General features: G+C 43.7%; 2 long non-coding RNA genes across 2 annotated transcripts; both read right to left on the bottom strand.

Moving 5' to 3' along the window:
- Positions 1–31,081: 31,081 nt before the first annotated feature.
- On the bottom strand, positions 31,082–34,352 carry LOC126505723 (uncharacterized). The gene is made up of 3 exons (XR_007592972.1): positions 34,256–34,352; positions 32,772–32,950; positions 31,082–31,203 (listed from the first exon to the last, which is right to left on the bottom strand). It is a non-coding gene; the product is annotated as an uncharacterized lncRNA (long non-coding RNA).
- A 5,121-nt stretch (positions 34,353–39,473) lies between these two features.
- On the bottom strand, positions 39,474–47,351 carry LOC126505705 (uncharacterized). Its single transcript, XR_007592965.1, has 4 exons — positions 47,186–47,351; positions 46,544–46,650; positions 44,901–45,091; positions 39,474–39,617 (listed from the first exon to the last, which is right to left on the bottom strand). It is a non-coding gene; the product is annotated as an uncharacterized lncRNA (long non-coding RNA).
- Positions 47,352–72,089: the final 24,738 nt, after the last annotated feature.

Raw genomic sequence — 72,089 nt, 5'->3', positions numbered from 1 at the left:
CATCTATTACTTCTCTTATTGCTATGACCAAATCTCAGGTGAGAGGCAGTGTAAGGGAGAAAGGGTCTATTAGACTCACAGTTTGAGGAGATACTTCAGACTCCAGTATGGCAGAGTGGGAGACGGCAATATTGCATCTGGGGTCAAGAAGTAGAGAGTGGACAGGAAATAGGGTTGGCTATAAAACCTCAAGGTCCAGACCCATGGATGTCCAAACCCACTTCTGTTAGAAAGGCCTCATCTCATAAAGATTCCACAATCTTCTAAAATAGTGAAACCTGCCACACCAGTGCAGCTAGAGCCAAGTCTAAGGGAAGGACGTCAGGATTAATTGAACACACACTCTGGATGTTGCAGAATCAGAAGCCCTTTATTGTACATCACCAAAGGGGTTTTATACCTAACCCAGACAGGTGGGCCAACAGGATGGAGACCTCATTGCCGGATCCTCGGTTTAGGGCCAAGGCAATGTGTACTCAGGAAGCAGGGTTGGTAAGCAACTCTGAGAGCAGGGAACTTGCAAGTTTCTCAGAAACCCAGAACAACAAGGGCAAGAAAGGTCTCCAACAGGGGAGGTGAGTAGGAAGGCCAGGACTCCATTAGGTCCCAACAGAAATCAGCTGGGGACTAAGTGTTAAAATATATGAGTCTATGAAGGACATTTCACACTCAAACCACAACAGCCAGCTAACACCCAGTGGGTTGATTTCTGCTGCTAAGAATTCTCACAGAATCTGCCTCAAGGTGTAGCCTCTGATGCTTGTTTACCTGGGGCTCATCTGCCTCTTCTGTCTTTCTCCTTTGCTCACCGCGTCTCTCAGAATCTTCTACTTTCCTGGAAGCAGTATACTGGTGCTAGCCAGGCCTGCTGGCACCCAGTGTCTCGACACCATTGGTGATGCCAGTCAGTCCTGAGGCTGAGGACAGGTTCTGCTGTTCACAGCTTGGCTGTAAGATCAAGTCACCCTAAAAGGCACAAGCTTGCCCAGACCTGGGGTGGCCCAGAAAAGGCAACAAGATTCCTGCTTCAGTTTCCATGACTGCTGCTCCATTCATCACTCCACAGGCATCCAGCCCAGCTCAGAGTTTCCTGTTTAAATAGATGTCACCCAGCATCCTGTGTTCTTCGAGCCCTTCCTAGGCTCCCGGCACCTGCTGCCAATGGTAGATCCTGACAGTAGTCATTTGAGTGGCAGTACTGGGACCACACCTCCATGCTCTGCCCATAGCTTATTACGTGGTATGACTATGGCCTGTCCGTCAGCTTGACCTTTTCCCTTTCTCTTCTCATGCTCCTTCCACGACCAGACGTCGTAGCTCAGTAGCTGGACAAAGTCTTGGCCATCGCATCAGAAAGGAACTAAAAGGAAGCAGTGTCCCTAGGGTAAAAAGTGCTGTTTCTGGAGGAATAAGGGGGTTCAGGTCTAGTACAAACACAAACATGACAGAAAAGAGAATCTGTCGGGCTGGACAGATGTTCAGATCTTCTAGAGGACCAGAGTTCATTTCCCAGCCATATCAGATGACTCACAACTATCTGTAACTCCAGCATCCAGGGGGATCCAACACCTCTGGCCTGTGCAGGCACCCAATGCGCGTGTACATAGCTGCACAGAGACATACACATATACACATAGTCAGAACTAAAAGATATGTTAGCTCTATTATTCTGTGTATGAGTGTCTAGTCTGGATGTATGCATTGCACTATGTGCATACTTGGTGCTAAGGGAGGTCAGAAAGTATTAGATCCCTTTGAACTAGAGTTACAGATGGCTGTGAGCCACCCACCCATGTAGGTGTCGGGAACTGAATTCAGGTCCTCTGGGGGGCGGGGAGCAAGTTTTCTTAACCCTTGAGCGACCTCTTCAGCCCCTACAATAAATACTTTAAAAAAAAAATAAAGATTCTGTGTGGATTCAACAGCCAAACTCTGGGTAGTTGAGGAGTCTGACGACCAAGTTCAAATAACCTCCAGTAATGTTGGGTACACTTCACCTCTCTAAGTGTCACCTGGACTTCCTTGTCTGAGAATCTGCCAGACTCAGGGAACCTCCCCACAAGCAGCTCCGCAGTGATACGGGGATCATTTTAAAAGGTGGGGATTCTGTTTGGTCAGCAGGGAGAGAAACAGCCTTTCTAAGGCTCAAGGGCACTGAGCCTCTGAACACTACTTTCTTTTTAAATCAGTAGGCTCAGAGAAAAGCTATTTCCAGGCAGGAAGAGACACATGGGCCAGTACCTATGAAAGGTGAGGCCCAGACTGCTCAAATTGAAGTTAGAGGCTCCTCTCCACTGGGCGGGATTCTGGAATGATCAGCCTGGCTCTGTGAATGCCTGTTTGCCATGGCAACAGGGACTGCGGAGATTCAGAGCCTTTTCTAATAGGAGCTGTTCTGATGGGCATCTGCTGCCCAGGGACATCTCAGAGCTCTTACTGCGAGAGCAAGCTGCTTCAAGGACACCTCCCGGGATTCTGGGCTGGGAAAACGCCTCACAATCCTGCATCTCTCCTTAGAGTCCACTTTTCCTCCAGCCAGCTTTCTCATGTCCAGTCTTATATCAGCAGAGAGTGGATGTGGAAAAACAAGCACACTGGGCACACAATCTGTCCAGAACCACCTCGCAGATTTCCCGGCCCCAGCTTCTGCCAGCAGAAGGCAGCAAGCTGGAGAATGCTTTGTCTTCCCCGTCCTTGCTGAGCCAATATCGCTGCTTCTCTGGGGAGGCTCACCCATTCACCCTTATGCCCAATGCACCAGCAGCTCCAGCAGTGACAAAAATTGACAGACTTTGCAGGAAGCAGTGGAGACTGTGCCAGGCCTCCCCCTGGTGGCGGTGGAGACCAGGATCTATCCCTGTTTCTAGAACTACCAGCACCCCTCTTCTTGCTTGCTGATATGAACACCACTGACACCCACGACCACAGACACCAGGGGCTTTCCAAAAGTCACCCTCTTGAAGTTGCTATGACTCTCCACAGGGACTAAGAATAAAGAGAGTCCCAGCTGTCAGTCTCCTGACATCTCACGTTGAGTCAAAGTCCTGCCTTCTCACCCCAGGTAGAAACATCCTCACTTTAGTTGACTTGGGCTATATAATAAAATGCAATAAATGGGGTGGTCACCAGGAGGTGGCTATAAACAATGTAAGTGCTTTTCCTGTAGTCTGGAAGCTACAGAGTTCAATCAAGCTCCTATGGGCTCTGTCTGATGAGGGACTGCCTGCCTAGTGCTGACATTGTGGAAGTCTGTGTGAGGGGGAGTCTCTCTTGGATTCCTTTATTCAAGTGTGTTAATCTCATTATTGGGCTCTGTACCTGTGACCAATGATCTCCTTTCCTTGGGATAAGGATTTCAATACAGGAATTTAGGGGCAAGAGAGACAGTCATGTTCAGACCTCACTCCATGCTCACAATTCAGGGTGCCTCATTTCCCTTACCTCCCATATTCCTGCTACCATTGTTCACATTCAGCCTGGATCTGCCAAAACAGGGGGAATTAAGAACAGAAAGGAAAAGGAGGCTGCCCATCTGCAACCTAAGATTCAGAAACTTCAACGTAACTGATAAAACCCAAATGTTATAGAGACAGAGTTCAGCTTCCTAGAGACTTATCAAACAAGGTTCAACAGATTAGAGCTCCTGCCACCAAGCCTGAGTATCTCCAGGACCACAAGGTAGAAGGAGAGAACCAACTCCTATAAGTTGGTCTCTGATCTCTACATGTGTGCTGTGTGCATACACACAAACGAATAAATTTAAAAACAACAGAAAATTATACTCAAGGCCAGATGTTTGTGACCTTGAGTTGAATTCCATCATCACTCCTCTCTCATCTCTAAATCTAAACAACACTTCATTAAACACCTTACAGAGCTATTGGAATGGCACTGCTGGTAAACTACTTTACTTGCAAAAACTTGGTTTGATCCCCAAAATCCATGCTAAAAAAGAAAAAAACAGGCATGGTGCATGCTTATAATTCCAGCCCTGGGGAGGGAGAGCAGAGACAGACAGATCCTTGGCCAGCTAGCACAGCCTACATGACAAGTGTTAAGACAGTGACAGACCCTGTCTCAAAAAACTAATTGTACTAAGACTATAGCGGTTCTTTGAATTTTCAAATCCTGTGGAGACACACTAATGTCCCAACTTACTTTCTGGTACCTAAGGGCTGACAGTACCCACTTTTGCCTTCTTCCTCACAATACAGAGTTAGTCTACAGATCCACCCCTTTAAAAGTTGGTGTGGTGCAGATACTGAGACCTGGAAACCTCCTGCAGTGACTAAGCCACTCTTCACGCCAGCAGGCTCATGTACCTAAAATCACTTGTCTGGTTTTATCAGGGTCTCTCAGTTACCTCTGACCTCCTTCCCAGTCCTAAGCTTCCCCAAAGCATACATTTCTCCCTCCCCAAGCTCTGATTTGTGCCACCCTGATTACTACAGGGTCCATGGCTGTTTCTTTATGGTCATGTGACCCCTGCTTGACCATTCCCAGGTGACTAAGAAGGATGATGGACAGAGGGCGTTGATCTCCATTGTCAGTTGAACTGGATTTGCAATCTTCTAGGAGAGAAAACCCTGAATGTGTCTACAAGAGTTTCTAGAGAGGTTTAACTGGAGAAGACCCACTCTGATTGAGAGCTGGGAGCACAGAGTGAATTTTAAAAGGTAAAGGAGAGAGTGAACTGAGCACCAGAATTCATCTCTCTGTATCTTAGCTGTGGACCGGTAATCAGCTCCCTCCTGCCTCCACCACCACAACCTTGAGCTGCTCTCACCCACACCTTCCCTGATGGACTCTATTCTCAAAGTGTTAGGAAAATCAACTCTTCCTGCCTTTGGTTCTCATTACTAAGCCCATCTATGCAGTCACAAATACACATATTAACTTCCCCAGGAGGACCTAAAACACACCATCTAGAAGGTGGGAGAGTCTCCACAGAAGGGCAAGCACCACGTGTTTTATATTAGAGCTCCATACTGGATTCTACCCTTGTCCTGCCAAATTCTCTCATCTGATCTTGCTTTGTGCTTCACAAGTAGAGTTGGGCTGAGTAAATCCAGGACCCTGACCTTGCAAGCAGTCTGCTTGAAACCATTAGGGGATCAAGAGGACATCGATCACAGCCCTCACAAGTTAGGCCAAATGTTTGACCTGACCAGCACTGGCTGGGGTACAGGGCTCCAGAGAGTTTGCAGAGGTCCTGGAATTGGGATCTCTTTAGCCCTGTGTCTGGGTATCTGTTGGTGAGAAGAACACAGAACGCCATCCTTCTGGAACTCTCAGCTAACACCTCACCTTTGCTAGTTCTCTGTAATGTATACCTAGCATTATATGTATAGCAACTGGCTATCAGGTCTCTGGGAACAGTGGTAAAAAAAATTGAACGGGGGATATTTTCAAGGCATCAAGAATAAAAGCTTGGCCTAGAGATGTAGTTCAATGGGTAGAGTGCTTCTCTAGCATGCTCAGAGTCCTGGGTTTGATTTCCAACCCCAAATAAAACTGGGTGCAGTGGCCCATGCCTGTAATCCATCATTCAAGAGTAGAAGCAAGTGCTGTGGAACAATGGTCTTGTACACTGTAAAGATTTGTCACTTGTATCGGCTTAATAAAATGCTGATTGGCCAGTAGCCAGGCAGGAAGTATAGGCAGGGTGACAAGACTAGGAGAATTCTGGGAAGAGGAAAAGCTCAGTCTACAGTCACTACCCAGATACTGAGAAAGCAAGATGAAAACGCTGTACTAAGATAAGGTACCAAGTCACATGGCTAAACATAGATAAGAATTATGGATTAATTTAAGTTGTAAGAGCTAGCTAATAATAAGCCTGAGCTAATAGGCCAAACAGTTATAATAAATAGAAGCCTCTGTGTGTTTCCTTGGGACTGAACAGCTATAGAACCAGGTGGGACAGAAACTTCCATCTACAAGCAGAAGTATCATAAATTCAAGGTCATCCTCAGCTACATGGTAAATTTGAAGACAGCCTAGTTTACATTCTTCTTAGTCACCAGGTTCAGAACTGGGATGGTTGATGGAGTATGTGTCACATGAACACAAAGAAACAACCATGGACCCCATTTCAGTCAACAGAAAGTCAGGGGCAGCACAAACCAGAGCTTGTGGCTACAGAAATGTAAACTTTGGGGTGAAGTCAGAGATAACACTTCCTGAATATTAAGGGGACAGGAAGACCCTGGTCAAACTAAACAAGTGACATTAGCCACTTGAGCCCACTGTGGTTGCCAACAGCTGCTTTAAAATAGCAAAAATAAATAAACAGTAAAAAAAATAGTAATTTAAAAGCTAGTTGGTCCACACCTGGAGGCTTGCCATGTCATGGTCAGGGCATCTTGTGGCTTCTCTTTTCCCCACTGCCCTGTGCCCATGCCTTTCTGGAAGTATTCTCACCCTCCATCAGGTACCATCTGGCAGTGTTGTAGCGAGACTGGAGAGCAGCCAGGAGTTGGCACAAGCTGAGAGTGAAGATTATGGGCCTCTGTGCTGGACCTGGCTCAAGGGACCTTGGCTCTCTCCTGATTTGATGGCTGGAGAGGGCTCCAGCTGCATGAAGAGTGGCCTCCCAGGGTTGACAGATGGGCAGCCCCAGGAGAAGCCACATGGCCGGGCTTGTTGTTAAATGCAGCTCATTAGATTTTATCCACAAGATGCTGCTGACTTGGCAGGGACACACCTGTCCCCAGCAGGAGCAATCCACAGTGGACTGTAGTGGGAGATTAGAGTGAAAATATAGCTCTCCCAAACCTCAGAGGCCCCATTTCTTTTGGGGTGACACCAGAGAAAGCCTAAAGAGCATGTTGGCTGTGTCCAAGGATCTTCATTTTTCAGCCTCCCCAGGGAAGTCAAGGTGGAAGCAAGGCCAGGTCTCTCTACTGGTAGAGACTGGACTCTGGAAACAACTACACCAGGGACCAAATAGCAATCACTTTAGTCACCGTAGACCAAGACCTAACGCGAATACAGTGTCAGGATTTGAAACATTGAGAATGTAACCATCCAAAACTGTGAAAGCAATGCATGGGCCATACAGACAGCAGGCCACAGTTTGCCAAGTCCTGGATTTTTGCTGGGTCAGGATGCCATCAGAAGAAGTCACCTGTGGATCTCCTCTGAAGTGGTGCTCTCTCCTGAGGGCACTAGAAGGTTTCTGGGGAGAGGTGACCTTGAAATACCCGTGGACAACACCTCTGTCACAGCACCTGCATTATGTCTCATCACTGCGACCAAATACCTGACCAGACAGGCAGGAGGATTATTCTGGTTCACAGTTTCACGGTAGAGAAAGCACATCAGTTGGACCAGTGCTTTCTAGTCTCAAATTGCAGAAAACTGCATTTAAATGATATTAGATAGGGAACCCCGCCGAGTGCTCAGGCTTGCTATGGGCACAATCCCTGTTTCCAGATATTATGGTCAGCACTAGGCCTATCTGTCAGGAACCACTTCTAGGACCTAAGCCAACCACATATGCAGCCACTAATCCCAGTCTGGTACTTTTACATACTAAATGTTATTACTCACCCTTCCCATTCTTAGAAAATAGCAGAAAGAGGCTTGCGTGTGACACCAGGTAAGCCGCCCATAAATCTTGCCAGGGACTCTTGGAGCAGCCTCCCAGACTCACAGAGCTGGAACCAAGGGACCTGGGGACCAACCATAAACCGCTTCATCCCACCTGACCGAGTCTTCACAGCCTAAAAGAGAGCACACAACCTCTGTCTCTCTCCTTCTAAGAGATCACATCCGCAGACAAGAAGCCACATCCTAAGGCTGGTACCCCAAAGCTATTGATGGAATGAATTCCCACAACACTTCCCCTTTTTGTCTAAACAAGAAGATTCTAAACCTAATATAAAAACTATAAACAATAAGAACAATTATCAAGTACTGTCCAGGAGAAAGAAAGTGTAGTAACATACACAAAATGGAACTACAACCAACAAGAACAACATCAAGCAAGAATCACATACTAAATGTTCAGGCTATAGGTAATTGCCAAGTAACACGATTATTCCAATACCTGTCCTATCCTGACTACTCTAAATCTTGTGCTGATGTCTAGCTAAGATATGAGAGGGTAGAATCTGTGACTATCTAGTCTTCAACCTCATCAAAGACCTGAGAAGGAAAATATTACCTGAGTAAACAGGAATTACAAGTAAGAGACTGCCAAAAAGAACTTCCCACCCCTATTCCTTTCCTGGAACATTCCACAGTGGCTCAGAGTTCCCTAAGGGAACAGCTTCAGGGACTGACAGGCAGGAGAGAAACCAGTCCAGCGGGACCAGGTGAGACAGAGAAAAACAATCGGCTACAACCCAGCGTTGCTCATTTATACCTTGGCTCCGGTTAGTCCTCAGTGGCCACTTATTGGATTCACATGTGAAACGGCAGTGCAGAAACAGCCAGACATGGATACAGGAGTAAAGGATGCAGAGAGGGCAGTACCATGGGCGAGGCAGAGAGAGGTCCCAATCTAAACAGAATCAAGGTGGGGGAGCTCATGGGATGGCTGGAGACTGAGCCACCACCATATCTCACTTCTCAGGGGAACACTCATAGGTCTCTGACATATAGGTGAGAGAGACATGGGGAAGTATGTGTGGTAATGTTAACAGTCAGTGAGACTGAACCTAGACTCACCTGAGAGATGGGCTGCTAAGCCTGCCTGTGAGAAGTTATCTTGACTAGAGTCATTGTGGTGGGAATTACCTAGGATTGTGAATGTGGAGAAAAAGAACTGAGCAGAAGCATGAATTAATCACTGTCTTAGTCACTGTTCTATCACTGTGAAAAGACAACATATCTGAAGCAACTCTCACAAAAGAAAGCATTTAATCGGGGCCTGCTACAGTTTCAGAGGTTTATCATGGCAGGCATGTACAATGCTGGAGAAGTAGCTGAGAACTACATCCTGATATGAATGCAGAGAGAGAGAGAGAGAACACACAAAGCCCCTCCGCGCCCCCCCCCCCGTGACACACTTCCTCCAAAAAGGCCACACCTACTCCAACATCCTTCTCAAATAGTGCCACTCCCTGGTGACTAAGCTGTAACTGGATGTTTCTCTCCCACCTGCCAGGAGTTCCCAAATAACCACTCAGAGGCTTAATATTAATTATAAATTGACTGGCCTATTAGCTCAGGCTTATTATTACCTAGCTCTTAGAACTTAAATTAACCCATTTCTATTAGTCATGAGGCTTGTGGCTTGTTACCTCACATCTTACTTCTGTGGCAGCTGCTGGCATCTCCCAGACTCCACTTTCTTTTTCTTTTTTTTATCTTTGGATTCCTATCTAGCTATATTCTGTCCTGCCATAGGCCAAAACAGCTTCTTTATTAACCAATGGTAATAAAAAATACCAACTTGGAAGGAAGAATAAGGACCCAAGTCCAGACCATTCTGGAGACATGTGTATATCAGCCAAGACTCCTATGACATGCCTGAGGAACCTCTGAAAACTACAGACTGCATACATCTGATTCTGTGAATGGATTTGCTCATTCTTAATCACGTCTGCTGTCTGAGTGAAGAATAAAGCTCAGAAGCATTTCAAAAGTCTCTTCTGAAGAGACACATACAAGAGTTTTCACAGCAGTCTCACAAGAGCCAAACTAGACACAGCTCAAATGGCTGTGAATAAGAGGGTACATCTGTGGAATGTTTCCACGGCAAAATATCACTCCACACTAAGAACAAACCCTTGGCATGAAGAACAATGTGGATATGCCTCACTACCTTAAAAATGAGGCTAGAAGATGTACTCTGTTGGGGTACTGGCTAGGAACAGGGTCAGGGGGATGGTGGGAACATTCTAGATCTTGGTATCAGCAAATGAGTATACATGGGTGAATACATATGCAAAGATTTGTACATAGCATAAAGAAACTGTCTTAGGCCTGTGCAGGGCAGAATAGAGAGAGGTAGACAGGGAAAACTAAACTGAATGATGGGAGAAAGAAGGCAGGGTGAGGAGAAGCCATGTAGCCCCTGCGGAGACAGACGCCAGAACATTACCCAGTAAGCCACAGCCTCGTGGTAATACACAGATTAATGGAGATGGGTTACTTTAAGATATGAGTTAGTCAAAAATGAACTTAAGCTATTGGCCAAACAGTATTGCAAATAATATGGTTTCTGTCTGATTATTTTGGGGCTGAGCAGCCAGGAACAAACAAGTGGCCTCCTACAACGTAAGACCAGCTTTTGGTTACCTATGCATTTACCACTGGCCCACAATGGCTGGGATCTGGGCATGGAAAGTAGCTTTTGCTCTTTGTTCCTTATCTTCACTGGGATGTCATCCATTGGGATGGCTTTGACTGTAAGTAGCATCCCAAAACAGGTTTATTAAAGTGGAAATTCTCAGAAATGGAGAGATGGTTCAGTAGTTAAGAGTGCTTTCTGCTCTTGCAGAGAACTTGGTTTCTGTTCCCAGCACACAAGCAGCTGGCAACTACCTGTAACTCTCGCTCCTGGGAATCTGACACCCTCTTCTGTCCCCTCCACATATATAGTACACATAAACTCATACAAGTGCACACACACACACACATACACACACACACATACACACTCACACACACTTCTTATGTGTATGGGTGGTTTGCTCTCCTGTTTGTGCACCACATGCCTTGTTCACACTGAGGTCAGAAGAGGGAGATCTGGAACTGGAATTAATAGATCATTGTAAGCTCACATATGGGTTCTGGGAATATCACCCAGATCCTCTGGAAGAGCAGCCAGTGCTCTTAACCATCTCTCCAGCCCCTACACATAAATTTTAAAACCTGGAAGCTGTTATCTATTATAATTTGAATATTTAATGTCCCCACAGTGTTAAGCATTGAGAACTTCTTCTGAAATGATAGTGAGAATATGGTGGAGATTTTAGGAGGTGCAGTACAGCTGAAGGAGGTGGATCGTTGGGACAATGACTCTGGAGGTTCTATTGGGTATGGTAGAGGGTGAAGAAGACCCTCTACTATCCAATTCTGCTGCCATGATGTTCTGACCTAGTACACAGGGCCAAGCAAAGGCTGAACTCTCTAAAAATCAATCAAAATAAATCTTCCCTCATTTATATTGTTTCTGTAGGTATTTGTGCATACCCCTGATAAAACTAACACATGTCTCACATAACAAGAAGTACGATGGTAGGAAACTCAGGTAGTGGTCGCAGGTCCATGATATAGGATTACTCTGGGCAACTATTTCGCTGCTCTTGCCCTCCTGATTTTAAGATAGCTGTTGTAGCCATCATTCCCCCCACAAAACACTTGCATCCTTGACACGGAGAGAGATGCTTTCTCATCTAAATCACGTTCCTTATAGGACCATTGTCCAGAACTGGGTCTTGTGTCAAATCCAAAAGCAATCGTTGGCAAAGGAGAGGCACTTGAGCCAGAGTTTACCCCACTACCACCACCACCACCACAAATGCATCATTCCCCATGCCTGACCACAGCTGGACTCCTGTTGGAACAATGATGGGAGGTAGGGATGTTGTGATGGAAACCAACTCAAATACCAGGCCTTGTTGGAAGTTCTGCCTTTTAGTCTCTGCATATTTCTAACTAGAGAGACTGTACTGTCAAGACAAGTGAGTCATCATGCCCTCCTGACAGAAGTCTGGTGAATTAACACTTCCATCCAAATTCCCAGGGAGACACAGATGCATGGACAGGATAAGGCATTGAAAATGTTGGGCTGTCCTTGGAAAAGTTGGTTGTCATCATAGCAGGAGATGAGAGAATGTATTTATAGAGATGAGCTGGACTGAAGTCCCTTGCTTAAGTATTTTGTAATTAATGGCATTTATTCATTCACTCTATGATGGACATTTTGCTAAGACACAAAAGAAACAGTTCATAAAACATTGAGAGGAAAAACAAATAGCATTTTCCACATCTTTCATACATGGTTCCAACAGAGATGGGATGGGAGTGCTCTCCTGGCTCTGTTGAACACTGAAATGGTTCAGAAGTCATAATGACAACAGACCAGAAATAGGAAAATGCCCGCATTTTCATTCTAGCTCTGGGTCTCAGGTACTTCATTTGTAAAATCATCTTTGGGTGTTATTAAGATCTTTGCAGTTCTGCCTTCTCTAACTATAACTTGGTACTACAAATGAGAGCAGAGCCAGGAGCTCTGAAACCAGTGGTCCTACAGGTTATGGTCATTCTCTTTAGACTGATAAAAATAATGTTTTGTTGACGGTTCAACAGTGAAGAGTACAGGCTGCTTTTGCAGAGGACACAGGTTGATTCCTAGCACCTGCATCACAGCTCACAACCATCTCTAATTCTCATCCCAATGGATCCAGCGCCCTCTTCTGGCCTCTACAGATACTGCACATACATAGTACACAGATATCCATATAGGCAGAATGCTCATACACATAAAAGTTTTGTATGGGCACCCCCAATTGATCGATAAATGCCCAATGATAAAGCCAATATTAGAACCAGCTAGATAGGTTCCAAGGCAATATTCCTAGGACCTCATAATCTACACTTCCCTCCTTCCTTTGCACGACAGGTGATAAGCTATCAAAAGCAGCCAAGACGCATGTTTTTGATGGGGAAATATGAGTGAGAACAGTGGGTAGCTAGAACCATCTGGGTAATTTTCAGGGCAGGGTCATGCCTAAAATGGCTGCCAGCCTGGAAGAGATTTGGACAAGAAATGGACAACATTATCACCATCTGCTTCCCATGGAAGAGTCTTGGATGCCACTCCAACCAGACAGCTCTGAGTTTCTACCCTGCCTTCCCCAAGGTTTGGGGCGGCCTTGGGCAAGTCACTTCTGCCTCTGAGCATGTTGTTCCATCTGTCACAACTCTACAGTGCACCTGTGAAGATGAGAGCAATCGCTAAACAGAAAGCTGCTTCTCAGATGGTCTGAATTCACGACCACTCAACCCCAGGGACCAACTAAATCTCCTTAGCATCATCAAAGCCAAACCCACAGTTACAAATCCCCTGGCAGATACCACCAGTCCTTTCTGGAAAGAGTTGGGTATAAATTATAGATCACAGCTTCTTGGATCAGCTGTGATTCTGGATCTTGCCCACATACACACTGGGATCTGGGCTGGCTTCTCCTTGGAGTGCTGTTCATGGCCTCGGGGGTCTCTACTCCCCTTCACTCCCTACTCCGGCTCCAGATTTCCTTTCCAAGGAGCAAATGCTCCTTGCTCTGGAAGAACTCACAAACAGTGTCTTCCTATTGGACCCTACGGCTCGGAAACCCCACACCTGAGCCCTAGCCTCAGCTCCACCGAGTACGGCCACTGTATCTGCCTCTATCCTTGGGCAAAGATTCCCTACCAGGAAATCCAGGAAGAGAAGCAGAATCCTTGATAGCATTCTGTCTTTACGACTAGGAGACTGCCAAGAGGCTAGTTCTCTGAAGGATCTTACCTGCCTGTTGGATTCAAGGAGGCTCCTTAACTTCCATCCTGTGGATGCCACCCACCCTTCCCACACACACTAAAGTCATTCTTCCAAAGCCATATGAGGCAATGGGGTCCCTTTCTGTTTCCCAAGCCTGCCTCCAGAAACTCACCTCGGAAGAGTAGAAGAGCTTTGGCCCATGCTGTCACCTTTAGCTTTGTCTTGTGACAACATGTGCTTCCCCTCTAGGCTCTTTTTCTCATCAGGAAATGAACCCATAGTGAACTAAGAACAAAGTTGCTGTCAACATCCACATCACCCATGCTGTGGTAAGAGCTAAAGGAGATGGTGCAGCAAAATGCTTAGCACAGGCCTGACAAGTTCGTGTCAATCACACGTCAGCTAGGTGATGCAGACCTGGGCTTCCCAGGATACAAAGCCTAAGATCCTGACAATGAAGGCTTCCTTTGTTTTGGTACCTTGGACACCTTGATCTCTTCAGTCCAACTCACAGAATGGGTGCAGAGACCTTGAGAGACACAAGAGCTATAAGAAGTCCCGAATCACCTGACATTGGCCTTAGCCTCCAGGAGAATGAAGAACAGAGCTCAGCCTGAAAGAATCACAGCTCCTGGCATCAGCAATATTTCTATGACTTCTCTAAGACTGTGTTCTCATCTCGTCTCGTGAGTTTGACCCCTTCTCATTACCTTCATCACAGAACTGTATGGAACCAAATAAGATACCAGAGGGAAAGGCTTTGTAGCCCACGGTGGGATAGACCACTCAAAAGATGATGTTTGCAAGAATGGTCGCTACCCATGAGTCCACTCACCATAGCCCAGCCTTCTTCCTAGCAAGTTCAAAGACATTCTAACTATTCAAAGTCTCTATTAAAAATAGCCAGATACTACTCAATTATTTTGCTTCATATCTTTTTTTTTTGAAGTAAATAAAGTAAAATTATTCAGCACAGGAGCTGATGATGAAGTGCTTGATGGTAGGACCCATTCATCTTTCCTCCAATTTAGGTTTTTTTAACCACTACAAATCACGACTTTCATTGAATTAAATTGTAGGGAAAATTAGAAAACAGCTTAGATTTTAATCAATGTTTGCCTTGACCGTGAAAAAAGAGGCTCCTCTTTTGCCTGTCTCTAATCAGGAGTGTTAATTATCTTGGTTACAAGCTAGCAAATTAATTATGAGCTAATGAAGTTAAAGGAGGTCATTTGTTAAGGGAAACTGATCACATATTGTTAACTCTGAGGGATTAAATGGAAAATCACTGTTAGAAAAATGGTTTTTAAAATTGGACCGAATATTTGATTTGTGAAGTTGCCCAGAGGACAGGATGCATAACAAAGTACCTTTCCACCATTCTGCAGATGGCAGAGGGTGTTGCTCTGGACACCATTTACACCTGTGGAGTTGTTAGGGTTGATAGTAACTCTAGAAGTTTCCTTTCTTGATATGTATTTGAGTTGTTGGAAGGGAGTTGGGGAAGTTTAGTTGAGTGCATGAAAAGACTGAGGAGATAGCTCAGCCAATAAAGTGTTTGTCTTGAAAGCATAAAGTCCTGAGTTCAATTCCCCAGAACCCACATGAAAAAGCTGGGTACAGTGGCAGGTACTCATCATCTCAGCACGGAGGAGACGGAGACAAACATTCCTGGGGCTCACTGGCTGACCAGTCTATCAAATCAGCAACCCCCAAGCATTTAGTCAGTTCCCACTGAGTCTTTGTTCCTCTCTGAAGCCACATGACCATAGTCTTTGCTATCTACATCTCCACTGCATCCCACCTTTAAATCATTCTCTAGCCTGCCACTCCAAACTCTTCCACAGTCAGGTTCTGAATGCCATGACCATATGATCAGATACATCAGACAACAACCCCGCTTTCTGGCATTAGCTACTTTTCTCATTGCTGTCACAAACATACATAAGAAAAACAACCTAAGGATGGAAGGATTTAGATTGGCTCACAGTTCCCAGGGTATAAGTTCATGGCAGTGAAGACATAGTCGCTGAAGTGACTCCATCTTGTGGTTGTGGAAACCTGAAGCATGGCTACATCACATGGATAAGAAAGCAGAAAGAATAGAACTGGAAATAGGGCTAAACTACAGCCCTCAAAGGCCTATCACCTTAATCAACCAGGGCCCACCATCCTCCAAAATAGCATCACAGTCGGGGCCCGGTTATTCAAACACATAGGTCTGGGGGGTACACTTCATAGCCAAACCATAATATGCATCTTTGTATCCAGCTTGGATGTATCCAGCTGCCATTGTGGTGTTCTGCTACCAAGACCTGTAAAACTGCCCATATGACTCTGTTAGGCCAGAAACGACTGTCAGGAGCACCCTGCTGTGAAGTATTATTTTAACTGGGCAAAGACATGCTACATTTGTTTATGCTGCGGAATATTTATTTAACTGTGTAAATGTGTGTTACTTTTGTTTATGCTGCATTTAATTATGTAATGACTTGTTGTATTTGTCTCACCCTGACTGCCTAAGGCACCTGATTGGTCTAATAAAGAGCTAAACAGCCAATAGCAAGGCAGAGAAAGGATAGGCAGGGCTGGCAGGCAGAGAGAATAAACAGGAGAAAAAATCTAGGCTCTAGAGAAGAAATGAGAGATGGAGGATAAAAAAATGAGGGGCAGGCCTGGGTCTAGAAGCCAAGCAGCCTGCAGGCCAGCAGACATGAGAAACAGTGAAAGTAAGATACATAGGAGGAAAGAAAAGTAAAAAGCCCTGAGGCAAAAGGTAGATAAAGAGAAACAGGTTAATTTAAGTTAAAAGAGCTAGCCAGAAAAGAGCTAAGCTAAGGTCAAGCATTCCAAACTAAGTCTCTGTGTCATGATATGGGAGCTGGGTGGTGGACCTAAAGAAAAAGCCTGATACAGCATCCTTTATGCACCGTGGTAAACACAGACTAGGAAAGCTTCTATCCATTTTTCTTAGAGCTATAGGAGGGGCCTCAGTGATGACCTCATTCCTCCAGGTCACATCAAGGAGAAACTGGGAGGCAAGAGGGGCAGAGATGTTCAGTTTTTAACCTAACAGGGTCAGGGGCCCACCAAGACTCCTCTGACCCCTCCTAACCTATCCTGATCCCAGGATGGGTTAATGAAAACTCTTAGTCATGGTTGCCTTGTTAATTAAGGGTCAGAACTCTTTTCATGACATCTCTTCATAGCACACAAGCATTACCTCAGCCGTATTCTAGAAAGTCCGTCCACTAAAATATGCACATATAAATCAGATTTGCTAGTAGCCAAATCTGTTAAGCAAAAGGAAACAGATAAAACTTATTTTAATATTTTACTTAATTATATGTTTTCAAAATTATAATTACTCTGTGTTAATTGTTCATGTCAGAGAGCATGGGTGCACAGGAGGGCAGGTAGGTTCCCACAGAGCCAACAGAGGGCGTCAGATTCTCTGGATCTGGAGTCGCAGGTGGTTGTGAGCCACCAGATGTGGGTGCTTGGAACTAAATCGGGTTCTCTGGAAGAGCAGGATGGCTTTTTACCCACTGCACTATCTCCCCAGACACATCCTCTGCCTGTCTTAAAAATTGGGGGTATCTACTTTGGCTTTCTTCTCACCGAGTCTATCAAATACATTAGTTCTTCGTTAAAGATGAAATCCCATGCCTGTGCCTTTTTCTGTGTGTGTGTTGCTTTGTGTTAATCTGAACTGTTTTTTAAACAGTCTACTATGCCAGCCTTGCTATTTATAGCATCTGAATTTTTTGACTTGCTGAAGAAGGCGTGTACTCCCCCAAGAAGACAAAAATACCTGCCTGTATTTTGTACAAAGATTATTCTATTCTAGCTCTTATTTGTTTAGCACTGTGTTCCATCTGGAATGCATCTCTGCCCAGCGTAATTTTTATACTTACAAGAGTGTAACGCGAACCCTGATGCCTAGCTGAAAAGAACGGAGCTCTCCAAGGGGACTGGAAATGATGAAGGAGAATTTTCCAGAAAGGACCAGAATTTATTCGTTGGGTGGGAAATGCAGAAGTACAGGGGAAAAGTGCTTCACTGGATAAGCAGGGCAGCCAGAAGTGACAAGCAAGACAAAGACCAAGAGCCCAGGCCAAGACTCACCCTCCTGCAGGAACTTAATCAGAGAAATATTTTTCTCATCACTTGGAACCTTAGTTTATTACCAGTAAAATGGGGATCTTAATACCACATGGCATCGTAGTTGGGTCTTAACAGCCTCTTATGTCTCCATATCCTGCTCTCTGAAGGGTTTGCCCTGCTGGGGCTGCTGTGGTGATTGCTTAAGTCAATATTCAGGGGCTGGCAACCATGGCTGAGGAGAGCACCTCTCCTGGTTTTAAGGTGCTGAGCTGACAGCTCTAACCTGGAATCATCCTGATTCCTGAAGTCAAATGCCACCTGAAGCTACAGTGAAGGCTTCACTAAGTCAGGCATCTACTCATCCAGCATAGGAAGGTAGCACTGGTGGAACAAAGCTGCTTTAGGAAGACAGGATTCTTACTGGAGTCAGGGCCTAGGCTCTGGAATCCCTAGCAGGCTAGTCTGTTTATCTGCCTTAAACAGGTCAATTTTAAAAGCAAACTAAAAACACAAACAGACAAACAAAAACAAATATTGAAAAGCAAAAAGTGGGAATGTATTCAATGCGACCATATTGTGAAAGGGAGCAAAGTGGTCCAGTGGCTCCTCAACCAAGGTCATCTTTGGAGTTCTGACATGAGGTTTAAGTTCAAATAGAAGACAAGAGATATGTATGACTAAGCAGCCTCAGTCAGAGAGTGGCCCACCCATCACCATTGTCTGGGCTCTAGTCTCTTCTGAACAGCAGTCTGATAAGTTGTCAGAATTGTGTGAATCTTCCAGGAGATAGGTTCTAGCTGGTAACAGGTATTTCCTTCTCTCTACATGAGATTCTGGAAGAAATTCCATTTCCTTGGGGACCATCGTTTTAATAGTCTAAGAGCCAAGGGGGACAAGTATCTCTTTTGAATTATCTTCATTTCTCCCAGGATAGCTACAGTCAGCAAGGGTTTCTCTAAGAAAGTGACATTTGAGCTAATGCCTGTTGATGAAGGGCACATGACTGGGGAAGCTTGTCTCCAAATGAGGGAACAATTATGATATTCCTTAAGACCAGGAGTCTTACTGCAGATAGAAGCCCATGGCAGGTGAACCAAACTGGCCAGGAATTAGAGTAGCTGATACCTTGGAAGAAAGTTACTCATAAGAAAGAAATACAGTAAAAAAGAGTGTACAGAAAGTCTACCTAGCACAGTAGGAAGATGAAATTGGAGCCAGAAACTTCCTTCCTCTGGGAACTGTCCCCTTTGAGGAGTCTGTGATAGTTCTCCACTCTTCAGGTTATATTGCTGCATTGCCACAAACAACAAGACAGTCACCACTTACCCTGGTAGAAATATCCCAACTGTAGACAAAATACAAGATAACAAGTCTCTTTTATGAAGCAGGCCCAGCAGGCTCCCCCAGACACCCCTTGCTCTGTCCCTTTTCTTTGACATGAGCAGCTGCACAGATGTAAGTTTACCCATCAGATCAAATATAATTTGCTAAATAACAGTGGAGTTATTGCTAAGTGGCTTTGGTTATCATCATGACATGCAGGATTCATGTTCCCTGGGTAACTGCAGGGCATAGCTAAACAACAAAGAGACTGTAAACAAAGTCCAGGTCAAACAGACCTGTGTCATACTTCCACTAGGAGAAATTGTAGCTTGAATTATTTTGATCTTTGTTCACAATTCTCCCTTTTATTGTGGCAAAGATTACCAAATACAGGGCCTGAAACTGGACTTTATTTTCTATGAAAACTAAAACAAGATTATTCTGAGTCAGTACTGAAGCTGGTTTTTGGGGAAAATCATGATGTTGAATTAAGACCCAGTTCCTGTCCTTGGGAGCACAGAGATTGTTGTGGAAGGTGGTGAGACAGATATATAAATTAGATGAAATACTAGTTGACAGAAGGGGACTCAATATCAAATTTACTCAATGGAAGAACTTATTTAAAGAGAGATGGCAAGGTGGCTCTGGAGCATGGAATCTCTGAACTGGGCTTTGGTGTAGATTTCTGGATTTGTTTTGCTTGTTTAAATATGTCAGAAGAAGGTATGTGGAGATTGCTCAGGGGATAAAGTGCTTGTTAAGCAAACATGAAGACCCAAGTTTGATTCCCAACACCATGTAAAAGAAATCATGGTGGTATATGCCAGCAATTTCATAGCAGAGGAGAAGAGACGGGAGGATCTCTGGAGCTTGCTGGTCAACTGGTCTATCCTAATTGGTGAGCTTCAAGCCATTGAGACACCCTGCCTCAAAAAATAAAGTGGGAAGCAACTGAGGAAGACACTTGACATCAACCTCTGGACTGCATGCACACAGGCACACACAAGTGCAAACCTCTACAAAGAAAGAAACCAAATCTATGAGTCTGTGATATAGAAGAGGGAAATGGGGTAAAAATTAAAGGTATAGAAAACTTATAGCAGAAAATTCCTCAGATCTATGGAAAGAAATGGATACCTACATTTAGGAGTCATTTAGAACTTCAAATAGACATGATACTGGAAAAGAACCTCTCTATTGCATATTATAGTAAAAAATCAATTGTACAGAGCAAACAGTACTGAACTGTAAGAGAGAAATGTCAGGTTATATACAAGGGTAAACTACCAGCATAACAGAAGGCCCCTCAACAGAAATTTTAAGCGTACAGTGGTATGTTTCAAATAATAATAATAATGACTGTCAACCAGGATGACTACAGACAGCAAAGAGAAATAAAGAACTTGAATGGCAAGCATAAACTAAAGCAATCCATGACCAGCATTACTGAAGATATTAAAGGAGTACTAGGAAGCAAAATATATAGAAACATAAGAGATCAGAAAAATAAATCTTATTGGAAGAATAAGCAAGTTAGAATTAGAAAAGAATCAAATATTTTAACTTAATAAACAAATGAACCCAACCTACTCTACAGGGCGAATTCCAGGATAGCCAGGACTACACAGAGAAACACTGTCTAGAAAACCCAAAAACAAACAAACAAACAAACAAACAAAAACTATGTCTATAAAACAAAGAAGAGAGAATTTAGCACATAATTTTCAATAACCCTAAATGTAAAATCTGAATTCACCAATTAAAAGACCTAGACTGGAGGTATGGGGTGGGGATAGGCAAGCTAAATGGATTTTAAAAATAAGATCTAACTATTTGTTGTTTGCAAGAAACTCACCTTACTGGAAAAGACAGAGACAGACTGAAGGTGAAAGGGAGAAAAGTGATAATCCAAGCAAATAGAATCTGAAGTTAAATAGCAGCTATGCTTATATCCAATAATGCAGACGTCGAGAAAAAATTAGAAATAAAGACAGTCATTGCAAATATTAAAGGAGGGAATAAATGGTCTTGAAGAAAACATAGAAATCAAAGAAATCCCTATAGTCAACTGAAAAGGAAAGCAACTACGGAGTGAAATTCCAAGAGGAATCTTTATAGCTATGAGTGCCCACATCTAAAAATCAGAGACATCTCAACCTGTGAGAACAAAATGACATCTAACATAGAGAACAAAATGAGCCCAAAATTAGCAAACAGAAAGAAATAACAAAAGATCAGCACAGGATTGATGAAATGGAAATTCAAAGAATAAATAAGACAGAGTTTATTCTTTAAGAATATGCCTTATTCAGTCATCATCAGAGACATTTCTTCCTGCAGCAGATGGGAACAGACAGAGAGACCAACAAGCAGACATTACACATAGAGAAAAAGAGACGTTGGAACACACAGCTCTAAATGGGATGCCTTCATCCAATCTGAACCATTTGAGCTCAGGGAACCCCATGGAAGAAGAGGAGGCAGAAACAGAGTTAAGAGCCAGAGGGGATGGAGGATACCATGAGAACAAGGCTCTTCAAATCAACTCAGTGAAGCTCCTATGAACTCACAGAGACTGAGGTGCAAACATGGTCTAAACAGGTCTATACCAGGTCCTCTACATATGTATTGTAGCTTTCATTTTAGTATTTTATGGAACTCCCGAGTGTGTGAATGAGTGGGTCTCTGATTCCTGTGCCTTCTCTTGGAGCTCATTTCCTTCTGTTGGTTTGCCTTGTCCAACTTTAATGTCTTTGTTTTATCTTATTGCGTTCTATTTTGTTATGTTTTATTTTTATCTCTTAGAAGCCTGCTCTTTTTTAATGAGAGACCAAAAAGGAGTAGATCTAGATGGAAGGAAAGATGGAAAGGAACTGGGAAGAGTAGAGGGAGGAAAAAAAATGTAATCAGGATATAGAAAAGAAATCTATTTTCTATAAAAGGGGAAAGTAAAAACCAAAATAAATAAAATTTAAAGAGAATTGGGGAAAATAGCTAAATAAAATGAGTCTGGTTAATAATGTCTATTTTGTCTGTAGGGAATTGTCCCTAACAGAGATCAGATAGGTCATGGCTTATTTTACTTAGCTCAAATTCCATCCAGAGGCCAAATTTCATCAAACTATGCTTCTAAATGACTCTACTCTACAGGTCAACAAACTTTTATGTGAAAGATATGAAATAAGTTTCCAGAAAAGTAAAACAAACAAACAAACAAAAAACACCTGGTCTAAGGATGCAGCTCAATGGGTAAAAATGTTTATCATGCAAGTGTAAGAATTTTAGTTCAAATCCTGAGAACCCACATAAACTTGTACACTGTAGTATGTGTCTGTAATCTCAGTACTCATACAAAGAAATGGGAGGCAAAGACGGAAGAATTTCCAGAAGCTTGCAGGCCAATAGATCTGATATAAGTACCCCTTACTCAATCAAAGGACACCTGAAACCGCCCTCTGACCTCCACATGGCACATACACACTCACATAAATACATGCAAACACGTGCATAGGCACACATGCATACAAAGATTACAAAATGGCCACATCTGTATTAAACAGTCTGAAAGCCTGGTCCATCATTGTGGAGACCTGGAATGCTGCAGGTTAAGAGCCAAATTATCTTGAGCTGTCGCTGGTCCTCTAGATAATTTCTTATCACTTGCCTCTGTGTGACTGCTATGCAAATTTTCCCTAAGGTGATATGAACCCTACTCACCCCAGACAGGGCAGCAACAACAGACCAAAGAATGATTCTACCCAAGTCCATCTTGACAAACCATGAGTTTATTGTGTTTACTTGTAGAGAATCGGTAAAGGTTACTTACAGACAACCTCAAAGCAACTACACCATTGAAAAGTCTTACCCCACATGGATGGCAGCCTCCTCCTAGCTGCAGAGCAGAATCCGCACCCCCCTTTGTAAACCTTGCACATTCTATATACTCTGTCACCTCCCAAGACCACGGGCGTGGACAGAATCACATATAACTGGAAAGGAGGTGGACAGAAGAGAGGCTCCCGGGTGATGGCCAATGACCCTTACCATCCCTTCCTCCTAGGAGGGAACACCAGCAGGCACAATCTTGAGAGTCTTTTGCAGGTAGTCACAGCTAATCTGATGAGGATGGTCATGGCTCCTTACGCCCAGAGGACAGTGTACTATAAAGGTCACTTAGCATCCAATGACTCCTGAGCAAACCTTTTAGGAATGTACAGATACCTTGATTTTACCCACTCAAAGGCTAAGAGTGTCATCAGACAGCATCAAAAGCCTATAGTAGAGATTTCTTGCTTTGCAATGTTCCTACCAATATAAAAGTGCCTTGATTTATGATTCTTTGTTTTGTAACTGTAAAAGTTTTGCGAAACTGTGAGCTTGGAATTGGGGAAACCTAAATCTGTCTTCCTCAGCCATGGCCACATGTATTTATTTGACTCTAGAATAAACTGTCATTTCCTCTGAGGTCAGAGGTGTGTTTTTGTGTCATCAAAACTCAGAGAGCAAGTAGTTTACCTTTGTGATTCACAGCCTCTGAGGCTGCTCAGAGCAGCCTCAACACTGAACAAGCAAGCTCGCTGAAAATCGACATTCAGAAAGTTTAGGTGTCACACAATATTCTTTATTTCGTTCAATTTTGTTTGTTTATTTAGAGACAAGTTATCACCACGTGGCCCAGATTAGACTCAAACTCACAATTCTCTTAGCCTCCCAAGTGCTAAGATTATGAGCACACACCACAATATCCAGCTTACAAACATTTCATAACCATACAGTTATTCTCAGCTCAGCCTAAATTTGGCCCACAGGCCACGACAAACTGAACCCTATATTAATCCATCCACAAAAAGCCAAGAACCAAGGGTCTGGACCCCACAAATCACTCTGCCCTTCCTTGTCTTTGCACTGACCTCTGATTCCCAGATTGGCACTAGTTCCTACGACCCAAGATAGAGTCACCACTACCCACTCCCTCACCTGCCTTAACAAGCCTCTCTGGGAGATCAAAAGGCCCCTTCCCAGAGATCATTGACAAACCTATGGGAATTGAAAAACAAGAATTGATTTGTCTTTTCTTTCTTTTTTCTTTTTTTAATTTCTTTTCTTTTAAATTTCATTTTACATTCCAACCTCAGTTCTCCCTCCCACCCCTCTTCCAGTCCCTCTCTCTCCACCCCCAGCCACCCTCTCACCTGCTCCTCCCAATGGGTAAAGGCTCCCATGGAGGGACATTAAGTTGGGGCAGGATCAAGCCCCTCACTCCTGCATTAAGGCTGAGCATGGCATCCCACCAAAGAGAATAGGCTCCAACAAGCTAGCTCATGCACCAGGGATAGATCCTGGTCCTACTGCCAGGGGCCCCTCAGATAGTCCAAGCTTCGCCACTGTCTCTCCCACATATGAGGGCCTAGTTTGGTACCATAGAGGCTCCACAGCTGTCAGTCTAGAGTTCATGTGTTTCCACAAGCTTGGTTCAGCTGTCTCTGAAGATTTCTCCATCATGACCTTGACCTCCCTTGCTCTTATATTCCTCCCTTCCTCTCTTTGATTGGATTCCTGGAGCTTGGCCTGGTGCTTGGTTGTTCCATCAGTTACTGGATGAAGGCTCTATGATAATAGTTGGAGTATTCACCAAGCTGATTACAGGGGAAAGCCAGCAAAGAAATTCTACCCTTGGGCTGAACAGGGGCTCAGGGGGCAGAGTATTCATCTATACTCATAAAGCCCTAGTTCCATCTCCGGTACTGCACACCCTGGAGGTGTGAGCATAGGAGTACACACCTGTAGTCCCAGCACCTGGGACAGAGGCAGGACGATCAAAATTTCAAAGTTCTCCTCAACTCCACAATGAGCACAAGGCCATCCTAGGCTATGTGAGACTCCATTTCAAAGGAGGAAGAAGAGGAGATAAAAGAGGACAAGGAGAGAAAAGAAAAATCCTATCCTTACCACCAGCTTGCAGTCCCTGGCCTAAATTGCGAGGCACGCACAGCCACAGGTAAAACTGCTAAATCATTTTCAAGTTACACAGATGGGCTGCTTCTCACAAACTTCTCACTCTGTTTCACTCCTGATGCTCTCATGACACTCAAGTCTTTTCCAGTGGATTAGTTTTTAGCTGCCAGCCAGTTCTATAATCTCTATCCCCTGGGGTCAAGTTCAAAGAGAATTCCAATGTGATTAGGTAAAGTTATGCAAGTCATAGATTTATGTACTACTGTGCTATTCTTTGTGATGTCGGCACTGGGGGCAGGGACTCTTACGAGCTTCAGTGGTTCCGCTGATTTCCTAAGATATTAACTTATCTGTCTCCACTGTGGATGAAAGCACATTGGGACATTTGAAATTCAAAGTTATGGTGCTCTCAGTTGAAGAGGAGGAGACCCAAAAGGAAGATAATTAGCAAGAGAGGACCTGTGATGAATGCCGGCTGTTTGTGAATGCATGTGGCTCATAGAGAGGGGTAGGTATTCCAGTCCATCACCACTGTGAAATTGAACTGTAAATGGTACCTGGATCAGTGGGCTGGAACTGCCCCATGCAGGGAGTTAATGGAAACAGGGAGAGGTTTTTTCTTTTAACAAAGTACTTGAACAATTATATTAGCACACCCACAGAGCAGGGACCAGCGCTGGGTTACCCAGGCATTTAGAAGCAAAATAAATTCCCTGACAGCCTTTGTGAGCCAGATTCTCTGGTGCTGATTGGCCACTAACAGAAAGCTATAAGTGGGATCCAAAGTCCTCTGCAGCCACTCAGAAGCCTGCTCAAGGTGCTCAGGTCACATCCGTTTCCCTGGGGAAGACTCACCTATCAGGAGTAATTATCACCACCCCACCTTTTACAAGCAAGAGTCCCATTTTACAGGGTTTCCTGGGCAAAGCTAGGGCTAGATTGAGTCAGCTGACTGGATTGCTTCATTTCCCACTGCAATAGGACGGACCCTTAGCATTCTGAAATGATTTTATGACTCATCCCCCAAATCAAACTCAAGCAAGCTTTGAGTTCAGTCAAAATTCTCAGAGTGAGGGCAGGCAGAAAGAGGCTCAGTGGGTTAAAGCACTGTTGCCTACCCTGAAACCCACATGGGAAGAGGACCACAGCAACTATTATAGAGGAAAACATTTAACTGCGGCTGGCTTATAGTTTCAGAGGTTTAGTCCATTATCATCATGGCAGCACGCAGGCAGACACCATGCTGGAGAAGGAGCTGAGGGTTCTACATCTTGATGCGCAGGTAGCAGAAGGAGACTGTGTGCTGCACTGGCCAAACTTGAGCTTTTAAGACCTCAAAGTCCACCTCCACAGTGACACACTTCCTCCAATAAGGCCACACTTATCCTAACAAGACCAGACCTCCTCATAGTGCCACTCCCTATGGGCCAAGCATTCAAACACATGAGTCTATGGGGGCATTTCCTATTCAAATCACCACAGAGCCCATACTGCTTTTCTAGAAGACCTAAGATCAATTCCCAGCATCTTTGTCAGGAGGTTCACAACTACCTGTAACATCAGTCCCTTGGGATCTGACACTTACCTCTGTCCTTTGAGTGCAACCTCACATATATGGATACACCCCCCCCCAACACAGAGAAAGAGACAGAGAGAGACAGAGACAGAGAGAGAGATTAAAACCAATAAATAAACTCACCAAGAAGGGGGAAGTAGATGGGTCAGACCTTGAAGAAGAAAATGGAGAGAAAATGGGAGGAAGAAAAAATACAGTAAAGACTGAAGTCCCACTCTGATCTATGAAAACTGAGCCAAACAGGTATGTCTGATAACCTCATGGTGTTTTTTGGTTTTGTTTTGTTTTTATTTTTGTTTTACTAAATCTGTTTGCATTGAAGGCCATGCTGTCTCTGGAGAGGACCAAGGCCAAGAAATAAGGAGTCCAGGGGAAGAAACTATTAGCCAGGAAGCAGAAAGTTGATAGGGAGAGAGTTTAATGCAAATCTGTTATTTACATTAGTTGCTTCCTGAGCTGCTCACTGTGCACTCATGGTGGGGTTTTATAGGGAGCAGACACTAGCAAGAGAAAAGTAGTTTAGTGTCTACGTGTTAGCAGGTAGATTAACAAGACCAGGTCTCACGCTGCTGCTCTCTAGTGTGGCCTTATGTACACAGACGTTATTTACCAATGTGAATTGTAAGATTAAAAAGAAAAAAAGAAAAAAGAAATTATTCCTGACTTTCTAATGCTATTAATCTTAGCTCCTTCCATAAGGAAAAAACATATGAAGGAATCTATATAGGAAGAAGTCTAGTAAAGACTCTGTAGTCGACTAAAGTAATATTCTTTTTAACTCAAGAAATACAGCAACATATTACATTTACAGCTTTTAAGAAATCCCGGTTCAAATTTTTAAAACAACTGTTTCAAGGAATGTGAGAGACAGCTCAGGGGTTAAGAGCATTTGCTGCTCTTGCAAAGGACAAGAGTTCTTTCCCAGCACCCACATGGTGACTGACAACTTCCAGTTTCAGGGGATCCAACACCCTCTTCCGGCCTCTACGAGCACTGCATACACATGGTACATATCGACAAAACATGCAAACATTTATTTTTATTTTTAAAATAAAATGATTCTAAATGTGTCATATTTGTGGAAGTACTAGAAATCCAAAAATCAGTTTAATTATATTTGTGAATGTCAATACTATTAATGGATGTGTTTCTTACAAACACAGCCCTTATATGTATTCTTCTCAGATGAATGCCAAAATATTTAAAAATAAAATAGGGTATTAAAGATTTACCTCACAATAATATGTGCCAAAGACTTATTTCCTTTCTTAGAATATTTTTTAGTGTGTGTGTGTGTGCACACGTGTGCGCGCATGTATATACCAAGTATTTATGGGAGCCCAAGGAGAGCAGAAGAGCTGTTGGAAGCTGGTGTGAATGAGGATCAGTTGTGAGCTGCCCATAGGGTTCCAAGAACTGAACTCAGATCACCTGGAAGAACAGCAAGTACTCCTAACTGCTGATCCACCTCTCCAGCCCCCTAATTAAACATTTATTAAAAGAAGACTTGCAAATGGTCAGCAGATGTATGAAAAAGGCTCATGACCACTGATCTTCAAAATATGACATCACCTCACACCTGTGAGATGGATGATTATCAGAAGGACAAAAAGGAGGTGCTGGTGACGGTGTGCCTACAATGGAACTTGTGAGCTACTGATGAGGCTGTGTCTATACAGTCCTTATGGAAAACAATTCAAAACCAAGACTATGATCCCCAAGTGTTCTGTTAGCTCTACTCTGAGTTTCAGTCAAACCGAAAGGGCAGCCACACTTCCTTGTCCACTGGAATATTATTCACCATAGTAAACAGAGATACAAATTAGGTGCCCATGAATATGAATGAATAAAGGAAATGAGGTGTATACACACAGAATGCCATTAAGCCTTCAAAAGAAACAGACCCTCATTTCAAACATCACAGATAAACATGGAGGGGATTGTGCTAAGTGATATAAGCCAGGGACAGAAAGACAAATACTGTATGATGTACCTAGATGTTGACTCTAAAGAAGTTGAATTCTTAGCACTAGAGAGTAGATGATGGTTGCCAGGAGCTGAGGAGAGGGTAGATGGAAAGGAGAAACGCTAACAAAAGGACGTAAGATGTCAGGCAGGCAGGAGGAATTTAGGGATCTCTCTATAGGACAAATAATTATTCATTGAATATTTCAAAATTGCTAAGCTGTTTGGTGTTCTTCCACAAAAGAAGCGGCTAGTGGGGACTAAAAAGATGGCACTTGTTGCTCCACAGAAAACCTTGTTTGGGTTCCCAGCATCCATATGCAAGCTCACAACTATCTGTAACTTTTTTGTTGTTGTTGTTGTTTTTTCGAGACAGGGTTTCTCTGTGGTTTTGGAGCCTGTCCTGGAACTAGCTCTTGTAGACCAGGCTGGTCTCGAACTCACAGAGATCCGCCTGCCTTCCAAGTGCTGGGATTAACGGCGTGTGCCCAGGGGATCTGATGCCCTTTTCTGACCTCTGTGGGCATCAGGAATGCATGTGAAGCAAATACATACATGCAGGCAAAACATAATTTCTTTTTTAGTCTTTGAAAAAATGTATGTGAGGTGATGGGTTTCTCAGCTATCCTTATTTCATCATTATACATGGTGTAAATACATCAAAATATCATATTGTATCTCATAAACATACAGAATTATCAAAACAAGAATAAGTAAAATTATATAAAATATTATTTAGAAATAAACAGTATTGATTGATTAGGAGTTATAACAGGAACATCAGGTCACTTTATCATTTTATATTTTACACATATTTAATTTTCTAATATAAATAAGGCAGAAAAGAGGGAGACTAATACATCATTCATCAGCACCCAGAGCATGATGTTTTTGGGCCTATCCTTAATTGCCTGAATGATTTTGCAAAGAAGTTGGAGGTCCTGTATGCGCACACAGGGGAGAGTCAGGTTAGTGATGTTGTGTTGATTCTTATATGTGCACAGACTAAAGAGACTCATTATGGCTCACAGAAAGGTAAAAAAATGTTCTGAACCAACTGGGAAAGCTTCTAGATACTCAATCTGTCACCTTTCTGTGGTAAGAGAGACCTAATGCTGTTGTCTGCTTAAGGTCATTAAAACCTAGTGCATTTAGTTGCTTAGTCCCCGAGTAAAGCTCAGGGGTCAGAGAACATAGCTCCCTCTTTTCCAGAACGAATATTCTTGAACCAGCTGTGTTCAACTTTGGAGGACACCAGAATCATGAGTCGAAAGTGCAGTGTCAACCAAGTCCACACCAGACTTCTGAGGGCAAGGCTACGAGAACCACAGTCCTTAACAACCCTTAGGCTTCCAGAACAGGTTCTCTTTCAAGATAAGGAGGAGGAGGGAGAGGCTTTTACTCATTCCCTACTCTTCCCACCAGTTCCAACTAAGTACGTGCAAGACCACCGTGTCCCCAACCTGCAGAACAAATGCTTGCAATGTGTCTTAATGGTGATTGAGAGTCACAGAATAGAGCAGAGAAGACAGGTCCAGAAGATAATAAAGACATAAAGATAGAGTTAAGGCTTACTTTTGTTTCATCACCATGAGGGATATTTGATGGAAGCAGTTTAAGGGAGAAGAAGCTTTTCACTGGCTTATGGTTTCGGGAGTTTCTTTTTTTTTTTTTTTTTTTTGTAATAAGCAAGGTTTAATCAGCATAATACAAACATGTTTGGATCTCATCTCCATCCCCGTTACCACAAGGTAGAGAGGAGTTGTATCTCCTCTGTGGGGTAAACTTTTTTTTTTAATTTATTAAAGATTTCTGTCTTTTCCCCACCTCCGCCTCCCCTTTCCCTTCCCCTCCCCCAATTGAGTCCCCCTCCCTCGTCAGCCCAAAGAGCAATCAGGGTTCTCTGCCCTGTGGGAAGTCCAAGGACCACCCTCCTCCATCCAGGTCTCGTAAGGTGAGCATCCACGAAACTGCCTAGGATCCCACGAAACCAATAGGTACAGTAGAATCAAAAACCCATTGCCATTGTTCTTGAGGTCTCAGTAGTCCTCCTTGTCCGCTATGTTCAGCGAGACCGGTTTTAACCCAGGCTTTTTCAGACCCAGGCCAGCTGGCCTTGGTGAGTTCCCGATAGAACATCCCCATTGTCTCAGTGTGTGGGTGCACCCCTCGTGGTCCTGAGTTCCTTGCTCGTGCTCGCTCTCCTTCTGCTCCTGATTTGAACCTTGAGATTTCAGTCCAGTGCTCCAATGTAGGTCTGTCTCTGTCTCCTTTCATCGCCTGATGAAGGTTAATATTCAGGAGGATGCCTATATGATTTTCTTTGGGTTCTCCTTCTTATTTAGCTTCTCTAAGAACTGGTTTCGGGAGTTTCAGTTCATCATGTAGGGAAGACACAGGAGCCTGAGGAGCTACTTAGTGCTGGTGATGGGACTGTGAGGCTCCTCACATGGAGGCTGGATGGGGAAGCAAACAGAGAGGCCAAGCTAGAACCCTTAGGCGCCTGTCTTCAGTGAGCCAGCTGCACCAGAGAGGTTCACAAGTTCTTAAAATAACACTACCAGCTCTACAGCTGTTCAAACACACGAGCCAGGAGGACAGTTCACAAACAAACTGCTAATGGCCTAGGCCAGTTGATATCTACTTCTGTGAAACTCGTGCCTTGACACCCCTCACCCCCCGCCCCACCCCCTCCACTGATCTGACCAGCTCCTGCAGAGATTGGCAGTCTTTCCGACTATTCTCTTCCTGTGTATCCAAGAAGAGGGAGGGGTCTCCTGGAAGACAGCAGACCTGGCAGATGGGGCTAACTGCCTGAGGACATCTTTGAGCTCCAGACCTGGAAGAGGAAATACCAGAAGGAAAGAAGGCTTTCCTTTGTGGCCTGTCCAACTCCATGCACTCCCCAACACTGTCTGGGATTTTTCATCTTCTTCAGAATAGTCCAGTCACCTCTACTCAGTACCCCCAGCCTTTCAACCTTCTAATTCTTTTTTCATCCTTCTCTCTTCTTTTCTTGAAAAGAGACAGAACATGCCATAGTCCTGCTGAAATTCCACCTTAGGCTCCCCTTTGCTCAAAAACATAGTCTGCTACTTTGACCAACATCAAAGGCCTCATCCTCCTCTTCTGCCCATCCGGTGTCCTGCCTGGTCTACAACCATCCGGCCCTCTGTACCTCCTATGAGCCCTTATCCAGGAACCTGACCTCCTCTTCCCTTCACAGAAGTTTCCCCGGTGCCCCCATCAAAATGAGCAGCTTGCCTAGAGCAGGGTCCTGCCAACTGGAGTCACACATCTGTTTTATTCCACTAGCTACCCTGCATGTTGTTTCTCCTACTAGATGGAGTCTTCTCTCAGAACATGCCTGGTTTGGTGTGTGGGTTATAGATGGGTACTTACCTTGTCTGTTCACTAGACTAAACAAACTGTCCTCTAATGTTTGAAAGATGAAAGTAAGTCAGTCACCACTAATGCCCACAATAAAAAGGAATCTCTAAATAGGGGCATAAAACTGTCTTCCACTCCCACTCCCAAACAAAGGCTCACCTTCCCTAATCAACTTAACTTCAGGAACTGGGGACAGTGTCTAAGTTAGCTGCTATAGTGACATAATGTGGACTGGGCAGCTTAGATACAACAGGAAGGTATTGCTTATAAACCTGGACGCTAGAAGCCCCAGCCCAGGACACCAGCGTGGTTGGGTTCTAGTGAGGGCATCCTTCTGGCTTGCACACTGCAGGCTTCTCCTTGAATTTTAACATGGTAAAGAGATTGTGAAAGAGACCTCTGGGTTGCTCTCACAAGGACACTGATCCATCCATGAAGTCTTTACCCTGTTGCTTGACTATCTCCGTAAAGCTTCACTTTCTAATTCTGTGTTGCTAGGGCTAGGATATCCTCATGAAACAGAGTGCACAAATATTCTGCCCATGCAGAGGAGAGTTTCTGTGGTACCCCATGGGTCCTCTTGGCAATGGAGATTCCTTCTGAACTCTAAATGGACTAAGAAACATCTATAGCCCCAGAGCTGTGTTACTTTTTATCATTGTGACAGAATGTCTGTGACAAATAACTTAACAGGAGGAATAACTTCATATTTTCAAAAGTTTCAGTCCGTGGTTGACTAACCACTTTGGGCATGGGGTAAAGAAGAGCATCATATTGGGAACACACAGTGGAACAAAGCTGCTCATCTCATAACATTCATAAACCAGTGAGAGATTAGGAGGAGATGGTCCTAAAACATAAAACGTGCCTCCTGTGATCCACTTCTTCCAAACACATCTTACTTCCTCAAAGTTCAATGGTCTCTTAATAATGACATCAGCAGTATACAAAGTCTTCAAAGTGTGAACTTTGGCTGGAAATCTAAGGTCCCAAACAGCATATTATTAGTGTACTCACCAAGGAGCTGTGCCAGCTATAGCCTTGAATTGATACACACAGGCACAGCAGAGGTACAGTCTCTTTACCCATCAGTCATGTGAAGGTCAAACCTCTATAGTCAACAGATAGCAGGATGAAGAGGGTGCAACACAGTCAGTCCTGAAGGAGATTGAGCCAGCATTGCTTCTTACACATCCCTGTGAGTGACCAGGAAAGAGCTTTACACTTGACCATCGTGGTCTCAAATCTTAGAGAGGTTGAAACACAATTTGGCAGTAATGAGACTCATTCTATACCCTTTTAAGCCAGAAGCACTTTAAAAAGTGCGCAAAAAAAATCCATTCCTACAATGCTTAGTAAAATGTAAATTTTACCAGCTCTTTGGAGGGAAGACATTTTAGATTACAAACCACAGGTAAAGCCTCATAAAAAATCACCTTTATCAATCCTCTGCCAGTGTCCTCCAGCCCTCTAGCTAGCTCACCTTCTGTTATGACTCATGTCTATGCATCCCTAAGGACTGGCACACTCTTAGTCCCTAGGCAAGCACTATTCAGAGGTGAGGCTTCTGGGAAATGACTGCATCATGATGGCTGTGACCTAATCTTTGGGTTAATCTGCTTGTTGATGGACTCATAATCTGGTAGGTTTAGGAGTGTACCCTAAGAAAACTGTCTTATCTCTGGTTCATGTTATTGTTCCTATTCTCTCTCTCTCTCTCTCTCTCTCTCTCTCTCTCTCTCTCTCTCTCTCTCTCCTCTTCCTACCAATCTATCTTTCCTCCTCCCTACCCTTTCTCCTGTCTGCCCTAAGTAGCTCTACCAAAACCATGTTTATGCTCACTCAGGACCCAAAAACCATGGAGTCAAGTGACCTGAACTGAAACCTTTGATATTATGATTCAAAATAAATCTGTCCTCCTTTAAGTTGAGGTCCTCAGATATTTTGTCACAATATATTAAGTCACTGCCCAAATTATTCTATTATCCTCATTTCTAGTCTTTACCAGAATCCCTAGTAAGCCAAAAGGACACTAGCCATCAATTGCAACTTGCAGGATGGGTAAACTTTCCTCCAGCCACATTTAGGCCTCTTAAAATATATTCTTAAGTTAACCTCCACCCCCAAAATAGATACCTTGGTGTGAGAAAGAGTGTCATCAAGAGAATAAACTAGTCTCCATAAGGACACAAGGATAATATCATTGTTGCTTCTTTCATGATTCAGGCACTGTTTTAGACTCTGACATGCAATGCCTCACAGGTTGTCTCCAGATCGCCCGAAGTCATTACTAATAAGATAAGAAAATCTAGTTCCAGAAATATTGAGTGACTATACCCAAGTCAAACACTAATAGAAGACAAATGACCCACTATTTTTGAATGGCAAAGATTTGAACAGCCATTTCTCAAAAACATCAAGTGATCAATGAACACAGGAAATAGTGCTTAAAGCTTTAGGGCAATGCAAGTTAAAGCAATGAAATGCCACCTCACACTTACTAAGATGGCTGTAACCTGACAGATGACAAGCGCTAGTGAGGGGAGAGAAAATGTAGACTCCTCCTGCATTCCTGGTGGGACTGTGAAGTGGTCCAGCCACTCTGTGAAGCAGTTTGGCAGCTCCTCTGGAAATTAAACATAGGATTACCATATGATTCAGCAAGTCTCATTGCAAGGCATGTGTGCCACAGGATGGATAAGATATTCATATCAATATAACTCGAAACCAGGAGGTATAAACAACACAAGTGCTCATGGAAAGACAAGAGGCTGTGGGAAAAGAAATACAATAGACCCATTAATAGAATTTTATGCAGTGAAATTGAGGATGCTGAGCCATGCTGTGCCGTGAATAAGCCTCCCAAACACTATGCTAAATGAAGACCATAAACACAAAAGGCTGTAGATTGTGTGATTTGAATGACATGCCATGCCTGAAATAGACAAATCACAGAAATAGAAAACAGATCAGTGACTGCTCGGGGCTGGATGGAGGAGAAGTGGGAAGTGGATGCTCATGAACATGGAGTTTTATTTTTAGTGATGATGAGATAATCTGGAATTAGTGTCAGTAGTTGCAAAATCTTGTAGAGTATAACACCCCCCAAGGGGCAATTTTATAGTACATGAATTACATCTCAAAAAACAAAGCCAGTTAATAAACATGGCAGTCTAAGTGAACACTCGGTCTCTGCAATCTGTCCTACCAAGAATTGGTCACAGTTAGGGCCACTTATGAGGAATATTTTGTTAACACAGTTTACTAAGAGAGAAACTTTTTTTTCCAACAAGGTTTCATGTAGCCTAGGCTGGTCTTGAACTTGCTGTGTAGTTGAGAATAAACTTGAACTTCTCATTCTCTTGTCTCCATCTCCCAGGTGCTGGGATTACAAGTGTGTGACACCATGCTTGGTTTATGTGGCACTAGGAATCCAAGCTGACGATTTGTATGTGCTTGGCAAGCAGTCCACCTACTGATCTCTGTCCCCAGCACAGAAGATGACATTCTTTCTTATCCAATGACTTTGAGAAGGTCCTGTACTCACAGATAATTGGATCAAAGGTGGGTTTGAAGTACCTGCAGACTGATCAGAACTGTGACATCAATAGCCTGACTCAAGATCATTGATCAGATCAATCAGATTCCCACCCTCCACATTTACCTTCTCTCTGGAATGTGGGACTGGGGACAAGGGATGAAAAGTCAAGGCCAAAGCAGGAGAACTGGGCATGAGGACATGAGGAAGACCCAGATTGAAGTCAGCCTCCAGAGACAGTGAGCAAACAGAAACCAGGATGAAGCAGCAATGACCCAGAAGCCACGGGTGGAGCCAGAAGAGGAAGAAGAGGGCAGTGAGGGAAAGAGAGTCTGGGGCAGATGCCATCCTTTGTGTGGTCCTGTTCCTTGGGTGATGTGGGAGTGATTTCTTACTAATAAAGAAACTGCCTCGGCCCTCATAGGACAGAAAATTAGGTAGGCGGAGTAGACAGAGGAGAATGCTGGGAAAAAGAAGCTTAGTGAGAAGAGTCGCCATGATGCTCCCACTCCAGACAGACGCAGGTTAAGATCCTCTCTGGTAAGCCAGCTCATGGGCTACACAGAATATTAGAAATGGGTTAGAACAATATGTAAGAGCTAGCCAATAAGAAACTGGACCTCGCCAGGCCAGGCAGTGTTGGAAAGAATACAGTTTCTGTGTAATTATTTCTGGGTATAAACTAGCCATGCGGGCGGCCGGGTGCCGGGGACGCAGCCCTGCCGCTCCAATTTCAACACTTGGGCCTCCAGGATTCTGACGTTAGTAATCCTGGAGACCCAGTTGGGGCTCCCAGGGGCTCTTCATTGGTCCCCATGGTACCCACCTGCCCTAAACATGAGCAAGTTCAAGTGGGGTCTGCTGCCTGCACTGAAAAGAGATCACCTAGACCCCTCAGCAGGCATCTTTAACCTTCAGCGTGGAGTTCCCTGAACTGATGATGGCCCTGGGAGAGCCTCTTGGTGAACTGTTCCTTTCAGAGAAGACAGAAAATCCCAAAAGACAGTATGGGAAAATAGCCAAGAGAGCACAGGCAGCTGCCTGACATTCAGGTAGAGGCCTGGATGCAGTAACTGGAGAGGGGCTTCCAAAGCTCTTGGCCCTGCCCAGCAAAAAGGAGGTGTCACCAAGCATCAAGGTTACCAGATGGGTGTGTTCCGTACCTTTCCTTTGTCTCCTGACTCGATTTAGGTGCTGTTTCCCCCGCCACTCCACTGAGCAGAGAATAAGAACCAATATGGAATAACCAAGGTGGCTGGGAGGACATCTCTAGGCTGACCTTGAACACATTCGTTTTCTTCAAAGTAAGAAGACATTTCATGTTTCACTTTTAATGAGAAAAGAAAAAGAACTGTTGCTGGAACTATTTACCTTCATCTCCTGTGCCAGGAGACTAGGAGATTTGTCGGCTTTGATCGCCACTTGTTTAATTACCAGGAAATGGAGTACGTCTGAGCTGGCAGGATCAGCAAGGCTCACTCTTGCTGCAAAAGTTGGCAGTGGGGCACCCAGAAACCCAGCCTTTCATTTTCCAAGATCAAAGCTGAGCCAGCCCTAAGATGTAAGAGTTTTTGATAAAATGGTGGGGTCTGGCTTGGAGGGGGTCACTGAACCTGCCATGTGATCTCGCTTCTTCCTCCCCGACACAGGGAAGGACCCTGTGCAGCTCGCGTATACCAGGCAATCCTAGCACCCTGCACACCCACCAGTTTCATTATTGCCAGTAGCTTCAACGCCTGTTTAGAAGCTTCCAGCTATGATCTTGGGGAGTCCCTTCTTGATCCATATCCACACAGCCTGGGAAGGTATAGAGGAAGCTAAGAGATGGGGTACAAGGCAGAAGATGGCTTTTGGGGGGGATAGAGCACCTGTGATGGGGAGGCTGGGGTTTGACTTCTCAGTAACTCAGGGATGTCGGTAACCATGGAAACAAGGTCATCCAACATTCAGGGAGGCACCTCTGAATGAGTGTTCAGACAATACCACCTAAAAGGCCTGTGTGGTTCTATGCACTGAATGACTTCTGTAACCAGAATTGTGCTACATAATGAAGAAAGCCCATGGCATGGTGATGGTGATGATGATGACCGCTGTTTATTGAGCACTCATTCAGTCATGTGCAGTGAAAAGATTTATCCTCCCAAACACAATGGTGATCAATACTGTAATGGTCTGTGCTGTCCCTTTAAGAGACAAACCCCGCCCACTCCCTCCCCCATCCGCTGAGCTGAGGCAAACAGATCTTCCTTCTGCTTCCAGCCTGAGTTCCTTACTTTCTGTCTCTCTCCTGAAGAGGCAGCTTCTGCCTCTCTCCCTTCTCCCCACTTCTCCCCTCTGCCCCCCCTCTCTCTGCCTCTCTTTGCTCTTCCCCTTTCTCCCCTTCCCCCTTTCCCTTTCCCCTCCATAATCCACTAAATACCCACTTTCTCTGCATGGCTCTCTGTCTCTCACCCACTGCATGGCTCCCTGCCTGGGACAGGCTGCCTTCATGGCCCACCCCACCATGGTCTCTGACGGCTGCCACTGCCACCATTCAGGGACCTGCTGCATTTTATTTTTACCATAACAAATACTACTATTATCCCCATCTGACAGATAAAGAAAACAAAGCCAGGGAGGTAAGTAACTCATTCAATTTCACATAGCTACTGAGTCACAGAGTCCAGTATAAAGATGTTACACTCCCCTTATATTCCAACCAGAGAGAGAGGGAAATTACTGAAACATAAACCAACAAAAAACTTAACATACACTTAAATGCCCAGCTTTAGGTAAGTGTCAGAAAATTAAAGCCTGTTACTCACTGAGAAACCTGAGACTCACAAGAGAAAGACCAGTTCCACAAATTTTGAGCCAAATCTGAAGCAAGCTTTAATTAAATACTGGCGGCCAGGATGAGGGGCTCAGACTAGGACCACTTTGGGGTTACCAGAAAATGGTAACAAGTTGCATTTTGCAGAAGCTTAAAAAGCCAAACTCATAAGATGACCGCATTGCCCATCAGGTCCAATCAGGGGCAAGAATATATCCTGATGGACCTCCTGCCTCCATCCAATCAGGGACAAGCATACATTCTGATATATTTCTGTCCTGTACTTCCTGCCTACATGTGATCAATCAAGTCCAGTGCAGTTAGGGCAAACAAGTTTATTTAAGGGGGTGAAAAAATAAACCATAGCCTCCAGTATTTCAAGAATTATCTGTCTTTGGGCAAAAGACTTATACAGGCTAGAGGCATTTTTATTTCATGGGTCTCTTAGGCACAGTAATTAAAACTTAAAAACACAACAGACTCTCAGAAGACTTTGCACCAAACCCAGCACACTGCCTGTTTCTGAAAATAAAGTTGGATTGGCACACAGCCACACACACCCTTCAGTGACATCTTGTCTAGAACCACTTTTACCTCACCCTGGCAGAATCAGGAGCTCTCAACTGAGATCTAAAATATTTATTCTCTGGCCCTTTAAAGTTTGCCAAGGCCCTCTCATACAATCGGTTGGTTGGGTTTGCCTGGTCTGGTGGAGAGCTTGAGGTGCAAGACTTTATATTTTAAAACCAGTGAAATGCTGGACAAACTGAGACATCTTTCCTGCACTCAGGACAGTGCTTGGATATCTGTAGGACATCAAGACCATTCCAAACAGGAAAGACCAGTCTGAGTCTGGAAGAAGACCAGCACAAGACAGTTGTGGGAGGTAAGGCTAGGTGATAGCCCAGAGCACAGTGCCTACTGGGAAGCATCTACCAAAATCTCCACCAAAGTGACATTCATGCAACACTGGCATCAAAAACTGAACCCATCTGTTAGACAGTCTGTAAATGTATGCCCAGATGTTGAGTGTTGAGGTACATGTGTCTTTGGGGAGGTGATTACATGAATAAGCCTAAATCAATATGACCACTCCCACCCCCAGCTCCACCAACCTTTTTTTAAAGCAGGGTCTCATGCAGCCCAAGATAGCCTCAAACTGTTTTCGTAGCTGAGGATGACCTTTAACTGCTGGCCCTCCTGCCTTTGCCTCCTGAGTGCAGGGATTACAGGAGTACACCCCCACACCCAGGTGAAGAAGTGCTGAGGATCGAACCTGAATTCTAGGCAAGTACCCTGATGAATGAACCCCACCCCAGCCTTACCCTTGCCTCTTGAAAGGTGACTTTGAAGTTCTTCTCACCTTGATCCCTTGATTTTGAGTTCAGGTAAGCAATTTGACATGGTCAAAGTGATGTTGGTTGACCTGACTCCAGCAGAGATTTGAAAAGCCCCTTGTGTGGAGATTTCTTCATCTCTCGTTCTTCTTTTAACTTGAGCACAAGTCTGGAGACTGTATAGCAAAACAAAATCATCTTAGTTTCCCTTGTCAAGGATACCTGAGGTCATTCTACTGGTAATTGACTCACAGACAAGAACAAGCCCAGCCCAGTCTAGAAGAGCAGCCCAATTGGGATCAGCCTAAATTGTCAACTGCAAACTTGTGAGCTCAAAAAATACCCAACTTAAAGCTACTGAATCTGGAGGCTGTTTATTATACAGCACTACTGTATAACTAAGTAGTTGACAACCAGGTTAAAAGATAGGATATCAGCCATTAAAATATACAAGGCTTATCAGTATTTGCTGATGTGGAAAGATATCCATTCACATTAACTAAAAACACGGCAAAAACTGTGCTTAAAGGCTAGAGAGATAGCTCAACAGTGCAGTACTTGTTGCTCTATATAAAAACCTGAGTTTGACCCCTCGCACCACTTAAGAAGTTCTTGGACTTGTAATCCCAGTGTGAGGGGAGACAGAGATAGCGCAGCCTGGCCTATTTAGTGATTCCCAGTCACAATGAGAGACTATGACTCAAAACACAAGATGGATGGGTGTGAGGAACACCACCTATGGGTGACCTCTAGCCTCTATACACACACACACACACACACACACACCTGCACACCTATGAAGATGTGCGCACACACACATACACACACACACACATATTGGTGCTTAAGGTCTAAACTATTTTTTACAAATTTTGAGAATTCTTTTCTGTATTCCTATTCTGTATTCCTTAAATTATTAAAATGTATACATGTATCTTTACAGACAAAAAAAACACTTGGAAATATCAACAAAGACTGTAGCTATCTACATTTTTCAAAATATAGCCTTCCAATCCTAGGGAAATTGCTCTCTGTGTCCCTGCTATCAACCCTAGAATGGAATGCGACCTTGAGTTCTTATTTGCACAGGCCCAGGAGATTTGATCCCACGCCAATGGGTGGGAGAGTGGGCACAAAGCCCCAGAGAGACGGTTCATGAAAATCCTAGAGAAGAAATCCTCCTTCCCAACTCTCTACAGAGGAAGGAAATTAGCCGTGGAACAAACCCCAGCCATGTTTTTAGAAATCCTTCAGTGTAAGTCATAATATTTTGGGAGTGAGATTTACTTTAGAATATTTTAATAACTCTAGCACTGTGACTAGAAGTCCTTTGTAGCTGGTCTCAGGGGCCTTCCTGGGATGCTGCACTTAATGAGGTTTATAATTCAATATAACTACATCTGCATCTTTAATTATGCCTAACATTTAATCTTCATTGCTCCACTTGAATTGGAAGAGCTAAAATTAGGCCTGCTGTAGTTTAATCTGACAATAAACATCCATGACATTTAGAGCAAAAATGTACTCATTTCATTAGAGTAGCCGACACATTTACCATTTGCCTGAACTGAATAAACACTCTCACAGCCCTCCTGACTGTAGCAGAGATCACTGTTTAAAGGATCTTCCTGTAGACTTCTGGACGCTGACGTGGACAAGGGCTTGGAAGCTAAGTACCAAACACCATAATTTTACAATCAAGAACACTGACTGAACTTTAACGTTAAATTGACTGGCCCAAGAACATAGAGCAAATTAACAGGTGGAGTATGTTATAGGAAATAAGACCCAGGACCTAACAGGTCTCAGAACACTGGGGCACTAAACACTAGAGAGCCCGTTTAAGACAGAGAGTGGGAATCAGACTTACTGATTTAAAGCTGGGGCAGTGGCTAAAGAACATGTCACTAGACAGTACTAGGACTGTCCCTGACATCAGGAGAGGGTACAGAAAGCATCCTCCAGCAACAGGGGGACCGCATCACCTGCAGCCTCGGTGGCAGCAACTGTGACATGCTTCCTACCTGCCCACCATAAGACCTGATTCTTCACCACAAGTCTTCACTTTGAAGTGGGCCCCCGAGCTGGTGAAAGTTACTGCAAAATCACTCATGAGAAGAGAGTAAGACAGCAGAGAGGGGGAGACAAAGCAAGACATTTAAGATGAGCCTGGAAACCAAAGCTACCAAGTGATAAGAAAGACAGCATGGCTAACTGGGAGTGCTGCATGCTCACCACAAAACGAAAATAATGGAGCAGTCTAAAAATGATAAGGAAGTAACTATGTTGACAACCTTAAGGAGATGACATTATGAAAGAATGGGCTCTAACAAAACAGAAACAACTAACTACAAAACAAAAATGGACCACATGATGGCAAAAGCAATTTCTTTAGGGCATGAACATGGCATGGCCGTTGGCCATTAAATGTAGGTTGCTATGGTGACCTTACATAACACTTGGCCCTGTAGTCATGGCAACAAAATAAGCAGAATAATGCAACGTTAGCTAGGGCTACGGTAATGACAATGGCAGGGGCTGTTAACAACCCCCTAGTAAGGGGAATGTCACAGGACCCTCACCTGAAATTCCACTTAGTACCTCCTTCTGCTCTTCTTGGATGTGATCTTGAAAGGTGAAAGGTTAACTAAAGATGTGATTCTCTGATGCAGCTGGTGAGCTGGTGATAAGTGGGCCTTGCCAATGGTGCAGCTGTTTCTGAGTTTTCAACACTCTTATAAGTAACTCCCAACCATGCTCCTGTAAGAAAGCCCAATCTACTCATTGGCTCACCGAGGCAGACTTGAGTAGAATCATTGCCCTATCTGGGGTGCATATATGAAAGTTTACATCTCCTGAGGAACAGTAACATAGCAGGCCAAGTTTTAAACAGCCAGAAATCCTGGAATGAAAAATGTGAAGTCATTGAGGCTACTTGAGCTGCAGGGGAGGCTGGGAAAGGCTTTGGGAACATGTCCAGGATAGACAAACTGAAGCCTATAGAAGTCTATGAAGATGAGAAGCATCCCTGACTGGGTGGGATAACTTCTGTGACCACCCAACACTGAGCTGCATCCCTCATAGACCAACAACTCTAGCGCTTCAGGTTACAAAAAGCTGAACAGAAGGTAATCCCCTGCTCTCAGGGATCAAAGAGAGCAGCTACTCTGTGCCAAAGCAAAAGAAATGAGGTAAGGCCAGTTTTTATTTTATTTATGCCTATGGGAGTTTTGCCTGCAAGCTTGTCTGTGCACCACATACCTGGTACCCACAGAGGCCAGAAGAGGATATCAGATCCTCTTGAACTACAAACAGTTGTGAGCCACCATGTGGATGCTGGGAATCTGAGTGCCGTGTGCTATTACTTGGGGCCATGGTGTCAACTGAGCCAGGATTGCCACAGAGAGCCATATCTGGGTCCATAGCTCCTGATACCATCAAAGGTAAGGCCGACACTAGGGGTCTGAGGCCATTTTGGTGTTTGAGGGCCATGCTGCTACAGGGGCCATGATGACATCCAAGCCCAGGCTGTACCAATGGCTACGTCTGGGTCCGTGGTCCTACCACAGACAAGTTCTATGTTGATGTCTATCACACATGGTACCACCAAAGACCACACAGATGCCCAGGGAGGAAGGGAGCAAGCAAGCAAGCACTCAGAAGGAAGCTGTGTCAGATTCCAACCTTTCTGTAAAAGATGGCAATAAAGGACCTGGAGACAGCCCTTCCACTTTCAGTTCACATACTCAAAAGTAATTGATAATAAATGAAATCAGTGCAAATGTGTCATAAATGATCTCAAGTGCTGGGCCCACCTTTCATGGACTAAGCTACTTATCATGCTATGGAACAGAGCAGCTTTTTAACTGGTATCTTCTTATTCAACAAAGTTGAAACAAATAACCCCAAAGATTGCAGTTTGTTCATTAGCCATTTTTTCCCTGGTCTTTTAGGACAGGATATCACTATGTAGCCCACATTGGTCTGATTTAGCTATCTATGTAGCTGAGGTTGGCCTTGAATTTGTAATTCTTTTGCCTCTACCTCCCAACTACTGGAATGACAGGCATACACCATCATGCCAGACTTAAATTAACATTTCTGTACTAGAGTGAATATCTATATGTAATATGTTTAATTTTCCTTAAACCAGTTCTAACAGGTTCCTATATTAATTAAAAAATTAATTCAATAAACATTAAATTTTGAGGTGAAATGAAATAATCCTGGGCTCAGCAGTATACGAAATCTCTGTACCAGGAAGTCAGAGACAGGCGGATCCTCGAGGTTCCCTGGGCAGTCAGTCTAGTAGAAAGGCAAGCTCCAGAGTCAGTGGGAGATCCTGCCTCAAAAAAAAGAGAGAGGAACAGGGGAAGACACCTGATGTCGACAACTGCCCCTCACAAATGTTCACGCATATGCACCTGCATATATGAGCATAAGCACATATGCACACGCACGCACACACGCACACTCCCATAAAGAGGAGGGGAAAAACAGATGTCTCTGATGACTTCATGAAGTTCAGTGTCCCACAGTTCTAAAACCCATTGCCTGGGCTGGAGAGATGGCTCAGTGGTTAAGAGCACTGACTGCTCTTCCAAAGGTCCTGAGTTCAATCCCCCAGCAACCACATGGTGGTCCACAACCATCTGTAATGAGGTCTGGTGCCCTCTTCTGGCTAACTGCATACAAAATAAATAAATATAAAAAAAAAATAAAAAAAAAAAAAATAAAACCCATTGCCTGCATGAACATCCACTCAGGCAATACCATAAAGTTCCTTAAGTCAGTCAACGTGACTTTATTGTCATTGTTAGCTTTAGTTTGGGTTTGGTTTTTTGTTTGTTTTTTGGGGTTTTTTTTGTTATTTTTAGTTCGAGTTTGTTTTGTTTTGTTTTGCTTAGTTTTTTAAATTTTTTGTTTTGAGGCAGGGCCTTATTAGCCTTGAATTTATTATATAGCTCAGGTTGGCCTCAAACTTGTGGCCCTCCTACTTCAGTATCCCTAGTGCAAGGATTATAACCATGTCTCACCTTTTCCTATACAAGTGGACTTGTTAAATGCAGCTTTTTAAAAAAAATCCCAGTGGCTGCTACACCCTTCCCCAGCACCTTGAGTATCCCAATAAGCTCCAAGGAAAAAAATAATTCCTGCCTCTCCACCCTCCACTCACCCAGCCTTCCTCAAATGGCCACCGGCTGGCATTATTGATCTTTATTGAATTGAATCCCAAGAGGCCTCCAATTTCACAGAAGGCTGTTCTGTAGTGTTGTGAGTCAGCCTTGGGAAGCACAGGCCCAGCGTGGAGGCCACTTGCAAAGGAATCTGGTCCCCAGCCCCTCCTTCCCTTCCTCCTACACAAAGGGCAGCTTTACTCAGGAAGCTGTGCTCTCTGATTGATTTCTAACCACAGCAGCAGGTTCCTGCACTGTTGCATGCTGCTTCTGGCTACTCACTTGGAATCACAGCAGCTGAGAATTTGCAATTAGCTTCATTCTACCAGCATGAAATAGAAATACGCCGCCGCAGAGGCTGGGCTTTGGAGAGGCAGGAATCTGGGGTCTTTCTCGCCTCTCTATGAACACCAGTCTCTGTTACACTGTCATCTGGAAGTCTGAGCACTGAAGACTGTGGTGTCACCATCTTCCTGTAAAAGAAAGACAGGCAGAGTGAGAAAGCTTCCAGGGAAGGACAAAGGAGCAGCCTGCCCATTAAAAGTCAGCACAGTCACTTCAGCTGGCAAAGAACATGATGTTAATGACCATAAGCCATGCATACCACCATGGTGGCCACATATTTTTTTTTACCCTCTGTGTTTTATTAAGTTTTGACATCCTAGGGTTTTGCTGATGCTGGAGAGCCTGTCCCTTTGAGGGAAAGGTTCATAGAGATAGTTAAGACTGGCCTACAAACATCCGGGTTAGGGTTTCTATTGTTAAGAAAAACACCAATGACCAAAAGCAATATGGGAAGAAAAGAGTTTGTTTCAGCTTAGAGCTTGGAGTCTATTACCAGAACAGGAACTCCAGGCAGAAACATGAAGGTTCTGATGCAGAGGCCATGGGGGAGTGACTTGCTAAGGCTGCTTTTTTTTTTTTTCTTTTCATTTTTGCTGCTGCTGCTGATGGTGGTAGTGGTTTTTTGTTGGGTGTTTTTTGTTTGTTTGTTTTTTGTTTTGTTTTTTTTCAAAACAGGGTCTCTCTGGGTAGCCTTGGCTGTCTTGGAACTCATTCCACAGATCACGCTGGCCTCAAACTTACAGAGATCTGCCTGCCTCTGCCTCCCGAGTGCTGGTATTAAAGGTATGCACCACCACCCAGCTAAGACTGTCTTCTTATACCATGCAGTACCATATCCCTAAGGATGGCACCACCCACAGTAAGGTGGACTCTCCAACATCAATCACCAATCAAGAAAATGCTCCATAGGCCAATCTTATGAAGGCATTTTCTCAATTAATATTCTTTCTTCCCAGTTATCTTAGTTAGGGTTTTATTGCTGTGAAGAGACACCATGACTATGGCAACTTTTATAAAGGAAAACATTTAATTGGGGCTGACTTACAGTTCAGAGGTTTAGTCTATTATCGTAGCAGGAAGCAAGGAGGCATGTGGGCAGGCACAGTGCTAGAGAAGGAGTTGAGAGTTCTACAACTGGATCTACAGGCAGCAGAAGAGATTGAGCCACTGGCCTGGCTTGAGCATCTGTGACCTCAAAGCCAGCCCCCAGTGGCATACTTCCTCCAACAAGGCCACACCTCCCAATAGTGCCAGTCCCTATGAGCCTATGGGGCCATTTTCACTCAAACTTCCACATCAGCTATGTCTAGGTTTGTGTCAAGACAAAAACCAACCAGTTATCCTTCATACACAAGCCAACCAACCCAAATTACCTAATCATCTTAACAGCCCTCATACACCAAGGCAGCACTGACTTTCCCATGCCTGAGGTCAGCCCAGAGACAGGTACCCAGCAACCAGACACCAGCTTTTTAGCCTGGAACCCCCAGTGTTATGTAAATTTACTCAACCTTGGTTTTCCTTGCCAATACCCCAGTGAAGACTCACTATGGCCTTGTACCCTTTGCTTTCTTACTAACCTAGGTGCTTCCTCCTGTGTCCTTGGGCAGTTTAGCATGTCTGTCTTCTTGAGAACTGCAATATGTTCTTCTTCCAAGTTCCTTTTATATTTCTCATCTTACCCCATCTGATTAAAACAAAATCCCAGATACAGTTAAAGGAAAACCCAGTCAACTGTAGGGTACTCTATGCTAAGTACACTTGCATGCCCTGTCTTAAGCAATGTCTACCATATTACAATACAGGAATCATTAGCTCTATTCTGTATGTGAGGAGGACAGAGCTCACAGGTTGATTAACTTGCCAACGCTGGCTGGCAGGGAGACTGATCCTGAGCTAAAAATGTCACCATAGTCTTCTTTTTAAGATGTGTAAGAAATTTTGAAGATGGTATATGGTGGGAGAATTGGGAATTGTTGATAAAACATTAAATATCTTTATTTTAGAATGGAAACATATTAGTGGAAATAAAACATGTTAAGTAAACATATTCAAAATACGTAATCAGGTGTTTTCTATCTCAAATGCCCGGTCCCAAATAATTGACTCAGAGGCTGAATTATAAATGATCGGCCACAAGCTCAGGCTTATTACTAACTGGCTCTTACAACTTAACCCATTTCTATTAATCCATGTACTGCCCTAAGGCTTGTGGTCTTTACCTCTTTCCCATTTTGTATGTCCGAGTCATTCTCCATCTGGCTGGCAGCTTCTCTGACTCCACCTTTCTTCATCGCATCATTCTCAGTTTGGCTGTCCCACCTAACTTTATCCTCTTCAGTTATAGGCCAGTCCGCTTATTTATTAAACCAATCACAGTAACAAATCTTCACACTGCACAAAAGGATTTTCCACAGCAAAAACAGATATTGGCAAAAAAAAAAATGGACATTATGAGGAGCTTGCCAATGTCAAGCATCAAAGCCTTTGGCTTTCTCATGCTGTTAAGCAAAGGTGAACCCTGTTAGAATGCGGCCTACTGGGACAGAGTCCAACCTAGGGCATCTCTCTATGGTATCCCAGATACACGGACATGAGCTCTTCGTTAAGTGGCTAGTTACATCTCAGATACAGCAGGCTTAATGATGCCCCCATTGTATTGATCACAAATAGTTTATAAGGACATTATCAATTGGGGCTGGGTAATTCTTAGTTATGGAGAAATGCCCTGTGAACTGTAGGGTATTTAATATTACTCCTGGTCTTTACACTGGATTCCAGAAGCATCTCCCCATAGTCTTCTAAGTCATGAAAACTAGTAACAGCTCCAGATATTGCTAAATGTGTACAAAACCACCCCCTCCCTCCACTGAGAACCACTGAGTTAGACAAAACCATCCATGACTCGATCCTGCATCATCTGTTCTAACTGTGGCCACCAGTATCAGAGAGAAAACCCCAGGACTCAGGTTATGGAGTTTAACTTTGTGGTCAGGGATGAATTTACGGCTGTCACTGTATTCTAACTCTCTGCTCCTACTATAGAGGGGAAAAAAAAATAAAGACAGGACTCCGTTATGTTAAAGAGAAGCCAGGTAAAAGCCATATGTTCTTTCATTTCCCTGGGTACCTGGAGTTAGGAATGAGAAGGACCTTGGACCACAAATTCTGAAACATAGGACTCAGGGCCAGTGTGGCGCTTAAGGCTACTTGCTTTTGAGTGAGTCTTCTTTTCCTTCATTAGCCTCAGTTTTAACTTCTAGTTTGGAGGTTGTGTTTCCATTCCAGTTTGTCCATTCAGCGAAGATCCTAGAAATGATGAAGGATAAATTATGATTCATCAGCTTTACAAGGCTGAATTCCCAATTGGGAAACAGATTTAGGTAAGAAAGAGTCAGTTGTTTGTCAGCTCCTAGTCAGGCTGAGAAGACCATGAAACTCAGGAGGGAAATCTCACCATAGTACAGGAAGAGGGCAATTATTGCCCTCATATGACATGGGGAAATGCTGACCAACACTAGTTCCAGACATTCCTAGACTAGATATTTTGTGAGCATAAGACTATGTGACTACTGCTCCATTGGGGCACACTAAGACAAGAACTGTTGAATCTTATTAACAAAGCATCCCCTAGCCTCAGGTTCATCCCAATATTTGCTACAACCGAATCAAAACAGGCCTATTTCAAGACCTGTGTCAGCCCAGGGCTGCATCTAAAAAAAAAACCCAAGTACAATTCCTTAAAATTTCCTTGGAAAGGAACTGCTACACACCTCAAGAGAAAGATAATGTTAGCTACTTTGCCCAACACTGTGACAGAAAGGAGGAAGGATTTTATTTTGAGTGGGAACAGTTCATCACAGTGAGAAAGGCATGCAGAATAACCAGCTCCTGAGAAGGGGATGGGACAGAAAGCCTAGGCTAGAACTCTCAAGCCCCACTCCTACATCCCTATGCCTGCCAGATAGGCCCCATGACATAAAGGTTCCACAACCTCTCAAAACAATACCATTACTCTCCCTATCCCCAAAGCCTCTGTCTTCTATCTTTCATTGTGCCATTGCTAAGAGTGTTGCAAAATCACAGTTAGAAAGGAAACTAAATATGGAAAAAGCAAGAACAAACAGGACTGACAAGGGTGAACTGAGCAGCACAGGGACACCATGAAAGCACAGTGAAAGACTGAGTATATGGCTCAGTTGATAGAGTGCCTAGCTGGCACTCAGGAAACCCTGCGTTCACTCCTCTAGACTGCATAAATCTGTCATAATGACACACTCCTGTAATCTCAGTTTGCAAGAGGAGGAAGAGGCGAGGGGATCAGAGATTCAAGATCATCCTCATCTGCATAGTGAGTTGGAGGTCATTCTGAACCACATGAGACCCTGTCTGAAAATAATAGGTGAAGGAGGAGGAAAAAGAGGAAGATGAGGAGAGGAGAGGAAAAAAGAGAAATCTCATTACAAAGTATATGGGGGAGGGGGCACTGGACCTCACAATGCCAGTCTTTATGAACTGGATGGTGAGCTACAGAAAAAGCTTCACCCTCGGCCTATGTAGGACAAGAAGGAGGGAAACAACATGATGTTGACCTGCAGCTTGGAAAAGATAAAAAAAAAAAAAAAAAAAAAGGTGCTGCAGAGTAGTCAGGGAAACTAGGGTCAGGTGCCGCCCATACCAGCTAGTATTCCTGGAACCTCGCTGACCGTCAGAATGTAAAACAATCTACCTGCAACTCTGCATCTATTGTTCAAGATTTATGAACAATGTCTCTTGTGGCCTACACTAGCCTAGAAGCATGGGAAAGAGAATTCTGGGAAACAGGGCTCCAGTTCAGCCAAACTGAAGGAAAGCAGAGCTACCAGAAATGGTGTGGGCTGGCAGGATGCGTGCAAGAGACCTGGAAGAACCCCAAAGGTAAAAATAAACTACTCAGACCAACTAGCCTCATATTGCAAAGTCAGGAAATGAGAATGCAAGGGCAAGCGTAAAGACTAATTACCCAGTTCTACTTCAACTTCAAGGTGGGTGGACTGCAAGATGGACGGGACATGCAAAGCAAACTACAATCTAATGTCCCCAACTCCAATACTGATGACCAGATGAAGGAGGAGGCACAAGTTTGGGATGGAATCATCACAGATAAACTGCACCCAAGGAAGATTGCAGTGCAGCCACACTATAGGAAGAACCTCAACGGTCAGCTGCAAAACAGACATGTGTGCTCTAAAAAGTAATCAAAACAAACGCTATGCATCAATCTCCATAATTAAATACAGTGAAGCAAGCAAAGAATAAGAACATTAACAAAAGTGAGAAAAGTCAGTAACAAACAATAGAAGCAGATCCCCAGGTGACCTCGTCATTAGGAATTAATGGGTAAAAAATTTAAATTAGCATTATAAACATGCTAAATATGCTATAGGTCAAGCCTGATAATGATGGCTGGATAAATAGCTTATTCCTACCTAAATACAGACTTGAAGAATTAAATCAAAATTTTATAACTGAAAGTAATAACAATATAGATGGCCCATTTAACAGTTTTTCAGTTTTGTAATGATGACAGCATTTCCATATGGTACCCAATGCTGTTCTCATTAAACTGCACAAGCTAATCAATACTTTATTATAAGACAGACCTCGTGTTGGATGGTTTTTGTTGTTATTTTGCTGGTTTTTTAAATAATTTTTTTAGATATGAGTACTCTGTCTCCATGTATGCCTGCATGCCAGAAGAGGGCATCAGATCCCATTACAGATGGTTGTGAGCCACCACACGGTTGCTGGGAATTGAACTCAGAACCTCTGAAAGAGTACCCAGTGCTCTTAACTGCTGAGCCATCTCTCCAGCCTCATGTTGGATGGTTTTACCCAACCATAGGCTAATGGAAGTGTTCTGAACACATTTAAAGTAGGTGAGGCTAAGCTGTGATATTCGGTAAGGTGAGTTAAAGGCATTTTACATTCACTCTTCTTAACTTATGATGGGCTGATCAGGATATAACCCCATCTTAAGTAGAGGAGCATCCAGATATGGTCAGGTGCAAAATAGAAACTATAGCGGTAGCACAGAAGATGGGGAGAAAAGGTTCTGTTCATGAATCCAATACCTTGACAAAGTGTAGATGCATAGTTGATCCTTAGAGACTACAAGACAAAAGTAGTAAGAGATGTGACTGAAAGTCACATCAAACATACTTAAAACTATAAAATACATGTGTTTAATCCAAGATAAGACATAAAAGCATAAACCACAGAAAACTAACTCAGTTGGTAGCTGGCTCACAACCATCTATAATGGGATCTGATGCCCTCTTCTGTCATGCAGGCATTCATGGATATAGAATATTCATACCTAAGAAATATATTTAAAGAAACAACAAAACTAGGAAAATAGCTCAGTTGGTACAGTGTTTGCCCAGTATGTGTAAAGTCATGGGTTCAATCCCCAGACATAAACCAGATGCGATAGTACATGCCTCTAACCTCAGCATGTGGAACGTGGAGGCAGGAGGATCATAAGTTCAAGTTCATGCTTGGTTACATAGTGAGTTCAAGGCTAGCCTGGGCTACATAAAACTCTAACCCAAAATAGGAAGAAAAAAAAAGAAAGCTAGTTAGTAACTTACATTTCATCAAAATTAAAACTTTCCATTTCTTTGGAAAATATTCTTAAGCAAGTTATAAACTAGAAGAAAATATATAAAGAATACATAGCTGATAAAAGATTTAGGTTGTATATATTACTACACACATTTAACCCCCAGGATTTGGAAGACAGAGGCAGGCAGATTTCTATGAGTTCAAGACCAGATCAATGTACAGGAAGTTACAGTCCAGGCAAGGCAACAACAACAAAAAATTTTTTTAAGATTTGTATCTAGAATATAAAAAAAATTGCAACTCAAGCAGAAGATCGCACCATTTAAAGAAAAAAATAAAATATTTGAACAGATATTTTGTGTGGAAGGGGCAAATATACACATGAAAATATGCTCAACATCATTCTCATGGGAAAAGACTAGCAAAATCTATGCTCATGAGCCACAGAATCTGTATTAAAATGGATAAAATTAAAAGCTATCAGGGCTGGAGAGATGGCTCAGTAATAAAGAGCATTTGTTGCTCTTGCAGAGGACCCAGATTCGGCTCCTAGGATCCATATGATGGCTCACAACCAATTATACCTCCAGCTCCAGGGGATCCAATGCTCTCTCCAGAGCTCCTAAGACACCAGGTACATATGTGGTGCACAGACATACATGCAGACAAAATACTCATACACACAAAACAAATAAAATTTAATTTAAAAATGAATAAAGTTAGAATGATTGATAATACTGTTTGGTGATAATGTGGAACAATTAGGATTCTCAGTAGGAACATAAAATGGTACAATCATTTTGGGAGATATAAAATATATTGTAAAGTTTAACTTACAACCTAGTAATATAGGTCCTATATTTATTATACAAATGAAATTTTTATACAAATTAAAGTACATAGATGTTTCCAAACATTCATAATAGTCCCATACTGACACACTCTGTGTTGATGTTCTGTTAACCAGCTCACAAAAATGCACACAAATTGTGGGTGTGTTCATACAAAGAAATGTTATTCAACTAAAAAAAAAAAAAGCAAAAGGCAGAGCCAGTAAGGGTAAAGGCCTTACCACATCAGCCTGACTGCCTCAGTTTGATGCCCAGAACCCACATAAAGGTGGACAGAGAGAACTGACTCCACAAAATTGACCTCTAACCTCCGTAAGTACACCATGGCATGTGCACATGCACCCACATGCCTACACACTCATACATACAATAAAAAGGAAAAGCATTATTGGTAAAACTGTGTGTGTAGTTTATGTATATCTGTGTGTGTATCTGTGTGTAAGAACATGACGACCAGTGGTCGATATCAGGTGTTTTTTCTCTACTGCTTTCTACCTTATCTTTTGAGACACAGTCTCTCACAAAGGTCACTGATTTGGCTAGACTGATGGCCCAGCAGTTCCAGAGATCAGCTTGTCCTCAGAGCTTCCAGCACTAAGGTTGTAAATGCATACCACAACATGCCCAGTTTTTATGGGGGTGCTGCATACCCAAATCAAATCCTGATGTTTGTACAATAAGTACTTCACTAAATGAGTCATCTCTCCAGCCCCTGATACAACTCTTATATGGATAAAACCAAAAACACAATGCTGAGTGAAAACTAATTATACACACAGTATAATTCTATTTTTTTGAAACCTTACAAGGCTAATAGCAAAGATAGATTTGTGGCCGGTTTGGCACAGGGAAGGTTGGCTGCAAAAGGCATCCGAAGGAATTCTTGAGAGAATGGACATGGTTGTGTCTTGCTCGTGGTAGAACTCATATGCATGAATGCTTGTGAAAACTCTTTGTACTCTACATCAGAAGTAGAGTTTTTAAAAATATAAGCAGTCCACTCTTGCAGTGTGCAAATCAGACATGGAAGGATATGAATAGGCAATAAGCACACAGAAGGGTTCCCTCTGATTATTCAACAGTCAACTAGGAAATTCAAATGAAAACTGCAATAGATACCAGCAAAATGCCTACTAGAATGGCTTAAATTAAAAATATGCATAATAGTAAACATTACTGAGGCTATGAAGCAACTTCACCCTCCTATACTGCCAGAAGACATTGAAAAATGAAATGACTTTGAGAGACTCCTTGACAATTTCTTATCAAATACACCCTTTCCCACCAACCCAACAATTCCATCCCTTGGAGAAATAAAAATACTCTACAATAAGATTTATTCAACAATCACCATAGCAGCCTCATTCCTAGTATTCCTAAACCAGAAACACCAATTGCATGTCAACAGGAGAATAGATAAAGCATGATATATCACTGCAAGAAACCATCACTTGGCAATAAAAAGGAATAAACAATAGTTTCAAGCAACAACATGAACGAATCGCAAGTATGTGGAATGAAAAGAGCCAGGTACCAAAAGCTTATAGATGTGCCATAAATTCCATTTCTATCTATTTCAAGAACAGGCACTAGAGGCTGAGGCATATAGTTTTTAAGTTTGAGACCAGTCTAGGCTGCTTAGAAGATCCTATCTCAAAAGCAGGGATCAGCAAAACTAACAGGTGCTAGTGATTGGTTCAGACTTCGGAAGACTGAGAAGGTCATCTGGTGCAGGAAGACATGATGCATAGAAAGAGAGATAAGGAACTTTCCTGGATAATAAAACAAAAATCCTTGGTTGCAAGTAGAGTGTGTACATTTGTCAAATTCCTTTGGGTCATACAACTAAACTCTATATGTAAATTATATGTTTGACCCTACATCTATAGCAGCCAACCAATCTGAATCAAAAATATTATGTAAAAGAGCTGGAAGTAGAGGTCTTGCCTAGTGTGTATAAATCCCTTGATTTAACCCCTGGAACCACATCAAACAAAAGTATCAAATATTTTTCATCTCTTGAACATGCACAGATATTTTTCTTGTTATTATTCCATGAATAATACAGCACAAAAACCATTTCCACAACATCTTCATTGCATAAGGTAGCAAACATTAGTAATCCAGAGGTGAGTTCATGTCTGCAGGGAGAATATGTAAAGTTTATATGTAATTGTGACATCACTGGATTTCAGAGACTTGGATTTCAATGAATTTTTGCATCTGTGTGGGAGTACTGAAATCAATCTCATGACCAGTGAGCACTATCACGTTTAGTTGTTTTCAATAATGAAAGAGAACAAAGGAGGTTAGATGTGTCACTTGTGCTTGGATCTCAAGCCAAAATTCAGTCACAAGGCCACAGTAGATACAAGAGAGACTGAAGAAACAGACTTCATTCCAAGCAATTTGTACCTTTTTAAAAAGTGGAGGTATTTTTACTGTAGAAGCAACAGAGATTTGATGCAAAAGGGTAAACTGTCTGTCATTGCCTTATTCTGAAGGAGTTGGGCTCAGGAAAGACTTAGCTCATTTTTTTTAATTGTTTAAGATTTATTTTTATTTTATATGCATTGATGTTTCTCCTGTCTGTGTGTCTGTGAGAAGGACCCCTTGGAACTGGAGTTACAGACAGTTGTGACCTGCCACATGCGTGCTGGGAATTGAACCCAGGTCCTCTGAAATAGCAGTCAGTGCTTGTAAAAAGCTATGTTTGTTCTTTGCTCTATGGTACGTGAGCTGGGAACTAGGCTGGAAATTAAACACATACTCACACAGACAGAGACACGAGGACATGGGTCTGGAAACAAGAATATCCCCTTCATTGTGCTCAGGGGCAGCTTATATAGGGCTCTGGTCACATCCCAGCTCTTGGGATCTTTTAGCTGCAGGGCTTACCAGAACTCACTCCCCTCCATCAGAGTCTCGTGCTCAGAGCAGCTACAGGCTGCTCAGAGCAGCTGCAGGAAACAAGCTGTTTACAGAAAATTCAGGGTCTGGTGGTCTGCAGTCTCTTATGCAGTGCTCTTAGCCTCTGAGCCATCTCTCCAGGCCGACATACACAGTTTTTCTAGTTTTCCCTGCCAGTGCTACTTGGTGTAGTGTTAGGGTTGGCTTTTCCTTACTGCAATGAGGGAAGGCCACTATTTCAGCAGTGACCATAACCTTGAGAATCCATCAGGAACTTAAACATAAAAGCAGGCATAAGGAAAGGAGGGTAGCCAGTCTAGGGGAGAAAATGAAACAGCTCTCAAAGTGAGAATGAGGATGGAAACCTACACGAACACTTACACATGTGACACCTGCCAACTTCCAGCTGTTAGGAACCACAGCCTTTATGTTCTAAGATCCACTTGACTTCCCTTCAGGTGTGTACAGGACTTCCTTGCAACAGATGCAACAACTGCAGTGTTCTCTTAAAACCTTGGGTCCCTGTAAAGATGGTACTAGAGATGTCTGAGATTCTTCTCACTAGATAGTTTCACATCAGCCCTGCTCCTATAATCTTCCTGCAGAGAATCTTATCCCCTTGGCAGAAAGTAAAGAGGCTTCCATTTCCCATAAGAGCTGGACTGTCACTAATTCCATACCTTGCATTTGCTTTCTCCATCACAATCAGTCAGACAACAAACATTTATGGAGTTTCTGCTTTGCTTGGCTCTGCAAAGCTAGGAAATCTAGGAACACAGCTTGGGCTAAGAGTACACACACACACACACACACACACACACACACACACGTCTCCCACTTTCTGCCTTTATCCCCTTGGCACTGATGTCAGTCAGTACCCCTTCCCAAGAAGCCCAGGATTTGAAGCTCTAGGGGTGAGCCTGCCTACCTCTTCAGCCTGTCCCTCTCCAACTCCCCCACTCTGGCCCTGCTGTCAGCTTGTTCTTGCGCCAGCCAGACACAACCTCTTTCCCAATATAGACAGATGAGAGATGAGCAGGGTATGCCTGATGAAATTGGTCCATGGGCTGCCTCCACAATCTGGCTGCAAGGAGAATGGACTGGAAATTGCACAGCCATTATCTTGGCTGACAACCCCCTCCCCATCTTTTCACTATAATGAATTGCACAGAGAGCTCAGCTGTCATGAAAGCTTTTGAATTCCAGCCCTCCTATCCTCCTGGACATCCTTAGAGGTTATCTCAGCAAGGCAGGTGGAAGAGGAAAGAGAAAAGCTTAACCCTATAAGAATAATTATGATGTATTATTAGCAATTGATGGCAATCCAGTGCAGAATTTTCAATATAGATGCTACTGCCTGCAATTTTTCTCTGTCATATTACATACACACAGAGGCTACATTTAATGACTCCAAAGTTCAGAACAGTTTTTCAAAACTAAATTTGGTTCCTTAGAAGCAGCATCTTAATACAGGGAGTTTAAATGAAATAGAGATACAGTCTGAATACTTTCCAGAGTAGGGGAAAATGTTATGATTACTAAGTTTTTATGAAAAGACCAATGGTTGTCATTGGTGTTGGGCTATGTGGTCATACTAAGGGTACTTAACTATATAGGAATCAGAAGGGCCCTCAAAATGGCAGAACATCTTCCCATGATCTAATCACTAGCTTGCAGGCAGGAAGTCCATCATAGTAGGTCCTTTGTCTCCAGTCCCTGACATCATGCTGGGCACAAGCAGAGGTTTAATAAATGGTTTACTGGCTGGAAAGAGTGGCTACATGGATTGTCAGATGGATCAATGGGTGTATAGACATAGACCTGTAGAGACTTATTTTAATGTGTTGAGAAACCAATCCTGTTACAAAGAGGCTGCAAAGGTTGGAACACAAGTTCAAAATGATGAGTGTTTGTCTACAGTATGTTTTGTATGGTTAAAAACTACCAGTATCTGTGATCTGTGTATGTAAATTTATTATTATTATTTGCATGTGTACAGGTTCAAATGCATGTGAGTTTAATGCCTTTGTGGGGGGCAGGAAAATTTTATATCTTCTCCTCAGAAATGCTACCCAACTCCTTTGAGAGAAGGTCTCTCATTAGCACCTAGAACGCACTGATGAGGCTAACCAGCAAGCCCTCAGGGATCCTCCTGTCTCCACTTCCTCAGCTCTTGGGAGTATGTACACCACATACTTGAGTTTTTAATACAAGTTTCAGGAAATCAAGTTTGAGTCCTCATGCTTAGGTCACAAGCACTTTACCAACTGGACCATCACCCTCCCCCCAGCCCCTGAAGAGATCACGTCTAAGTCTTCCTCTGGAGGATGGGGACAGTGGATTTCTTCTAGACTATTCTATACATAGGGTTGCACCAAGCTGTGTAGAGTTCATGGAGATGACAGAGACATGAACTCACCCTTTTGGAAAGCACTGTGGATATTATTTATCCAAATGCAGAGAAGTGTCTCCAGTCTCTGCTGGATGATGCATATCCTGGAATGGATGCTAGAGCAGAAATTGCAGGAAAGCCAACAGCTTCCTTGTTAATGTGTCCCTTGCTGAATCTCAAAACTGTAAACATCCTTCATCATCTACAAGACTGACTATGATAGTGAAACTTTAAAGAAGTTTTGAACCCATTACACAATTCACAGCAGAGCAGCAGTTCTCAATGTGTGTGCTGTGACCCTTTTGGGGGTCAAATGATCCTTTCACAGGGTCACCTATCAGATATCCCGCATATCAGATAGTTACATGTGTTGAAGTAGGAGCGCCAGGGCTGTGTCTCCGGCACCCGGCCACCCGCATGGTTAGCTTATGCCCAGAAATAATTACACGGAAACTGTATTCTATTAAACACTGCCTGGCCCGGCTAGTTCCAGCTTCTTATTGGCTAACTCTTACATATTGTTCTAACCCATTTCTAATATTCTGTGTAGCCCACGAGCTGGCTTACCAGGGAGGATCTTAACCTGCATCTGTCTGGAGCGGGAGAACCATGGCGACTCCCTGACTCAGCTTCCTTTTTCCCAGCATTCTCTTCTGTCTACTCTGCCTACCTAATTTTCTGTCCTATGAGGGCCGAGGCAGTTTCTTTATTATTAACCAATGAAAGCAACAGACAAGATACAAGACCCACCTCCATCATACATGATTCATAACAGTAGCAAAATTACAGTTATGAAGTAGCAATGAAAATATATGAGGAGCTATATCAGAGGGTCATAGCATTATGGAGGCTATAGAATGTGGAAATAGAAAATGTTGGCATTGGGTCTGCCTGACAACATGAGGGCTGAAAAGAAACCTGTAGAAATGAAGACTAGGAAGTGAAAGTTCATGCTAATGCCATGCTACTTTTACAGGTTTAAGAGCACTTGCCTACCAAGTGTCTTCTAGCAGAGCACAGGAAGTCCATGAGAAATCTTGTCTTTACTCAGAAAAGGAAAGGGTCCTCAGCGACATCACTGTAAACATGCTGACATTGATACAGAGGTAAGAGTCTCTCGAACAAATGACAAAATCATTGGAGAGACCATTGCCTAGTGGGAAACTTTGAACCTCTTCCAGCCTCACAACAGTTGAAATATTTGGCATGATATAAAGGGTTATAAAGTCTTTGTGTGTGTGGAGAATGATATATTCATATATTATGCAAATACGCACATTCATGCAGACACAGGAGCCAGAGGAGCACAACTTTATCACTCTCCCTTGAAACAGGGTTTCTCACTGGACCTGGAGTTAGGTTGGTGACCAACAAGCTTCAGTAATTGTAGACTTCTATCTCCGCAAACACCCCCAGGTTACAAACTGGGGTTACAGGTATGCACACACACAGTCATGTCTGGCTCTTAATGTAGATGTTTAATATCTTAACTCAGATTTTTATGGCTGTCCACCAATAACTCTGAGCTATCTCTTCAGCGTAGTCATAAACTCTTTAAAATACTTTAAAGAGTTGAGATGAGACCCATTCTGCTGTTTAGAAGCCGAGGAGCCCTGCCAAAAGTCTTCTCACAGAGACAAGGAAGGGAAGATGCCAAGGAAGGGAAGTAGAAATGGGTGGAAACCTGTGCCCAGTTTCAGCAGCTTAATCGGGCATTTATTATATATTATAGCCATCTATAATCTTACAGATTCTAGTGTTTCCAATCCAGTCCTTGAATAAGAAGCTGACTTCAGTCTACTTCTGTTGTTAATGACCAGAAATGGGACTTGCTCATGGTCTTTCTTTCCCCTATACATGTTTAGATTTTATTTAAACTAGGATCCCATTAAGTTGTTCAGATTGGCCTCAACAGCCTTACCCTTCTGAGTAGCTGGAATTATAGGCACACACACTACCCAGCTTGCCCATGAATGCCCACAGACAGAGAAACAGCCTAAAGTGAGGACTGTGAACTCATGGAAGTGCAATACTCTCCTTTTCAGTTAACCAGAATTCTGGAATTTTAAGTTAAGAGAGTAAACAAGATGGTGTGTTAGGGCACTTACATCTGCCTGAGGCAAACAGGGTTAGCCTGGCCTCCTGAGAGATCTACCCCTAAATCTACAGTAAAACTCAGTATCTAAATGATACCTCTGGTCTTTAATCTTGCTGTCTACACAGGATTTACAACAACTGACAGGTATCTCAGGAGTGGACAATGAGGGCCTCGGTGGGGAGAATGTTCTAGAGCAGATTATCCAAAGGCTCCTGGAAAGACTGTAGTAAGAATAAGTTCCTTGGCTCTAAAGCATGTGGGAGCAAATGGAGGCAGAATGTCGTAACAGCACAGGCATGCTAGCAAGACAGTGAGCAGCAGGTAACTGTAAAGTCAGTAAGTTCCCTGTTATGCAGACAAAAGATACGAGACAACAGGCAAGGAATGGCCAGAAAGTTTTTCTGTTCTCACGAGAGCTGCAGGGTCTCCTCACAATATGGCACCCTGGAACTGTGCACAGTGCGCGGTAGCTCTGCCTTTTAAAGGGCCCCATCTCAGGCCATGGCCCCCTGTGCTGTTCAGACATGATGAACATCATCTTAGTTTGGGGCAACCCTAGAAAAAGAACCTGAGAAAATGACATTAAGTTATTTGGAAGGTTGAAAATAAATTAGTATAAGACTGAAAGTATAAAACAGAGAAGAGGAGTCACCCCAAAACCTGATGTAGGTTCACCCAGTAGACAAGCCAGTTAGCACTGCAGGCAAGATGGCTAATCCCCTAGGAAAGCTCTTAGAGGCAAAACAAAGCATTACCTATTAGAGGCGTGACAGAACAAGGATCACCAGTTGAGGGCCATGTGAATGGGGACATTTATTCCTGGTGCTTCCATCACTAGCACCGTGGACAAGCAAAATAGTCTCAGTGCCACAAAGATGCTCTCAGGTGCTGGCAGTGGATGAGGGAATGTAAGCAGATCACCAATGCCGCCATGTTTAAATATTGTTTGCTTCACTGGCACAAACTACTAAGGAGCCCTCCCAAGATTCCCTCCGGTTCCAGTCACACTTTTCCTCACTAATCAGGACTCAGCTAATCAGGAACCATGTAAGGTGACCTCATTTCTCTTCTCAAGGAGCAAAGTTTCTTCCTGCAGTGAGCCAACAACTCTCTCTCTCTCCCCTCTCTCCCGTCTTTCTCCCTCTCTCCCCCACCTTGCTCACATGTTCACACTGGACTGCAAGCAGCCACCCTGCTCCTTCCATGCACAATGGTGGTTCTTTACTCAAGCAAAACTGCAAAGCAATCCAGAGCACTTTAGGAAAACATTCCATGAAGGGCCTGTCAAACCCCAGAGAGATCTGAGTTAATGCATTCTAGAGTTCAAGTAATCAGGTGAGCCCTCTTTATGCTTCTACCAAAAGGAATGACCATTGTGTGTCATTGTTCTTAGGTGGACCAAGGGCTACATGCGTTTATCATAAAGTTTAAGGCTGAAGTTCAATATAAAGATGAAAGCCAAACCACAGCTCCCCAGGAGACAGGGAGCTCTGCTTTCACAAGCCTGAAGAAGAGAATATTGCCTTTCAGCAAATAGTGCTTCTAATTTGATCCCACAAAGATTTCTGAAAAAAAAAAAAAAAAAAAAGGAAACCCGCAAGGTGTCAGGAAGATGTGGAGTGTGTGGGTATCTACACAGAATTGTTATCATGGCCACATTCTTCAGGATCTCAGCCATCAATTATTTGTGACAGGCGGTCAATTGTGTATCTTTCAAGAACTTCCCATTATGTATCTTCCCTGGATTATGGTCGGCAAGATCGTCTATTTTCTCCTCCCCGTTAAGCCTTCCCATCACTTACTGCCCAACATCCCTATGGAATGTCCCAAAATGATAGGTTTTCTAAGGCTGTGAGAGAAATTACTTTGTGATCCCTACTTGCTATTCACAAGAAGGCAGCAGAGCGAGCTCAACCAGAGGAAAGTAACCTGCGTGTGTTGAAGCAGATGTTCAGTTGCAGTCCTCAGAGAACGAAAACATCTGGAGGCAACAACATCCTGTTTTTGTTGAGAAGAGAGGCAAGTCTTCACCGAGGAAATAATTTTTTCTTAAAGCTAGCCTAAAATAATTGCATAGTTGCTGAGGATTGACAGAAGAGACTTTCATGAATTCTGTTATCTTTTGACAGTGGCAAATAAGTAGGTAGAGAAATGTACTTTCTCTTGGAGCTTTTAACAGAAAAAAAATCACAGAAAACTGTGCCAAAGAGCATGGCAATATTTCCATACTTTTCTGCACTTACAGGGATAAAATGGGCATTAAGGGTAAAGGGGCTCTTATAAAAACAGTGGTTCTATTTCTGGGTCTCTCCTTTGCCAAAGCCTCAATACCGAATCCTTAAAAGTGGAAGAATGCCAAACCTGAATTTCTGCCATATGCCTTGCAAAGCATTGTATTTCTCCTTAACAGGGTCTCGATGCATTTTAGCATTACTCAGCATGTAATTAGCCACTGAACGACTTAGGGAGGGCTGACCCCAATTTGCTGGGCCAGTGCCCAATGAATGATTCCATGCCTCTCTCCTAGGACCATACTACGGTGACTTGCTTGCATGGTGGAGTCCGTGGGAGGGGTGCAGAGGAGAAAGGCTCAAGAGCTCCCAGCTTGGGAACCTGGGCTGACAAATGTGATACTAATTAGAAACCTTTACCTAACCTCCAGCCTCTGAGGAAGTTCGAGGACTTATAGCCAATGCAAATCAAATCCCTGTAAACCCCACCTCTCTCATCTTCTCGAAATAGGAGACAGCAATGTCTCTTCCTTTCTGTAATATAAAGAGACAGGACTGATGGTTAACTTATCAGTCGATAAAGATATAAATTCCTACCACATGTTCAGGGAGCTGATGCTGGGTGACCAGGTTGACTACTAGGGTCACAATCTGTGTCTGAAGCATTTGCTGCATATACCCATACCTCCAACTCCCTGTGACGGTTACACTTCATTGTCAACTTGCTGGGATTTATAATCACCATGGCAATGCAAACTTTGGACTTGCCTATGAGTGTGTTTCCTGAAAGGTCTGACAGAGTAGGGAAGCTCCACCCTGAATGTAGGTGGTGCCATTCCCTGGGCTGGTGTCCCAGAGTGGAACAAAATCTAGCTGAGCGCCAGCATTCAGATCTCTGGTTCCTGACTGCAGATTCAGTGTGGCCAGCTTCCTCACACAGCTGCAACTATGCCCTCTCTGCTGTGACAGGCCCTCAGACTACACCGAAATAAACCCTTCCTTTCTGAAGGCATACTTTGTCATTTATTTTGCCAAATAGTGAGAAAAGTAATAACTAATATACTTCTTCTCTATGAAGGTAGTCAGGACTGAGTGCCTCACAGCTCAAAGGTAGCCAGCATATCCAGGCTACTGGCAGAAAAGTCTCCCTGTCTGGCTGTTGTGGCTGCACCAGCTCTTTGAGTAAGTACTGGTGATTTATTTTCTGAGGACATTAGCATCAGACCGTTGGTCAGGAAGATGCTAGTCTCTTAGACTGGGTGGAAAATGAAAGTTCCCTAGGTTCTAGATGGAAACCACAGCAGTCTGACCAGTAGAGGACCCCTGGAGAAGCCACTGAAACTTCCTAGGCCCAGGGCTGGCTGGGACTCTGGGGTGCCCGGAGACAAGTGCAGGCATCTACAAAAACTACAGAGCCTGATCAGCCCAAGGCTCCTGTGATATGCACTTGGTCCAAGCCAGGGGAAGGATTATCAGTCAGGACAGCAGTTCTTAGCAGCTCACAGAATTAGGCAACAAATCAGCACGGCTCTAGTGAGGTATCGGGCACTCGTGTACCTCCAGGCTCATAAGCAGCAGTCAGACTGATGGCCTAGGAATGCTCACCTTCTGCTGATATTGCTGCTACCACCTGCACCAATTATGGTCATGCCTGGGATCTCTCTTGGCCCCCAGTCAGCAGAGCTTAGAAGAAGAGACCAGAAGCCTGCCAGAACCAAGATGGAACCGTTCCCTTCCTAAATCCCAGTACATACCCCTCACTGGTCTTCCCATGTGCATGGGTAACATCTCAGACAGAGTTTTCTCTCTCATGCGTTGTTTACTGGTTGGTTTTTGAGGCAGAGTTTCCTTATGTAACCCCAGCTAGACTAGAACTCACTCTGTAACCAAGCTGGCCTTCAGCTTGCACTACTATCCCCTGGCTTCCCAAGTGCCCCTGCCAACCTGGTCCCTATCTAAGTTCTTCAACAGCTAGATTTTGAGTCATGACAGACAATCCAAATGTCTCTTTCCCAGGCCTTGACCACTCAGTGCTACCCTAGTTCCAGAATTCCTTGCAACATAAAACCTAGTCATACACGGGAGCAAGGCTTGGCTACTTGTCTTTGTTAGGATTACTATTGCCATGATGAAACACCATGACCAAAAGCAAGCTGGGGAGGAAAGGGTTTATTTGGTTCATACTTCCACATCACTGTTCATCATCCAAGGAAGTCAGGACAGGAATTCAAACAGGACCTGGAGCTAGAGGCAGGAGCTGATGAAGAGGCCATACAGGGGTGCTGCTTACTGGCTTGCTCCCCATGGCTTGCTCAGCTTTTGCACAAATAATAAAAACCCAGAGATAGATATTGGAGTTCAACCTGAAGATGGGAAAAGCAAAGTAGCCAGCTCTTACCTCTACCTCAGACTAAGAATAGGCAATCCTGCCACCATGAATCCTCAGATTGAGACTGAGTGTGAGATTTGTCTCCTCCCATTTTATATTCCTCTCTAGCGCTGGGGTTAAAGGAGTGCACCACCACCGCCCAGTCTCTATGGCTAACTAGTGTGGTTGCTGGGATTAAAGATATATGCCATCACTGCCTGGCCTGTGTGGCTGACTAGCGTGGCTCCTTTGCACTGATCTTCAGGCAAGCTTTATTTATTAAAACACAAATAATAGACCACTATACTCAGCCTGATTTCTTATAGAACCCAAGACCACCAACCCAGGAATGGCACCACCCACAATGGCTGGACCCTCCCCCTATCAATCACTAATAAAGAAAATGTCCTACAGTTGGATCTTATGGCGGCATTTTCTCATTTGAGGTTCCCTACTTTCAGATAACTCTAGCTTGTGTCAAGCTGACATAAAAATATCCAGTAAAGCTCTTATCCTGCAATAGAAAAAGAAAGATGCTAGTTACCGTGAAAGAATAAAAGCTATTATCTCAATGAGCCACTAAATTATAAAATGATTAAAGAAGAACACGGTGTCCAGCATCTGCAGGAAGAGAGAATTGGCCTGGGAATGCAGGACTGAGCGGAATGGCCACGGTAGAAGAAAGACCCAACAGCTTAAGAATGGACTCCGTCATCATTCCCAACTTCTACAAGTGGAGCTTTGAATTATAGTGCGCCCCTCACAAAAAGACAGGAGGGAACAAACAGCTCTTAACTTTTCAAAAGCAATTTGTCAAAACATTTCAGAGACCTTCTGACCGTTGGTCCAATAAGCTTACTTCATGAAATATATCTATAGAGATGGGTTTGAAAAGACAACAGAAAGGAAAATAATATATTGTAGTACCTACTCTGTCGGAGGCTATTAAAAATGAGTTACAGGTCTGTTTTCTTGTTTAATTTTCACAAATCTAAGACACAAATACAGGTGACAGGTAGAGCACTAAGACTTTAGACATCTTTTTACACTAGAGGCAGGACCTAGAGTCCGTGCCCTTAGCCAATCCCTAATGTTCCTTCTCGCAGAACTCCACAAAATACCCCCCACAATATGGAACACAGGAAGGGCAGAGATGTAAGGGTATGTAATATATATAAATGAATAAATGATATATAAAAGTGAGGATAAACTCTGCCAGCTGGGAAATACCTATGTAGAATGATGCAAATAAAGGTTTTGTGATAATACAGGCTGTAAACGGTGACAAGGGGAAAGGGGTCTCAATGAGTCCAGATGATCTGCAAAACCCATCAAGTTTACACTAATTTTTTTTAAATTATAGAAATTCAGTTTTTTATAAATGTCAAATTATAGAAATACCAGGATCTGGAGAGAAGATGATATGTAAGCAGAAGGATCCAGAGGAAGGAGTCAGGCCATTCAGGGAAGTGGGGGACTTACGGTGACCGAAAACAAGTCAGCACTGCAGCTGAAGCCATCAACAGAAGCCCATGGCCCAGAAAACACCAGGAGGCAGCTCTGACTGCAGACAAAACATGGTAGAAAGCATCCCAGCACCACTTAGGTGGGAGAATCATCAGGGCTCTCTAGAGAGTGCCACATAGGATTGGGTGGACATAGACACAGCAAGAGGAGAGAAGCAGGCTCCTTGAACAGAGCCTGGCTTCTTGAAAGCTATGTGACTACACAGACCCACACAGGTACAAGTGTAGTCTGTGAACACATACATATCTACATATATTTGTGTGTATGTGCAACATGAGAGGTGAGTCTCAGCATCCGTCACTATGAACTGACATCGCTGGAGCAACACAGATTGGGGTGTCTGTAGCAAAGGTTGATGAACAGCCCACTGTTGGTGTACAAAAGAGTTCCACAATAGCCCTGAATGGAGTATAACAAAGGTTTATTTATCTGGGGATAAACTCACAAAAAGTATAGTGATCCACAGTCCTCTGCATGCGCTGGGAACTGGAACTGAATCCAGCAGCCAAGAGGCCCATGCATGCCACTTTCATCTGCATTTATAGTACATGAGACCACACCCAAAGTAGGCAGGTATCTTAAATGCTATAGGCTGAAGGAGTTCCCACAGCACCTCCCCCTTTTGTCTAAATAAGAGAGTTCTAAGCCTAATACAAAACTACATACAATAAGAACAAATATCAAGTATTGTCTAGGAAAAAGAAGAGACAAAAACATACATAAAAATTAGAATTACAACCAGCACGAACAACATCAAACAAGAAACATGTGCTAAATGTTTTAATAGTTATCCTATCTTAAGAAGTCTAAGTCTTATATTAAAAATGGCTTGGTTAAGTCATGAGAGGAAAGTAACTGTAACTATCCAGTCTTCGACTCCATCAAAGACCTGAGGAGGGAAATAATATTACTTAAGTAAACAGGAAGTGCAATCAAGCAATTTCAAAAAAGGGCAAGAAATGACAACCGGCTACCTCGGCGATCACCCAAAGTCTCATTTACAACGTTGGGGCAACCAACTTTAGCTAAGGACTAGATTAACTGACCGACCAGTCCACGCTTGACTTAAAGGGTACAAGCAAACCCCAAGACAGCTGGAGAAGATACAAGGGTCATTACATGTGACCTTGTTCAGTCATTGAGGTTACTTGATTATTTCAGGGACAAAACTTTAGGTCACCACTAGGACTACCTGTTCTCCCTTAGCTTTTGCAGAGAAGTTTAGGTTTAATCCTCCAATTTGCTTTTAGGCCCTCTCTTACCACTTCCCAGCCTTAGTTTTTCCCATCTTAAATACTATCACTTGATGGTTCTAAAAACCTCTTGGGAAATGTAGACCCCCAGACCCTGAATTTCCTGGAAACAACTTGTTTTCCTGTGTTTGCGCACAGGGTCTGAGCACGAGACCCTTGGGAGTGCAAAAGGCAGGGGAGTAGTTTCTGGTGGGTTTGGCTGGGGCATGGCTATATAAGCTGCCCTGGAACACAATAAAGGGGGCATTCTTAGGGAGTTCAAGGATGATCCATGTCTGTGTGTGTGTGTGTGTGTGTGTGTGTGTGTGTGTGTGTGTGTGTGTGTGTTTTAATCTTGCCCCTTGCCCGAGACTCGCAAACTATCTCGTAGTGTAGGTACTATGCTACAAATGTAGTACCATAGTACAGAACCATACTGTACGCAGTACAGGCAGACGGCACAAAAATCTACACTGGATATTGCCCAAAGTCTGTTTGTACCCTGTTCCTGTCCTTTTTGTCATGGCCCTGGGTAAACACTTGTGGTTGGATGAGGGGGTCACCAACCAGGAATATAGTTGTGGGCTGAGAAGGAAGTGACAAAGTAGAGCCCTTCTGGCTTATAGAAGAAGAAGCCCCTCTCCCTCCCTTCCTGGTCACCACTGTAGACAAAACCTGGAAGAGTCACACAGACTTCCAGGCCTTCTTTCTGGCCAAAAGTCCATGAATACTTGCCACCAGCACAACTCCATGGGGGTGTTATTGACACCAGACTCAAGTAAAGGTTACCCAGGCTGTGTGCTGTGTAGCTATGTGGCCAGATGTGGCTTCTAGGTCCTTGACACCAGAGGGCAAGCCCCAGAGCTTTTGACTTTGGAGCAGGGAGTCAGAAGAGAGATGTGGAGATAGCCCAGGCAGGTGGTAAGAAAAACATGAACACAGAGAGCACAATTTGGAGCCAGCTGTTTGAGTCCTGTCGAGGCTGTCTTGGCTGCTAATGAAGACAATGCTAGGAAGAGCGTTCACAGTGCTGGCTGAGGATGAAGGGGAAAAATCAGTTCAGACAGCTTGCTTTAGATTTAATTGTTCCATTTCAAAGATCCGTCTGGTTGCTGGGCTCGAGACCATGTGGGTGGACCTAGCTGGGTCAGGAGGAGTGGGGGAGCTGTGACAGAGCGGGCCTTGATTGGATTATCATGCTTATGAGTACTCAGGGCAGCAAACAACAGATCCTGTGTCTCTGCATCACTGCTCCGAGCCCATACAGAAAACCTTCAGTTAATTTAATGACAGTCTGCAGCCCAGAAACCCCAGAGTGAGACTGTGGCTGAATGTCTGACTCATAGTAGTTTCCATTAGCTAGGGGCCCTAAGAGGGGCCAAAAGACAGAGGGGATTCAATGTGGCATTAAGGGGTTTGGCTGGGGCTTTGCCATGGTTCTGGATCTTCCTGATAACACATCCGGAAAATCACCTTTCTTCCCTCACCAGGATGTGGTCTTTCCCCATAAATGGAACATTGAAGGAATAGTTAGCTCTCTCACTTTTCTCACAATTACTACAATGAGAACACACATACTTCTTAAGTTGGTCATTTCTGGGGTTTGTTTTTCTGAGGTAGAGTCTCATGTGCCTAGAACTGATCCTCATATCTCCACCTTGAGAGTGCCAGGATTATAGGTGTATGCCTCACACTGTTTTTTCTCTTCCTCTCCCTCTTCCCCTCAACTCTACTCTCTATTTAAGAGACTAGAAAGAGCCAGGCGGTGGTGGCGCACGCCTTTAATCCCAGTACTCGGGAGGCAGAGGCAGGCGGATCTCTGTGAACCAGCCTGGACTACAGAGCTAGTTCCAGGACAGGCTCCAAAGCCACAGAGAAACCCTGTCTCGAAAAAAAAAAAAAAGAGAGAGAGAGACTAGAAAGAAACTTTGCATACATGGATATGAGCTCCCTCTCTTGCTTCTACAGCCTCACTCCCCATAAGACATTGCCCAGCATCTAATCTGGCTGTCCATTGCCCTCTTCCACCAGGCCCACGTGTAGTCTTGGAACCTGAAACCTGGAGCAGAAGGTGCTTGGCCATCCTTGCTCTTTTCACTGAGCCTGACGATGCTGGGCTTAGCTGGTGCCATTTCCCACTCTGGGTTCCCAGAACTCCCTCCCCTGGGGAATGAAAATCCCAAATTCTTGGACCACATTAGTCCCGCCTAAACAATTCCTTTGGAATTTTTTGAAGAACTCACAGATGAGATCACTTCACAAAGATCATTCCTGTATCTCAAGCAGAAACTTCAGATGAAAACATTGTACTGACATTTTGTGATGTTCCACCTCAAAAGGCAAATGAAATTAAATTCCCACATTGCCCACCTTGCTCTCCCAACTACCTCCTTTGCTTCCTTCAGTACACAGATTTCTTTGGATCAATTGTCCCCACTCCTCTGTCTCACAGGTCTACTGTATTTGTATCAGTATCACCACCACCCAACCATCCCACCATCACTCCCCACATCACCACCCCCACCAAAATTGCTCATGTGAGAATCACCAGTGGCCTCCAGATCAATCAATGCCAAAGGCATTTGTCAGTCTTTCCTTGGCTGATCTTTGAGTCACATTTGGCATAGGTGACTCTTATCTGCTTCCTGGAAGTCTTACTGGCCAGATTTGATGGCTAACTTCCTTGCACCTTCTTCACACCACACCCATTCATTTTATATTCTTCCCAACACCACCCCAGTGATCCATTGATTCTTCTGAATCTTCTAAGATCTTTAACCTCATCACCTGAATTCTATATACTGATGACTCACAAACACTGAGTAACTGGCCTGGCTCTCTCCAGTGGTAAATCCTTCTGTGGAAGGCATGTGTTCTACAGTGTAATATGGCATCTCAAATTCAACCTTTCGCCCAGGAGAGCCTACCCCCTCCCTAGTCTTCAGTCATCCAGAAAGGCAGACCTCTAGGTTCCTGCCTTCTTCAACATAAACCACATCTTGTCAGATGCTGAACTTGGCTTCCAATCTACCCTTTTTCTCCAAGCCCTCCACTCACTCCGTCCCTGAACCTGTGGTCCTCACCCAAGTTCCTGGGTCATTCAAATTGCTTTATTTTATTTTTTTCAAGTTTGAGGGAAAGGTTTGTTTGTTTGTTTGTTCATTTGTTTTTTCAAGACAGTGTTTCACTGTGTAGCTTTGTCTGTCTTGGAACTCACTCTGTAGACCAGGCTGACCTTGAACTCAGAGAGATCCATCTGCCTCTGCCTCCCAAATTCCTGGATTAAAAGGGTATGCCACCACCACAGAGTGGTCATCCAAGTTTTATTAGTTACTCTTTTTGTTGCTGTGACCAAATACCTGACAAAGGAAACGAGAAAGGATTTATTTTGACTCACAGTTAAAGGAACAGTCCATTGCATTTGGTAAGGTCTAAACACAAATGCAGCTCTAGCCATTGGGAGAGTCACACTGCCTCCTCAGGAAACAGAGAGAGATGAATGACTCCTTTCCCTCTTCATTCAGTCCTGAACCCCAGTCCATGGGATGGTGCTCCCTATATCCAGGCTGTGTTTTCTCTAGTTAAATATCCCACCGATATGCCCAGACATGTATTGGCTAGGTGGTCCAAAGTCAGTCAAGCTGACAAGGAAGAGTAAACCCTCATAGTCTTCCTCAAATTCAAGATGATCATCTTTTCAAAAGTCCAGTGATCATGTCTGACCTTGGAAACTGTCCCAAGTAGAGTCTAGCTTTGTCTGCATTCTCAAGGCTCTTACCTGGCCCTCTGCCCTCTCCATCCTGCTCTCCATCCTGATCTCAAACTGAGCCTGGGTTTTATTTCTCTTACTTAATCTTCTCCTTGTGCTCTCTGCCTAATTCCTATTAATCCTTTAAATTGAATGGCAAATGTGTCTTTCCCTAGGGAACCATCTTCCCCCTTAACTGATCCTAGGATCTGAGTCAGATCTCCCTCCTATAACCCATAAATGCTGATGTCTCATTAAATCCTCTAATATTCCCTTTTGAAGACCTTAAAAAGGTGTGGAAGCTTACAATCAGCAAAATGAACCATATCCCTGTTTACACAGAGCCCACAGTCATCAGGAAACAGACAATGAAACAGCAAAGACCAGGAGCATGGCAGCACACACCTTTAAGCTCAACAAGAGGGCCAAAAGTCTGAATCTAGCCTGAGCTACACAGGGAGTTTAAGGCCAATGTGTGCTATACCATGAGGTCCTATGTGAAAGGAGAAAGAAAGGAAGGGAAAGGGAAGGAGGAAGGGACAGAAGGAAGAAGTGTTATGATTTATAGTGCAGGTGACCCTGGCAGGTCCAGGTGGGAGACTACTACGGCAGGTGGGAGACAGACAGATACACCACCATGCAGAGAGAGCTTGGGTATAGAGTTTATTTAGTAGGTACTGGGAAGGGTATAGGGGCAAAGGGGTTATGGAGGGGGGAGAGAAAGAGGGAGGGGACAGAGAAAGAGAGGAAAGAGGAAAGGGGAAAGGAGAGGCAGAGTCTGCCTCAACAGAAGGACAGACAGAGAAAGAGGAAGAGATGAGGCACAAGATCAGCTTGATTCATTGGGAAGGGGGGGACTGTGAATGGGTGGAGCTTGTTTCTTAACGGGACAGGGTACCTAGGTGACAGGGCAGGCCAGCAGAATTATAATAGGAAGGAAAGGAAGGGAGGGAGGGAATGAGGGAGGGAGAGAGAAAGGGAGGGTAGGAAGGAGAAAAGAAGAGACATGATAAGAGAAGGGAGAGAAAAAGAGAGGAGAAAAGGGAGAGACAGAGGGAGAAAGAATATGAGGGAACATAGGACAGGAAGGGAGTGAGAGGAAGAACATCAAAGGCAAAAGAGAAAGAAAGAGAATGATGACGATAGAGAAGGAAGAAGAGGAA

Source organism: Alexandromys fortis, unplaced genomic scaffold (assembly GCF_014885135.2).
Source record: "Alexandromys fortis isolate MF-2015 unplaced genomic scaffold, M_Fortis_MF-2015_v1.1 scaffold_16, whole genome shotgun sequence".
In the NCBI taxonomy this organism is placed as follows: Eukaryota; Metazoa; Chordata; class Mammalia; order Rodentia; family Cricetidae; genus Alexandromys; species Alexandromys fortis.
This window is presented reverse-complemented; position numbering and strand designations above follow the sequence as displayed.